The 72,089-nt window shown below is 35.5% G+C and overlaps 1 protein-coding gene across 1 annotated transcript; it reads left to right on the top strand.

Annotated features, from left to right (window-relative positions):
• Positions 1-27,442: 27,442 nt before the first annotated feature.
• Positions 27,443-43,505, top strand: DCTN6-p27 (dynactin subunit 6). The gene is made up of 5 exons (XM_069847947.1): positions 27,443-27,577; positions 31,356-31,526; positions 39,788-39,915; positions 42,763-42,905; positions 43,142-43,505. Exons 1-5 carry the CDS (start codon positions 27,555-27,557, stop codon positions 43,229-43,231), a joined length of 555 nt encoding a protein of 184 aa, XP_069704048.1. The 5' UTR covers positions 27,443-27,554; the 3' UTR covers positions 43,232-43,505.
• Positions 43,506-72,089: the final 28,584 nt, after the last annotated feature.

Genomic DNA, 72,089 nt, shown 5'->3' on the forward strand with positions numbered 1-72,089 from the left:
ACGCTATAGATAAATTGAACGAAGACATTGACTCGATTGTGACATGGACAAAGAAATTCCATCTTAATATCAATCCTGGAAAGACACAGCAATCATATTAGGACACAAACGGCAAACCGACGCTGTAAAGCACCTCGACATTTCCCCCGTTAAAGTAAGTACAGTGCATATCCCTTTCAGTTCTTCGATAAAAAATCTTGGCATTCACATGGATAATAATCTGAACTGGAACATGCAAATCACAGAAACCTGCAGAAAAGTATATTCTATTATCCATGTGCTAAAAAGGATAAATGTTCATCTTCCCTCTTGCTTAAAAAAGTCCCTTGTGCAGACCCTTATATTTCCCCATTTTGACTATGCTGACATTTTACTGACTGACCTTTCCAGCGACAACAAAACGAAACTTCAACATGCTCATAATTTGTGTATACGTTTTGTAAGCAATGTTCGTAAATATGATCACATTACCCCATCCCTGGAAGCAATAGGTTGGCTTAAACTAGATAAGAAAAGAAATTTACATTCACTTCTCCTTCTCTTCGAAATCTTGAACTCTTCTATTCCTTCGTACCTGTTGACTCGCTTCACTTACCTTTCTTCCCACCACAATCTGAACACACGCTCTCGCCATGAAACAATACTAACAATACCATCCCATCGCTCCTCATACTCATCCTCTTTCACAATAGCCCTGCCAAGACTCTGGAATTCGTTACCTGCTAACATCAGGGACTGTCGAAATAAAATTCAATTCAAATGCAAACTTACTAGGCACTTGGTCAGTAATTGAGACTCGTTCAGACATGGTTTCTTGTAAATAGTTCTCTTAATCTATCATCAAATATTTCAATATCCGGTAATTTCATCACTATAGAATTTTGTTATTGTAGGTTTAATTTGTAATTTAGTAAATACAAAAATATTCTTTGTTCTTAACTTCTATGATAAAATGTCTAGCTTTCATTAATCAGGTATTCTTGTCGTACTTTAATTTTTATTGTAATTGTAATTGTAAATTGAATATTAATTGTAATCTTATTGTTCATGTTATAGTTGTAATCCCCTGGTAGAGGGGCAGAGAAAGCCTGACGGCCTTATCTCTACCAGGTTAAATAAATAAATACTAAATACTAAATACTAAAATGTATAAAACACATGATGCATACAATAAACAAAATTTAAAAAACAACCAAAGATAAAAGGAATAGGGAGGGGTATATGGAATACCCATGACAAAACTATTAAAAATAGCATTATTCACAAATATCACAATATAATGGATATCATTCACATTCTGCGCACTCTTCATGGGCCCACAACTCACGAAGAATACACATTACCCAGACTTCTCAACTAGTACCTTCAGAAAATTTACTCCCACAAAATATGCAGTCTGCATTACTGTCTTGTGATTTGGAACGCAGACTTCCAAAATCTTCGTCACTCGCTTCTTTCAATTTTACTTCACGACGGTTTGAATTTGTTGTCGAGTGTTCCGTAGCTTTCAGCTTTCTGAAGTATTCCATAGTACCCGCCTCAACTAGTAAGACTTTAAATACGCGCCACCCTTAACCTCACTCACAAAAAACCAGCTTAACTGCATTATTTTAAAGAACATTTCAAGCCTTTCAAGACAGTCTTGAACAGTCAGATAAATTAGCCTATAACAGCATTTGTTAAATTTCTTCTATCCATAAAAGAGATTTTCTTCTATTGTTGTAAGACCATTCTTTCCAGAGCGCATCTGCCACGTTATAACTCTAACTCAAGCATAAGGAAGAAGTTACAATAGTATACAAGAGATGGAAGAACCAAATAATGACGAATTGCTGGTGACCATAACTCCCCTTACTTACTTACTTACTTACTTACTTACTTACTTACTTACTTACTTACTTACTTACTTACTTACTTACTTACTTACAATTGGCTTTTAATGAACTCGCAGGTTCATTGCCGCCCTCACATAAGCCCGCCATCAGTCCCTATTCTGTGCAAGATTAATCCAGTTTCTATTATTATATCTCACCTCCCTCAAATCCATTTTAATATTATCTTCCCATCTACATCTCGGCCTCCTCAAAGGTCTTATTCCTCCGGCCTCCCAACTAACACTCTATATGCATTTCTGGATTCGCTCATATGTACTACAAGCCCTGCCCGTAACTCCCTACTACTCCAAATACGCCTCCTTTTCTCTACTATTTAACACATTAATTTTTAATTTTATTCAGCTTCCTTCAAGTGAAGGCTGCCTAGAAGACCAAGCTTACCAAAAAATTGTTGTTTTTTTTTTAGTAAATGGTAGGTACACAATTATAATGAAAAAAAATGGAGAAGGAAAAGAAAAAGAAATAACACAATTATAAATAATTGAAGACGACTAAACAAAACATCATTAATTCCAGAAGAAATATATAATTTCCTAGTACGGTATCTATTTGCTATCAGGTAATCACAGTCGTCTATTTAGCACTAGTTGCAAGGCCCAACTTAAATGAGCAGATCGCCATAGGAAAGAGATCAATCTATTTACGTGTAGAGATGGTTTCTTAGGATTTTTATAGATCCCTTCACTGCAGACAGAGATACTTCAGTGACAAGAGCTTGTCCTAGACCAAACTGCTTGCAAAAATACGCGAATCTTTTTGTGATGGTCCCTCTAGCCCCAATCAGTAATCCAGTAACTTCGATCGACGTTAGATGATATTTTTCCTTATAATAATATTATTATTATTGTTATTATTAATATATTTCCTTATTATAGTTATATTTCTCTGTGAGTAGAATGTCTTGAAGTGATTTGCAGTTGGTTAATGTTTACATTAGGACCAAAACTAAGAGCAGAAAGACTTAAGTGTTGGGTAGGCCTATTTGTCATATAAATAACATATAATCCATTTATAACATGTGTAATATGTCTATCAATATGAAATACTGACTTCCCTATATAGTAAAGTAATATTTCAAGTGACTGCAATATTCGAATGATTACAGAGTATATGTGAGCGTGTGCAAAATAGATTACATGTATCCACTTAAATCATACAATTTATAAAGAAGCCAGTTGGAAGTATAAAAAATGTTTTATGTACAAGGAAAAACAGGAAATTGTACATATATTTTATTTAGATCCACAATATTTCATTTTATGTACCCTATGTCTTAATAGATCAAGAAAATAAACTACACACATGAATATCGTTGGTACCATGATAAGGAAATGTATCATTGTAAAACACATAAACTTGCAGCGATAAAGCGGTGCCATCTTCATGATATTACTTTTTCAAGCCCAGACTTGTAGATAAAGTGACATTTTTAAGATAATGTCTATTCGAAAAAAAATTTCAGCCAAGTTATGCAACCTTACTTAGTTTAGTTTCCGATTTTACATGTAAATATATTGTTCACAAACTTAAACCAATAACTTCCACTACGTAAATTTATTTATATCAGAATCCAAAGATTCGATGACTATAAAATTCGCGCACACAGAATATGAATCCTGAATGAAAATAAAGAGAAAATTAATATTAGAGATAAAATTTCGTCCGAAGAAATTTTAAATGCACAATGTGACAATATTGTGCTTTGCAAATAGTAAGCGGAAATGTTTGTGGTGTCAGCGATAGAATAAAAAGAAACGTAGGTCAACAGCTGGAAAAGGTAATAATCCCAAGAAAGACGGTAAGGGGGAAAAAGGAGGATTAGTGGTAGGAAGAGGATGTATAGATAATTTGAATAGAGCAGTTAGTGAGAATCAAGTGGGGTGTAGTAAAGATAAGCCAATTTATAATCTAAGAGAATGATGTGTCAGTGGAGAGAAGAAATAGTAAAGAAATGTATAGTTGAAAAGTTGAGGAGTAGTGATTAAGTGTTAGTAGTAGTTCATGATGGTTATATTCAAATAGTTTGCAAAAAAAATAGTAAGTACCGGTATTGTAATGAATGTAAGAGTAGGTGACCCAGAAATGGGGATTAGCCAAGATAGGTGTCAGCAGGGATGAGGAACTAATATAGACAGAAGAGAATTCAATAACGGATAGTGAATAAGAATATTACGTATTGTAGTACAAGAGTAATATAAGGTAGAGTTAGTAACAGAATTGTAGAGAAATCGTATAGTAAATGGGGACTGAAGGAATAGTAAAGGAAACTGTTATGAATAGAGAAATAGAATAAGATAGGATTAGGATGATAATAAGAGATAATAAATGTTGAAATACAGTGAGTAATAAGTGTATTGAATGGATATGGAGGACATAGTGGATGAGCAAGGAAAGTGATGAATATGCGTTGGTCACTAAATAACTTGATGTGTAAAATCTGTAAATAGTAAGAGCGGGACTGCTGGCCCCAAATACAGAAATACGAAGGGCCAGCAGGATCGGAGCGTTTGGTGTGAAAATAAATCATATCTTATACAATAATTTGTACTTTGCAAATAAATGTTAGTCCTGTTATCATAGCTCAAGCTATCCATACGTACGCTTAATTAAAACTAAATGTTCAAGGTTCAAACCATCTCCATCATATTTTTTTTATTTTAATTACATTTCTGTAATGTACGAATCGCTCCTTTGCTGTATTATATTCCTTCATAACTGGTAATAAATTATTGTTTATCCATTTCTTTTCATTTTATTGCTTCTACATATTTTCCAGATGTATTTCAGAACGCTTCATTTGTATATCAGATATATCAAATGTATTTTCAAAAAGCACTATTTGTATAAGCTATCAGATAAGTGAAATGTGTATGAGTTGCTTCTACATATTTTCCAGATGTATTTCAGAACGCTTCGTTTGTTTATCAGATATATCAAATGTATTTTCAAAAAGCACTATTTGTATAAGCTATCAGATAAGTGAAATGTGTATGAGTTGAGTCAATTGTATTTCAGAAAGCGTCAATTGTATATCAGATAAGTCAAATGTATTTTCAAAAAGCACCATTTGTTTATCAGATAAATCAAATGTATTTTAGAAAGTATCATTTGTATATCAGTTGAGTCAATTGTATTTCAGAAAGAGTCAATTGTATATCAGAGAAGTCAAATGTATTTTCAAAAAGCACCATTTGTTTATCAGATAAATCAAATGTATTTTAGAAAGTTTCATTTGTATATCAGTTGAGTCAATTGTATTTCAGAAAGAGTCAATTGTATATCAGAGAAGTCAAATGTATTTTCAAAAAGCACCATTTGTATATCTGATAAATCAAATGTATTTTTAGAAAGCACCATTTGTATATCTGATAAATCAAATGTATTTTTAGAAAGCATCGTTGAGTCAATTGTATTTCAGAAAGCGTCAATTGTATTTGTTCAGACAATTGTATTTCAGATCAGTCAACTGTAATTCAGAGAGGGTCAATTGTGTTTCAGAAATCATCAATTGTATTTCAGATAACTGCATAGTGAAGAAGAATGTATGCATAATAACTGAAGTATGGTCTAAATTTAGAAACTTTTGTCCGCTCCTCCGCGCTCTCGTGCACAAACACACGCACAAAAGCGTGGTTAATGATAACATCTTGTAATTTATAAAATAAATTTACTCTATACTAAATATTCTTCAGCGACAGACGTAGAAATTTTACTAAGAAACATTTCATAATTACGGAAATTTTACTTGAAGCAAGTAGAGCGATCGGATTGGAAGTAAATGCCGAAAAGACAAAGTATATGATTATGTCTCGTGACGGGAATATTGTACGAAATGGAAATATAAAAATTGGAGATTTATCCTTCGAAGAGGTGGAAAAATTCAAATATCTTGGAGCAACAGTAACAAATATTAATGACACTCGGGAGGAAATTAAACGCAGAATAAATATGGGAAATGCGTGCTATTATTCGGTTGAGAAGCTCTTGTCATCCAGTCTACTGTCCAAAAATCTGAAAGTTAGAATTTATAAAACAGTTATATTACCGGTTCTTCTGTATGGTTGTGAAACTTGGACTCTCACTCTGAGAGAGGAACATAGGTTCAGGGTGTTTGAGAATAAGGTGCTTAGGAAAATATTTGGGGCTAAGCGGGATGAAGTTACAGGAGAATGGAGAAAGTTACACAACACAGAACTGCACGCGTTGTATTCTTCACCTGACATAATTAGGAACATTAAATCCAGACGTTTGAGATGGGCAGGGCATGTAGCACATATGGGCGAATCCAGAAATGCATATAGAGTGTTAGTTGGGAGACCGGAGGGAAAAAGACCTTCAGGGAGGCCGAGACGTAGATGGGAGGATAATATTAAAATGGATTTGAGGGAGGTGGGGTATGATGATAGAGACTGGATTAATCTTGCCCAGGATAGGGACCGCTGGCGGGCTTATGTGAGGGCGGCAATGAACCTTCGGGTTCCTTAAAAGCCATTGTAAGTAAGTAAGTAACATTTCATAATTACTTTAATATTCCGACAGAAAGGAGCAAGATAAATTCTTTTCCATCATATTTATATAATTAAAACGACAGCGATTGCAGTAGAATATTTGTAGCTTAGATTTTATAAAAATTATTGTACACATTTCAGTATTTCTATTTGTTTGTTTGTCTGTTTCTTTATTCATATACATTCGGACTCTAATCGATACTTTTCATCGTTGATATTATTAAACTTCCTATGTGACAGTACACAATATAATTTTTCAGGAGGAAGAAAAAATTAATTAAAACTCAATGGGCCTACATAATAATATGAAGTAATTCGGTAAAAACAAGACGTTGGTGAATATGATGAAAATAAATGACATCATCGAGGATCAGTGTAGTCCTATTGATATTTAATTCATTTTTTCTTCCTTCTGAAATATTATTTTCTGTACTGTCACATAGGCGGTTTCATAAAATCAATGACGATATACTTTAAGCAACCTTATTTTATTATCAGGCACTGGCTGATACAATACATTACCTTTCAACCAAGTGCAGTAAATATAGTCAATTCTCATAATAGAAATCGATAAATACTGTAATTCATAGCTCATAAAAACTCGAATTTATACTACCTCCAATAATAATAAAATTATTATAAAATATGCATAAGAATATATCGTCGGCTTAGAGTAGTAATATCACCTGTACTTTGGATTTGGTCCTAAAGTTTCACAGTTAATTTATACACTCAGTTTTTTGTTTCTCTTTTAAAATTTTCTTTTAGTTAGTTAGCAGGTTTACATTCTAACACAACGATATGAGGCATGATCACCATGTGAATTTCTTGTATTTAGACTTATCAAGAAGAACTTGCTGTGTATTAACAGATTTCTTATAGACGTGGCCTTTATAAAAGCTATATACACGTTTTCAGCAAACAAAGAACGATTTTAGCTACGGTGGAAATTTTGTTCAGGACTGAAATGAATGAACATAGATTCTTTTAAGGTAAAATATTTCGCATTTGTATCTAAAGCTAACCATTCAAATATTCTAACACATTTTTAGATTAAATAGATATGCAGTAATTTAGGCCCAAGAATATATAACAAATTTATATTTAAATATCCTAATCTTGTCAATTCTAATAGTCCTAGTATTAAATTTAAAAAGTTATGTATGGATTTTATAAAAATTGAAAAATTGTAAATTTAAATTTATATACTATAATTGCACAGTAGACATAAGACAAATTGTATTGTATAATTATTAATTACAATTCAGGAATCCGCCCCTGAGCACGAGTTCTACTCTTTCAGGGGCGAGCTAAAGTTTTTCTGTATATATTATATTTTATGTTACAATTATTAGCAAAATAATAATAAATAAATAAATAAATTAATTAATTAATTAATTAACATTCTGGCACACAGCTACAATTTCATGTTTTTATGCCTTAAATTCGGATTCATATTCCAGTAAATCAAAGTAGAATTTATGATAGATAAAGAAGTTGTTCGGGACAATATTTGCGGGATATTCCGTTCCTCTTTGTATCATTCCGCCATCTCTGCATTAACTTACTAGCATAATCATCATCCTGGAGTGCAATAGATTTGCTGTCAATGGTGCACCACGGGGAAAAATTAAAATTGCAAAATGATTTACACTTTTTTTATATATTAACTCTAGAAGGGAACGCTGAAGTTGAAATGATCTAGAATCAAAGTAAACCGCCATAAAAATAAATAACATAAAACAAAGAAAGATCGTAGAATTTTCGTTCGTTTATGTCCCTTAAGTAGGGTAAAACTGCTTAATTCCGTGATACTCCTAGTCCCGTGATAAAATTTCAATTGACTGCCATGGAGTTATGGTCTCTGACTTTTAAGTTTTTGAAATACCTAACATATGCCAGGAGATGTCTTCTTTTCAATTTTATTGAGCACCCGTCTTTTCAATGGAAGCAGACGACTGCAGAAGCTTTTGTTCAGTGATAGGTGGTTGATCAGTAAGTTTTTCTTTCTCTTGTGGCCACTCCTGAAGAAACATTTTATATTTGAGGTAAGAATTAATATAGCATTATAAAATTGATATATTATTGTAGATTAAAATCAGATGAATCAATGTGTATGATTATTTAAACATTATGAGACAGTAACAATGCTACAGGAGCTTTCCCATTTTCGGATTTATTTTCATATTTCTCCTTCCTGGCTCACTCGACAACTGATTATTAAAATTAATGTCTATGAAAGAAAATAGTTCGTGAAAATAATAATAGAAATAAGTTGTAGAAAACATCAATTACAATTCTAAGAAAAGAATATATATTTAACTTAATTACTGCTGTTGTTAGGAATATAAATAATGGGAAATAATTGTATTATAATTCAATTTTTCAAATTTAATTTTGTATTGAATTTAACTTTCAGTTTATTTTGTTTAAAATATATTAATATGTAATATGTATTCCTGTAGTTACACAAATATTTTCTATGACATTTGTCACTTAGGTCCTTTTTCTATGTTGTACTTCTTGCTTCATCCATATTAAAACAATATACCATGACTTTAATATGTTTTTCCAAATACATGTTTGTTTTCTGAGCAGTTAATAAGGATTATTTTAGCATTACGGAATTAGGATATCACTCACGAAATTAGGAAAGCATTATCACGGAATTTGGATCACTGTCACGAATTTAGGAACCACCGTATAACAATGAAGAATCATATATTATATACCAAACTTGTGAAACTGTTGACATTGAATGTTGTAAAAACTGTAGCTAAAGGTCCAAATAACGTCATTTAGGTGTTATTTGAAAATTTTTATTACAATTTTGGCATAAATATAGACTTCATTAAATATGTCACGGAATTAGGCAACCTTACCCTACATCTCTAATTGCATCAAATTCGAATAGGAAACTATGAAGGTTACTGCTGTATATGTAGAAAATCATACTGTACTGTATCAAAGATTTTAAATTTTATGTGCAATACTTAATATAACTGTAATCATTTCTCAAGACTATATTTTATATGAGATATTGCTCTCGTTCATATCATATTTCAGTACAGAGAACAAGTCGTATACATAAAGTTACAGAGAAAATACAAAGAAATAGTACTCGTATATTACAATACAAGGTTGGGAAGTGCTTTTTACGAAATCGAGGTTTGAAAAACGAGCAGAGTGAGTTTCCCAATTCCCGAGATTTCGTAAAAAGCACTTCCCAACCGTGTATTGTAGGCCTACAACATTTTTTGCACGATCATATTTTTAAAATTGCAAGTATAATATATTTTGCATCGAAAATTTAGAATAATATTATTCCAAAGCTTCGCAAAACTGCACTGCAATGTTAACTGGTAACAATAAGTGCACTGTAATGGGTCTATTTTAGTATAGTTTTATGTTATGAAGAATTTCTGTGTGAGAATTCTAACTTTCAAGGCCTAACAACAATAGCTGTAAATACAACACAAAACACGATCGTGCAAAGAATATTATTGTATCTTAGTTATTCAAAATGGCGTCCAAGTAGCTCAGTTGGTAGAGCAACTGGCTAAGGACTGGAAACGCCCGATTGATAGCGATTATTCTCATTGCAAAAACTTTCTGAAGGTCCAGGATCCACTCAGCTTCCTATCAATTTGAGTACCGGCCCTTTCCTGCAGGTAAATTAAATTATAGTTTATTTAACGACGCAACTGCAGAGGTTATGTCAGCGTCGCCTGTGTGCCGGAATTTTGTCCCACAGGAGTTCTTTTATATGCCAGTAAATATACTGACATGATATTTTCATTTTGAAGGTAGTTTTAACCAATAAGCAGAAGTACAATGAGTATAGGATGAATGTGGCCGTCGATTTACTTATCACATAATATATAGTGTTATTAACTATATTGCATTTTATTGATTAACGTTTTCGGCATACTATGCCATCATCAGATCATGAGAAGTATCACTTATACAGTACATGCTTCATATTGGTGCAACATAGGTTAAATGCAATATATTCAAATAACAAACAACAATAATAATCATGATTACACTAGTTATATAGGCAATACTCGTGATTGGATATGTCCAAGTTCAGATGTTAAATTGGACACTATGTAAATGTCATTATGTCATAATATGTTAAAATACAAGAACAATAATTGGATAAAATTATAACAAATCTATAAAACTATAACACATGACACTTGATATAATTCTTAATAAAAAGATATCATTTCTCACTCACTCACTCACTCACTCACTCACTCACTCACTCACTCACTCACTCACTCACTCACTCACTCACTCACTCACTCACTCACTCACTCACTCACTCACTCACTCACTCACTCATAATGACATGAGCCTGTCGCATTTAAACACACTTTAATGCCATCGACCTGGGCCGGGATCGAACCCGCAACCTCGAGCACAGAAGGCCACCGCTATACCGACTACGCTACCGAGGCCGACTTGCAGGTAAATGTCGGTACAAGAGTCTAGGGTGCGTAAGCAATTCTGCTCCTCGCAATGCCGAATGAGGGCGGAAAGACACCTGCTATGCTGAATGACAGCGACAGCCGTAAGTTGGACAGTCAACAGCTGAATGACAGCCGACAGCTGTAAGCTGAATAATGACAGCCGTAAGAGAGGAAAAGGCAATACTGCTCCTCGGAATGCCGTGCGGTCACGTGCTCACTGATGTAATGATATAGTTTTTATGTTAAAATATATCTTGAGGTAGGCCTAACTGAATTTTCGGTCATTGTCTGTATCATAATTAAATATAAAGAAATCTAATTACAATTGAAGAGTCCACTGCAAGAATGATGGATGTTATTTGGAATACATTTTGCAGGAGAAGCAATTGAAAGTTAGAAATGCTTAGCGCTCAAAGCTTAACTGTGATTTTCCGACCATTACTGGACAATGACTATCAGTGTTAATGTCATATAACTCTGTATGTACATTCTATATGTCTTAAGCTATGCATTGACAGTGTTAGTTCATTTTCGACAAGAAAGTGACATCCATCATTCTTGCAGTGGACTCTTCAATTAAAATGTCAGTATTAAAAGAGCTCTGTTCTCTATACGTATGTAGAGAAAACAAAAATATCTATGGACCACAGAAAATCGTCCCCGCTTACCCCCCAGCCCCCGCGTAATACCGAATGACCAAGGAAAGGGACAACTGATTTTCGCTATGCTGGGGAATTGACATAGTCCTTTGAGTTTGGCAGGTCATGTTTCGCGTCATGTGTTATTCTTATTGTCGTGTTTTCGAGCCTGTTGTAATTCTGTGGTGTTCAGACTGAGTATCATTGTTCATCAAATTCGCGCCTGTTAATTCTGTGGTGTTCAGACTGAGTATCATTGCTCATAAAAATAACATTCGTGTGATAGATGTGAATGCAGACTACAAGTTAGTGTATTATAATGTTATGAAATGTTACGTAACATGTTTCGTGCTTATGTTGCTTAGACTGAATTCTTCTTGCATATAGTAGGATAAGTGTCTTTTAGGGACTAATAGTGCTGGTTCTAATTAATTTTGGAATGGTCATGAATGATAAAGAGTTAGCTGTTTCGTATTATCGTGCGTTTTGCTGCATTAATAACAGAATAAACATGCCTAAACAGTTCAATTATTCGGAGTGTAATAAAGGCTTTGACTATAATAGAAATCTTAGAAGACATGTATCAAAAGCACATCCTCATGTTTTAAAGATAAACCAGAAGTCGTATGCTTATGAGTGTTCTGCATGTCAAAGAAAATTTAATCACAATAAAAATTTGAAATTCCACGAATGATTAGTTCATGGTACCGGCACACCTGAAAATATTAAGGGAAGCAAATTGGCTTCCTCTACTACGACTGTCGCTGTCATTCAGCATATCAGGTATAGCATTCGTCTCTTTCCGCCCTCATTCGGCATTGCGAGGAGCAGAATTGCTTACGCTCCCTAGACTCTTGTAATGTCGGTCGGAGCGTGATGCCGACCACATCGTCTCGTTCTAGTTCCGACGTCATGAAAGCATGGAGCTCTACCTGTGTGTCTTCATGGCATTATGGATGAAGTGAGAGCAATTCGGCGCCTGTACTGTTCTCCAACCAGGAGATCAACCGTGAAAGGAGTGTGCTTACTATTGCGTCATCTATTGGAGCGAAGTAGATAGATAATATTAGAGTTATAACGTCAGTTTAAAAATCATGCGCTCTCCTGCATATGTTATTTCCTGTATGGAGGGATTAAAAGACCAGGAAATTAACTGTGATCTAATTTTGTAACTACCTAGATATGTGTATATCAGTGTTATCGTTTATGCTTTGAGAGATAGCCAATAGAGATACGAGTACCGACGTGTGTGACTTTATGACATCTTATGACATCAACATTCATTCACAGCATCACCCCGCTCCGTCTCATTCCCTTGAGACTTTCTCGTGGTTGGAGTACAGTATTGCAGTCCACATCTACAGTGACGTCGCCAGGATCAGAGCAAGGGGGGTGCGGATGGGGTGCGAGACTTAAAAATGGGGTGCGAGCTGTAAAAATGTGGTACATAAAAAATTCAAAATGTTCTTTCATGCACTTGCGCGCATACTATGCATCTGTTTATTATTATTATTATTATTATTATTATTATTATTATTATTATTATTATTATTGCTCATCACATCCATTACGATACACTATGGGACGTAGTTGTTTTTTCACATCCAAGAAATTGTTTGTTTGGTTGTTTTTGTTCTTCGAAATAATTTATGCCTAGTATTTTGTTAATAAATTGCCCTTTGGGGTGCTGAAAGGGGTGCTCCGATTTTTATGGGGCGCTTGTGCACCCTTTCGCACCCCCCTAGCGACGTCCCTGCACATCTATCTCGGTTACCACATTTAACAGACCACTTTCCAGTTCCAGAGGTTTCGCCAAGTGAGCACTCCAAACATGCCTTCAGAAATGCTTTTTCGCTAGGTAGTCCAAATTATTTCACTGTATGGACAGTCCTTAATCCAAAACTCCATACTTGAGGTTTTTGAACTCTGTATAAAATCTGCTGCTAAACAGAGCCCTAAATTTACATTGTGATATCTAGGAAGCCGAGATTGTTTAATCTAGCTGTATACCACTCTTCGAAATAATGCTCTTTTATTGACGTAAGGAACAATGTCTCGGAAGGAGGGGTGCATGAGGGAAAGAAACTGTTAGTCTTATATACATTCTGTGTATTTACAAATTGTAATTTTAAACCATACTAAAGGAAATATTTTTTATTATATATGAGTTCAGTATACAAGAAAATGTTTATGACCTTTCACAGAGCATTGGGTGTACTAAGCTATTTATTGTGTTGCGAACGAGGCAGCTCTCTCTTGCCTTGCGCTCTATGACTTTTTCTTATCATTGTTTTACGACCGCTGTTGAGTACTGAAGAAAAAAGCGTACAGTAAGCCTACACCCACGACAATAGATAAGAGGCATTGTTTTATGATTATGACGTTATTTTCTTTTTTCCTGTTGCCATATCCTTGTTTCCTATAGGACAAAAACACGTCCAGCTGTTTTACCTACCTTGGAGACATCGTTAATAATGGAGCGAATGTTCATTTCCTCATATACGTGCATTCTGAATTGCTGCGAAAGAGTGTGCTTCACATTCTATACGTTGGTAAACTGACATAGGAGAAAGTTTAAGGCTGAAGCTATTTCAAAGTACCGAATAAGTCATGACCATATCTTTGTAGTGGCCCAAAAAGTTATTTCCAGTTTTTTAGGGAAAATACATTTCCATCATACCTGACACCAAACATATGACAGGGGATTTATTAAATCCTTTATTAATAAAATGTTTATTAAAAAAATCTATAAACTTTTTATCACATTGCCATTCTTTAACAATGATCACATTTATTGTTTCTACATTTACAGTTGATGTAGATTCATTATCAATAAATTTATAACTACTACGTCTTGTAAAATTTGTTATGCTCGACCATGCCGAAATGTAGTAATTATACATCTTGTAGTAGCCCTTTAATGGACCTCATTAAAGTACACCTGTTCATTAAAGTTCAGGTTTTCCACCAATCAGAAAGCAATATGAAAGCGCAAGTGTGATTATTCTCGGATATGCAATCGAAAGACAACTAGCAAAACGTCACGTAGGCTGGAAATCCAATACTGTCGCAGAAGGTTATGTTCTGTTACTATAATAATTAGCGTTAATTGTAAATAATATTAAAATAAATTCAATTTGTCATCTCGTTTTTCAATGTCTAAATCAATTTCCAGGTTATATCAATATCAATGTTCATTTTACTCTCTAGATTATATCAAGGTCAATGATATTTGTTCCTCGGAAAAAAATCTATACTTTCACGTCTGCGCACATCTCACAATTTACGAGATTGCACAAGGTCACTTCCGCTCCCAGTCAGATAAGAGTAATATGAATACTTATGAATAATTTCTGTTAGAAATCTGGTCGAGCATAAAAAGTCGTATGGAACTTGCCTATAATGGTAATTAAGACGCTCGTATGAAAATTATGAAACTTGCTTGCGCTCGTTTCATAAACATACTTGCGTCGTAATTACTGCCATCATAGGCTCGTTGCATAATGTACTATTGTCGTTCCCTCACACGTTCGTTTCCACTCGTTTTCGGCACGCCTTGATTTGATCGGTTTGGGAGGTCGGAGGGAAACAGACTTTTGGGGAGGCCGAGATGTAGATGGGAGGATAATATTAAAATGGATTTGAAGGAAGTGGGATATGATGGTAGGGACTGGATTAATCTTATTCAGGATAGGAACCGATAGCGGGCTTATGTGAGGGTGGCAATGAACCACCGGATTCCTTAAAAGCCATAACTAAGTAAGTACCATTATGTACTTTCATTATTATCTTGTTCTTTTCGCTTTCGATAAGTACGCCTGTACTCTGCTTACGACTTTTCGCTACCATAACAGAGGAATACTAACTCTTTCTTGTAAAAGCTACGAATTTCAACCTTCACATATAAATATTATAATAGATTTTTCCATTTTTTTTATTTTGAGTACCCAACTTTCCCCGTATACCTAAGTGACTCGTCTAGCTTGTACTTGAACGGCTATTATTTTATCAGATTATGATGTCATATTTTCTTTTTATACACATTTTACTTGGAAGATATCATTTATATGCTGATTCAATAACGAAAACAACAGTTCTATAGGTCTCGCAAGCAGGGAGTACCGACGGAAGGAATGCGAATGAAACACTATGATAAGGAAGAGCGGGCGACAGGAAAGGTCACGAGATAGCTTGAATGATATTCAAGAGTACAGTCCGAACAGAAATGACATCGATAGAATCAGTCTTGCGTTGTTATAGTTACATTACGACTTTAGTTTGTTCCATTGCATGTGAATACGAGTCTTGTATCGCACGGTATTATTTCATTCGTAAACATATATTGCGCGTTTAATTAGCTTCGAATTTTTCTCTTGCTACGTTCTTTATTTCCACAGCGATGTCCTCATTTGTTCATCTTCTTGGAAAAGACAGTACTTCCATCGGCCCGAACCCCTCGCTCCCTCGGCGTGCCTACATACACACGTCAAAACAGACAGAAACGCCACCATTGCTTTTCGGTAATCGTTCCTTGCGCGAGCTATACCCCTATAATCAAATACTAGGAACTTCATTTTACACAAATTGTTACAAGTTTTCCAAGTTCGGAGGTCGAATATACGGGTAAACATTTCGCGTCGGGAATGGTTCGTGGTATATGTATACAGCGATTTCTCCTAATCGGATTTTGATATTAAGTTATTTTGTGCTCTACAAAGAAATTCACATGAAATGTCAATTATATTGAAAAAAAAATCTTTATATCATATGAATTATTTCTTAAAATTAACTTACCCCTAACCATAATGAAAATATATAAAATGACAGGACTTAACTTTCATGTACTGAATACTGAGTTATACATTATTTCATAATTTCCTCTCAAACGATACTTATTGTTGGTTACTTGAAAGTAAGCACATTTTTACTTTTATTTTATTCGGTTAATTAATAACGATGTACCAATTACTAGGTTATTAGCGTCGATGGAATTGGTGATAAAATGAAGCCGAAGACTCGTCATGTGGTTATCTGGAATTCGGTTTACACTTGGGGAAAACCTTGGAAAAAACCATTCAGGTAATCAGCCCAAACAGGAATTGAACATAAGCCCGAGTGCAGCTCTGAATCAGAAGGCAAGTGCACCTACCATCTGCGCAACGCCAGTGACTCACAAGTAAAAAGGCCACGTAATGCATTTCTTCACAAAGTATCAATATCGTTAAATAATTCCATACATTGTGAATACCACTTTTCGTAAATAGAAAATAAAGTACTATGTACAATACAGAAAACGAAATGTTATCTTATTTGTCTGCACAATAATGAATAGTAGTTCAAGAAAATAAATTACAAACAGGAATGTCATTGGTAACATAATGAAGAACTAAATTGTTGTGAAACGTGAAAAACATGAGAAAGCATGTGTCATCTTCAGGACATCCATCTTTTATATATGATAGGCGTATATATGTATATTTAATTTATGTTATTTCGTCCATTCTTATTGCTTACTAACTTAATGCGTTATATTTACAATAAATGCAATTTTCAAAGTTTTAAGATTCTCCTGCTAATACTGAATCGACATTTATATTCTAAGATGGAAGAACTGTTGGAAAAAGAGCAGTTTGGCTTCAGAGAGGGAAAAGATACGAGAGATACAATTGGACTGCTACGAACAATCGGCGAAAGATGCCTAGAGAAGAATAAAAGAGTGTATATAATATTTATGGAGCTAGAAAAGGCGTTTGGCAGAGTGGATTCAAATAAACTGATGGGGATCCTAAAGAAATTTGGTGTGGATTGGAAAGAGAGGAGAATGATCAAGTGATCAGTAATCTCTAGTTGAAACGAGTCAAAATCAGGATAGTCCACACCTGTGGAATAACGGTCAGCGCGTCTGGCCACGAAACCAGATGGCCCGGGTTCGATTCCCGGTCGGGGCAAGTTACCTGGTTGAGGTTTTTTCCGGGGTTTTCCCTCAACCCAATGCGAGCAAATGCTGGGTAACTTTCGGTGCTGGACCCCGGACTCATTTCAGCGGCATTATCACCTTCATTTCATTCAGACGCTAAATAACCTAGATGTTGATACAGCGTCGTAAAATAACTCAATAAAAAATCAAGATAGGAGAAGAAAATGTTAGAAGGAAGTGAAATAGGGAAAAGAGTACATCAAGGATACTCTTTATCGCATAGCTTGTTCAACATCTACTTGGAGGATTTAGTAAAAAACTGTTTCCAGAACATGGGAGGAGTGATAGTAGGAGGAAGAGAATAAAGTGCATAAGATTTGCCGATGATATGGCGTTATTAGCAGAAGAAAAAGTGATATTAAAGGATATCCAACTGGAGCTAAATGACAGTTGTGAGCAGTGTGGGATGAAGATAAATGAAAACAAGACAAAGACCATTGTTGTCGGAAAAAAAAACAAAGACGATAAACGTGTAAATACTAAATGAGGTAATAGAAAAAGTGAGCAGCTTCAAATGCTTCGGATGTAGCCTACTATAAGTACTTACATGAGCTGCTGCCAGGAAGTCAAAAAGAGGATAGCAAAGGCAAAGGAAGCTTTTAATAGAAAAAGGAACATCTGCGATCTCTAGAAAAAGAACTAAGGCAGAGACTAGTATAGTGCTTTGTGTGGAATGTGGCATTGTATGGGACAGAAACATGGATATTACGACGAAGTGAAGAGAAGGGAATAGAAGCATTTGAAATGTGGATATGAAGGAAAATGGAGCGAGTGAAATAGACAGAATAAGAAACGAAGCATTGAGTACAATACCTACACGCAGACAGGTAGAATATTTGTGGATGGATAAATGAAGGGATGGTGTATACAGTGCCCGCGCGGGAACATTGTGGCCATCCCTGTTCTAACCTATCAGAAAGGAAATTCCCGCACCGTGGCGTCGTGGTCTAAGTCATCCTGCCTAAGACTCGCGTTACGGAATGCGCTCTGGTTCGAGTCCTCATGGGGGAAAATTTTTTCTTATGAAATTTCCGTCTGTGTATGGGACCGGTTCCACCCAACATCATGATGCACTTGGGGAGCTACGCTAGACAGCGAATCCGGTTACGAAAGGCAGCTATAACGGCTAGGAGGATCATCTTGCTAACCACACAATATCTCTATTCTGGTTCGATGATCATCCACCTTAAAGGGCTGTAGCGCCACCCGAATGCGAGTCTCAAACTTTATCGTCTGAGCTAACTCGCTCGGTTGTTTATGTAAATAAAAAGAAAGAAAATTCAAATATCTTCCTTATGAATGTAATACACTGAACATGAAGGCCTATGTACAGTACATGCGAGTAGTAAAATAGAGAAAATTAGGGATCCGTAAGATCAGCGGTCGTTTGCGTGAGTACGTGCTTGTGTGTGTGTACGCGCGCAGAAAAATCGCTTAACAAGAGGGAAAATTGTCTCTATTATGGAAAGAGAAAGAAAGGCATACTACTCGATTAAAAAAGTTCCCAGAATTTGTAATTAATACAGAAATAAGTTACTCTACCTTCATTTACACAACATTTCATTCAGTATAGTTCCTTTCCGCGGTGACACACTTCTGCCAACGCATTCCTGGAAACCATTTTGCGAAGTAGCTCTCAGCGCTCTCGTCGCATTGCAGTGATTTCTGCGCTCGCGAATCGTCGCCCCTTCAGAAAAACGTTTATGCCAGGCATAAACCTGCGTTTTTTTCATTGCTGCTTCACCATAAGCTTCTTCAAGCATGCCTAATGTCTCTGAAGGAGATTTGTGCAGAAAAGGAAAAAACGCAAAATTATATATTTTCGCGTTGGCTTGAAATGCGACGAACAAAATATCACATAAAGAACAACAGCCAGTTGCCACACAACAACAACAATGACTATGATCGTGAAACTTCTACTCGTTGTTAACAACAAAGACAGGCTTTGGCACGAATCGGAGTCACGTGATTATCATGATCTAGTCATGGCCATCTTGACAATCGCCTAATATAAATACATGTTCTAAGTTCTAAAAAACAAAGGAATTGCTATATTAAACTCACGTTAAACGTGCATTTATATCTAAAACTTGTTCAATGTTGACCATGTTATGACTAAGAATATGACGTCGCGCCGTAGCCTGTCTTTCTCGTTAGCCACGCTTCTACTAAAGTGACGTCATGAATGGTGCCAACACCAGAAACAGAAATAGCTCGCGTAACATTATTCATTTCGGCGAAAAGAATATATTCCGGAAACTTTTTGAACCGAGTATTTAGTAGGGCCTACATAAACTACTTCCTATCGAACAAAACTCGTTAATAATTATGTTATCTCATCTTACATTGCGTGTGTTTTTCTCCTTTCAATACAAAGCTTTTTTCCTTCCTTTTTTAGGCGAATTTTGTGTGTTTGTAGTCGCTGCTATATACCTATTTCACGTCATTAAAATTCGCCAAAAAAATATGTATCATATGTAGTTTGGGAGAAAGTCTCTATATAATCTGCTCTAAAAGCATTAGTTCACTGTATTTCTACATATTTTGCTATCGAGGGGAGGATCACATGGCGCAGCATTGAAACCAACCCTGGTGTATTGTACTTAACTCAAGCTAGGTCCACGGTTGTGGCTGAGGGGTTAATCTAACTTCGAATCCAGTGGTCCCGGGTTCGAGTCCCGGTTAGGATGAGTTGCCTGGGTGAGGTTTTTTCGGAGTTTTTCCCTCACTTTATCAGGCGATTGGAATCCCACTCATCTTCGTCACTTCCTTTTCTCCCCATCATCCTTTCCTCATCATCTCGTTTCTGGTTTTTCAGATCGCTCTACCTGCGGCCTCCCGAAGCTCCTGACTCTCTCGACCGGCCTCCGTGGAATGTAGTTCAGCGACGTTGGATGGCTTCTGCAACGAGCACCCGAGGCGGACCTACTCGGGGGAGGAGTTTCGCCTCGGATCGACAGGGGGGCCTTTGAGGAATTTGCCGAAGCAGGAATGGTATATGGATTCTGTCGGCTGTAGGGACCGGTCGTTAAGGGAGTCATTATGGTTACGGCGGTGCGCGTAGGGGATCTGTGGCACGCAACTCATTCCATATCGAGGATTAAAGCAATAGATCTTAATAGGTCGCAGTGCTGGACCATTCGTGTCTCTCTCAGTTAAATTCCATTCCATAACTGAAGCTAGGCGCATTCCTAACCCATACCAATTCATTACGCTAAGGTTCACTGTGTATTCGGATAGCAAGTAGGCAACACCACTCGTACTCAATGCGCTTCGTCAGCCGGAGAGTGGAAAATGCTATGAAATGATAATGGTATGAAGATTTGATGGAATGATGGGGAAGCGGGAGAATCCTGGGAAAAAACCTTATCCGCCATAAATGTCACTATGGTTTTCATGAAAAATTCCAGGTCTAAACTGAACTCCAATCAGAAAAACCTGCGTAACAGGCGGACCATTGCAAAATACTGTAGGGAAAACTACAATTAAATGACTGCGACACATATTTCACAAAGTGCGAAACAGAAAATAATACAACACTATTGTGTCACTAAAATTCATACTTAAATACATGTTATTTTACTCATCACCAGCCAGACGTCTACGTAACTGTTGAGTCTAGTGCAGTGCGCATGCGCTATAGGCCTACTATTCAACCATTCCTTCCCTTCGTCTTACCCACTAACTCCTTACCGAATTCTCCTGGTACGTACAAGACATATTTATAAGGAAGTTGTGGCTTGAGGAAATATGAGCATACAAAATGACCTCATATTTTTCCTCGTCCACCCACACTCCACCAATAGGCTACCTTTCAACAAACAGTGGTATTCAGGTAGTCATCATTGCCAATTGAATACTAGACCCCGAACATAATGAAAGAGACGGATGAAATTGCTATTAAATGATGTGTAGGCCTATAATAGAGAATAAGATCTGGAAGGCAAAGAAAATTTTATTGGAAATACAGTCTACTTCGAACATAGTAACGTTCCGCAATTAACTTCTTTTGTTTGACTTAGAATAAATAGTCTATAAACTATCACAGGTTTCATGAGAAGAACTTGGTTGATTTATGACCAAGTGTGAAATGACTCAAGTTTTTAAAAACTTAATACAAATATTAATGAAGTACAACTGTCTACAGTGTACAAGTACCTAACTGGCGAATTTATCAAATAAGTCTTGCTATAAGCGCTTTACACGTAACCGTATATATTGCAGCTCGCAATTCTACGGCCTGGATAGAGAAGTCTGTCTTTCTGTGTAGAGTAAGGGTACGTACAAGTGGGAGCGACGATAAACGATAAAAGAAGCAGCGATGCTATATCAGAGAGAGTTTAAGCATGCATTGTCATTGAGGTGTGCATATTGGAGTAACGATAAAAGCGAAGATACACGATAAAAGCGACGAAAAAGATAAGTTCCATTTTCTTCGCTCTTGTCGTTCATATAATCTCTGATTAAGATAATATTGATCTGTATAATGACCGATGGTTATTAATATATCCGAATATTAATAGATTTATTATTATTTCGGCATATTAAATTAATTGTTGTAGATATTGGCAAATTGATCAGTTGTGTATTTATTCTTGATATATTATGTGATCACAATAACCAATCACAGCACAACGAATTTATACTACCTTTGGGATGAGAAATGGTTTCAATTTTGTACGTATTTAAGTTATATTAAACTTGAACCTAGCAGCTGATATTTCCTATATATCTTCTTTCATTAAGTGGATGTATAGAATATCTTCTACTGATAAATCAAAATGTTCGCTTCCCGCGTCCTCGTCGCTCCGATATGAATACTTGATTCTTTGATAATACCAAAGCGTCGCTAGGTCATTTCTTTTATCGTTTATCGTTGCTCCAACGTGTACCTACCCTAACAGGTAATGAAAAGTCCACAGCTATAGAGTAAAGCGTTGGTATCCGAAACAAGCCGACCCGGTTGAAATCCTGGTTGGGACAAGTTAAATGGTTTGAGTTACTCCGACGTTTTCCCTCAAATAATTGATGCGAAATTGCTGAGTTACTTTTGGCGTTCGATCTTGGACTTATTTCGCCATCATTAAATTTATTTACATGTCAATGTCATCATTACTATAGTCTAAATTAAGTTCACGGTGCAGTGTGCTATAGTACAAGAGCGCGACCGTTCGACTACATATCGACGGCCCTTAGGGAGAATATTGTAAATAACATTTCTGAATAATTTGAGTTTTAAGCGTATGCAGATATGAAGGTTTTATAACAGACTATCTGTGGTATAAATATGATTACAATCGGTTGGAAGGTTAGGCAATAATCACGCAATATTGAAATATTGTAATCAACACCGATACATTTCATGCGTAGAATAATATTGTATCTCATTTAGAAATTTTTCAAGTGTATATTTTCGCAATAAGGTCACGTTACAATTATTGTAATTGACATGTAATAATTAAATCAGTGTGCGCAATTTGAAAGTATTCTATCTGCAACATAAGAAAAATTGGAAGGAAAAGAACAGCAACTGCGTCGCCTAAACTCTCAAGAAAACATTCAACTTTTATTTACACTTTAGCTGTTAACAATGGAGAAAATTATGGTATAAATGGTATGTGGGTAATGATAGCTACGGTATGCAGAAAGTTGATAAAGGAACAGGAATAGTTTCCACAGATAAACACAGAAACAGTGAAAATGCTGTGTCGGAAAGTGTGAAGGATCTCATAGGCCTATTTGTTCCTCTCCAGCTGTAGACTCCCACTATATCAGAAAAGATTCCACAAGAAAATTTTTGGATGGTGATTTATCCTTAGCAAAAATGTATTAACTATACCAAGAATGGATGAATGAAAATAGTGGAGTATGTACCACAGAGAAACAATACAGAGTGTGTTTGTTAAGAAATTCAACATTAGCTTCTTTTTACTAAAGAAAGACCAATGTGAAGAGTGTAATACTTAGAATAGACCTATTGTAAGTGTATGCCTAAATGTGAAGAGGAGTTTAAAAGATTCTCATGTTGGATATATAAAAAAGAAAAATGTTGTACGTTAAATGAAATAAATTGAAAAATTAAAAGGTCAGAATTACAAAAGTATATATGCGGCAGTTTTTTATTTAGCCTACAAAAAGTTCTTCAAACTTCTTATTCCGATGTAGCACCTTCTGTTACTTAATAAAATACTCTACATATAATTTTACGATCTATGATATGGGAGAAAACAGACGGTACTTTTCTTGTGGCATGAGTCCGTTGCAAGAAGAGGCTGTAATGAAATTGGTTGTTGCCTATTGAAGTGGATAAAAAGAAAAAAGAAAGAAAATGAAAATATAAAGAAACTGATTTTTTTTTTCAAATAACTGTTCAGAACAGAACAGAAACATATATTTTTGCTCTTTATTTGCTTATAGGTTAAGTGAGAAGTTCAATGTTAAAATTACACATACATTTCTGGGAAAAGGAGATAAAAAATGAAGCAGATTCAATCTATGCTTTAATTGAAAGAAGGAAAAGGGGACTAACCGTATTCATACCTGAACAATAGGTAGTGCTAGTAAAAATGGCTAAAATAATGGGAAACCTATGACGTAACTGAAATGGCACAAAGTTGATTTTTAAAACCTGAAGTCTTTAATCACCGACGAAAAAGGCAACTGGAATTTGACAGAAGAATTGATCTTGAATTAAGTAGGCTGATTGCAATTAATTTTTGCCATGAAAGTCGCTCTCTTAGAAAAATATGTAATAATTATGAAGAAACTATATGACACTTTCGAGTACAAATTTCGAGACTTGAAAACAATATAGGCGAAAATTAGTATTTTTAACAATTCGTTTATTTTTTCTTGCAAAGATGCTCCCCGCATGATCTGCAAATAGAACTAGTTACTTTGCAGAATTCTACAGCCATGAAATATTCTCAGAAAGAAGGTTGGAACTTGTTTAAATCTTTGTCCAATGAAACATTTCCCAGATTGCGAGACTTTGCTGTAAATTTAATAACAATCTTCGGTTCTATATTATATACTAATATCTCTGAACAGATGTTTCACAAAATGAATCAAATGAAAAGCCAGTATCGTAATAGAGTAGGGAACCATCGTCCTTTTAAGACTCTTGTTGTTCATCCTTTGCGGCAAACATTGATGAACTGGTTAGAAGTAAACAGTGCCAAAAAAGTCACTAATAGAAAAGGTGTTCAAAAACAGTTGCCAAAGTAGATGAAAGTTCAGTCAGGTATAAACAACTGTGTCGATTCAAGGCTGCTTGACTTCGGGATTTCGGGAGATGATCAATATCGAGTCTCGGAACACTCACAAGCAGTCTTTACATCAAGGACGCGACGTAATAAAACATGGTCGTGAGGGTTTTCGACTTTGCGGGCGCTCTTAGTCTCGCATTCTCGAACGTTGTTCATCAATAGTGGCCAGTTCCTTTCCCTTCCATTGCAGACATCGCCGACTAGTTACATATTACACTAATCAGAACGTCTGTTTGTCCGCCATATATTCTATCACAACCCGAGTCGCCTAGTCATAATTCCAGTTCAGTAGTGCTAGCTACAGACGCGGCTGTAATACACCATTAAAACGCAAAAAACCTAAGAGAATAGACTTGATAAAAATTACAACCTTGATTCTCGCATCACACTAAACTCATGAGCAAGAAGATTCTCAAATGGTAAAGTGTGAAAGAAGCTTCGAAGGACGTGTAGCGGGGTTTTGGAATGTCGGTGGCTATGGAGTCGTTAGCAAAACCATCACGTTATATGATTATTTATTAATATCACTTCCCAAACTTTGTAACAACTCACCAGATCACTGCATAATAATACAAGTTTTCTTTTCGGGTGATAGCCTCGAAACAGGCCAGCGACATACAGTCGCGGACACAAGTCTTGGAACAGAGGGTTTTGACAATGAGTTATATTTACTACAGATTGAGAGGTATTGGTTTGTTTGAATATGAAGTGTATTCTTCTCTCCTTGTTCTACATTAATCTAAAAGGATATTCTAAAACTCCCTTCCTTAGGACACAAAATTATTATCCTTTTCACATTAATGCTTTCTGCTAGGACAAAAGTATTGAAACACATCGAGTTAGTAAACAAACTCCTTAAATTAATACACAAAGTACGTGGTAAGTGTCGTATTGTTCAGTACGTATTCTCCTCTTCATAGAGACAAAGTGTGCTTCGTCATTACTCGATTAGTAACGATTACAGTGAACATGGAACGTAAAGGAACGGAGACCAGCCTTGAAATTAGAAATATAGTAGGCCTCACTTACTTACTTACTTACAAATGGCTTTTAAGGAACCCGCATGTTCATTGCCGTCCTCATATAAACCCACCATCGGTCCCTATCCTGTTTCTATCATCATATCCCACCTCCCTCAAATTCACTTTAATATTATCCTCCCATCTACCTCTCGACCTCCCCAAAGATCTTTTTCCCTTCGGTCTCACAACTAACACTCTATATGCATTTCTGGATTCGCCCATACGTGCTACATGCCCTGCCCATCTCTCATTGTATGGATTCGTAACAAGCTGTTTTTACGGTGATGGGTTGTTAGCCCTTCGCCCAACCCCCAAGCTGGAGAACCACCCCTTATCGGCTGTCCGCAACTGCTTATTCAATATATTCGCAGCTACCCTCCATACCTGGAGTCCACACCTGTGGAGTAACGGTAAGCGCGTCTGGCCGCGCAATCAGGTGGCCCGGGTTCGAATCCCGGTCGGGACAAGTTATATTGTCGGACCACCGGATCTATGCCCCTTCAGCGCTGTCGTCGTTCTTGGAAAAGTTAACTTCTCTACTCAACCCATTCCACCTTTTCTCTCCCACTATGTCAAACAGCATGCCACGAAACTTGCCGAATAGGGATGTTGCCAAACATCCGTCAAACAGTGTCATGTCTCTTGAATATTGCTTATAATACTGTAAGGTTAATTATTACTTATTCATAATTTAATTTAAGTAGGTCTATTGACGTTGATTGACTTATGCAAAATGCTATTACTTGCTTAATAGTATTTCTTTCACCACTCCGTACTACAGTATTCATGTTGAGTTGACAACACTGGACTGCAAGTGCAAATAAACTGTCCCGCAATAAGGCTCAAAATTGTGAGTAGTGGGGGAGAGAAAGAGAGAGGGATAGAAAAGAGAGAAATAGGAATACAGGGAGAGAAATGAATTGCCGAGGCTGAAAAGGAATTAAGGTTCAGTTCGCATATCTTACGGGGGCACAGATCCGATGGTCGGACTATACCTGGTTGAGGTTTTTTCCGGGGCAAATGCTGGGTAACTTTCGGTGCTGGATCCCGGACTCATTTCACCGGCATTATCACCTTCATTTCATTCAGACGCTAAATAACCTAGATGTTGATACAGCGTTGTAAAATAACCCAATAAAATAAATTAAAAAATCCATACCTGGAGATCGTCTCCTCTATCCGCAACCTGAGGACGCTCCATGCCGTGATGATAGGGACCCACAATACATGGAATATATAGTAGGCCTACCGGTACTAAAGTTATTCAAACGGGGGAATACATACATACATACATACATACATACATACATACATACATACATACATACATACATACATACATACATACGCACGCACGCGCACACACACACAAACACGGGCACGCCCACACATGAAATTTGAAATTAAACCGCAACAGTTGACATTTGAAAGTATAGTATATTTTCATTTTCATAGGAAATGTTTAAGAAAGCTGTTTTCTTTCAATTACGGTTTCTAATGCTCTCTAACGGTACGAGTTTTGATGCAGAGGCATCTGACGGTATGTTTCACAACTGTTTGGATTTGGGTTCTGTGCTAAAATACAAAGAGTGTAGAAACTGTAAGAAAGTTTGTTGAGAAACTTCTATCTTTGAAATTAATCGATATCTCGAATGTTCTGAGTCGTAAAAATTGTGGAGAAACATTGCTTGAAGAATTGTGTTGATATAATTTATTTTGCTAGTTATATAATTTGAAAAAAATATATATATATATATATTAATAAAGCATGTCTACTGGCTCAGGACGCAGGTTTGTTTGGTTGATACTTCATCCGAGTAAATTTTAGAATGTCGTTAATCGTGCAGGATACATGACAATAAACTTTTGAGGTTACGTGGTCGTAGTGCATGTCTGATGTCAAAAATTATAGGAATGTGCCTTACACTTACAGTTTGTTTTGTGTTTCTATTAAACATAACATGTTACTTGATATGTTTATTTTCGACAGAATTCATAAATTATTCACGCAATTTTAATTCTTGTGGTCAAATAGAATTGCAAATGTTTAGATTAGAAACAAAGGGAATCTTTGGTATCTTTAATATTTAGATCCTAATTAAACATAAAATTTATATACTTCTGTCATATTACACTAACTTAACTCAGTAATGATGGCATTATTTTCAATTTAATCAAGATGAGTAATACTCAATAGAGTTGCAGTGCAGTCCTCACAGTCCAAGCTCTTTTCTCGAATGTTGATGTAGTTAGGTAAAGTTTTCTTTGCATGCTTCAATTTTCCATATTACTACCATCTTTCTACTCTATGTAGGATATTTGTGATATTAAACAGCTTCTGTTGCCAAGAAAGTCCTGCATATTAGACTTCGGTTGATTACTGTCATTCAGTAAAGTCCTCTAAAATATTTTATAGTTATGTTATTGCCGTCTTGCATCTTAATACTTCTCTATAAAATCGTCATTGATTGTTACAGTTGGATCAACATTAAAATTCCAGTAGGATATAACTTAGGCCAAAATTGTGAAAGCAGTCACATTCAATGCTCAGTCTAAATTTTGCAATGCCCGACTATTAGGGATAGTCAGGAATTAAAAATCTTGGTAATGTAGTCATCTAGGTGTAGTTTGACCCAATGTTCTCAGATTGAAGCCTGACTGAGGGCGATGGATTTTAATGGATAATAAAATATTTTACCATAGTTAGTATGGCTTCCTCTGGGAGGGAAGTACTGTAGGGGAGCCCATGTTGTAGATTTATCACGTGTGAAAGAATTCAATCCTTGTTAGAGTGCTCAAGGAAAAATCTTTTCACCATTTGTCACCTACCAGTATGTTAATTTTCACACTGAATTTAATCTCTGCTGTTGAAACAGTGGTTAAATGAAATACTATATTATAATTATTAATCATGTAGTAATTCCCATTCTTTATTTTTTTATATTTTCGGTAATTCTAACCCCCCCCCACTTCGTTTTAAATTTGTCAGAAATTTTACTGATATGTGTATAAAATATTTCTGCTTACTTTCTTTTTACCTATAAGTAACTATCTATGTATCTACCCTGTAGAGCTATTGGTAAATATTACAAATATTTTTCTTTTGCAGAAATTTTACATCTCTTTCGTGCTCAATTGTCTGTGGATAGTGGTTACAATATTTTCCATTAAATCCGAAGTGTGTGTGTGTGTGTGTTAAAACCCAGTTGAGTGCAGTGGACGTTTAAGAATAAAAAATTTTTATTGTGGCATTTTTTTTAAAGTTGTTGATTTGCGCATATAAAAAAATCTGCCCTTGAATCAACAGAGCTCCAGACGAATTTTACCAATCATTTCTTGCCCACTTACAATTGGTGCAATATGGCAGGCATAAATGCGCCTGGATTTTTCTTGCAATCCCTTACCATAATGTTACATATTTCTTTGCTTTAGTTGTTTTTGAAGCTGTTTAATAAATATAGTAGCCTATAAAAATAATAGGTAATTTCATAGAAGACGGGCACCTGGTTGGATGTACTAAGTATTACCAACTTTTTTACTTTAGAGTTAAATGTTAGTGATTTTTAGTAACTTTTATATGTTGGTTCTAGGTTTTTATACTAGGTGTCGCATTGATGATGTTTCAATTTGATTGGTTATAGTTGTCATTTGTTCTAGAATTTTCGTTAATTTTGAATGGGTAATGACGTTATCAATTGTTCTTGGTTGTTTGAAGTGAGTGGTGTTATACTGTTTTGCTGGCTAAAGCTATTGGAAGTTTGTCATTTTATGATTTTCTTTCGATTTGATTGGTTATAGTTGTCATGTGTTCTAGAATTTTCGTTAATTTTGAATGGATAATGACGTCAGTAAGTTGTTCTTGGTTGTTTGACGTGAGTGGTGTTATATTGTGCCTGATGGGTAAAGCTATTGAAAGTTTGTCATTTTATGATATCTGTGAAAGATGTGTGAACATAGAACAGAGTATTAAATTTTATGTCGATTTTGGTTCAGTTCTTTCTCTGGTGAATAAAAATTGTGTCGATTGTTGACGAGAAAACTGTTCCTGTGATTGCAAGGAATTGTTCATTGAATTTTCCGTACAAGTTAAGGTGTAATAAGAGTTCAAAGAGAATTTCATTTTGTGTAAATACATGGTTTAGTTATGTGAAGTTGACTGTACGACAAAGTGGTGGTTTAGTTCTTTGTTGGCTGCATGCTTTAAGTTTAGATTGCCTTGAAGCCTTTGTCATAATGCAAGTGAAGTGGTTGTCTTTGAAGACGTCAATGAGGATTGAATTTTGTTTGATAGGTGATAAATTATTGTTTTGTTTTGTGTTTTAGTGATTTGTGGGGGTAAAGTGCGGACGAAAACTGCCAGAAAAGTACTACCAACTTTGAAGTGCAAATGCCACCAAACACCATAAAAATCAAAGATGAAAAATTAAACATATTTTCATTTTTTGAAGGGCTTTTTCTTCCTTAAAAATATGAATATATGTTTGATTTTCCATCTTTGATTTTGTAATGTTTGGTGACATTTGAACTTCATAGTTGGCAGAATGTTTTGGTAGTTTTCGTCAGCCATGTTGGATTTTGCCCGTCTTCTAGGAAATTACCAAATAATATTACGTTCTTTCACACTTGCACACTTCATCCCCCCTATTATTTATTTGCTCGTTTTCATACTCTCTCTCGCTATCATAATATTAATACTCGATCACAATGCGATAACACGCTAGAAATTCCACTTCACACATCATCTCTGTATTCCTCATCTTTCACTGTTGCCACCTCTCGTCACTGGAACTCTCTGCCGCCTGAAGTTAAGGGCTGCCAAACATTGAAATCTTTCAAATCCAAGTTAGAAAATTATTTTATGACGAGTTGCCAAACTAACTTACTATTAAGACAAGTGTTGTATTCATGTTTCCATGTATTCACATTTTTTATGTTCTAGTGATATTTAACTTATTTTATATTTTTGTTTTCATATTTTCCGATAATAGTATATCTATAATGTGATAAGTTGAGCTATATAGGCCTATAATCATAATTTTCTTTACTGTGTGTACTTAAAAATATTGTATTCATTGTATGCTTTGTACTGCACTATTTTACTACTACTGCTGCTGCTGCTGCTGCTGCTGCTGCCGCCGCCGCCGCCGCCACCGCCACCGCCACCACCACCACCACCACCACCACCACCACCACCACCACCACCACCACTACTACTATCATCATCAATTTATTTTTTTATACTTTGTATGTCTCATTTATTTTGACCTGCTGTTCACATTTTATTATGTTTTTTTTTTCTTTCTGTATGTTATATATTATGTCTGACTTCTACTTACTTGTTGTTTACATTTTATTATTATTATCTTATTCAGTTTTGTGTGTAAAATTGTAGTGTACTTTGTAAATTTGTAGTGTTTTTTGTAACACAGTTTTACTCCTGGTTGAGTGTTAGAGAAAGCTGTATGGCCTTAACTCTGCCAGGTTAAATATATCATTATTATTATTATTATTATTATTATTATTATTATTATTATTATTATTATTATTATTATTATTATTATTATTTCAGTGTGAAGATAGCTCCAGGGGCCATGGTATGCAATGAATGTGAATTACGTGGTGATATTACAATTGGGAGCATGACAGTAATACATCCAAGAGCTTCCATCGTCGCTGAAGCTGGACCAATCATCATAGGTGAATGCAACATTGTGGAGGAACAGGCACGTATAATTAATAGGTAGGTATGAGATAAAATCCACAGTAACCATTATTGATTTGTTGCATTTTCAAATAGTTAAAAAAAAAATTATCTGCAGAATAGAAAACCAAACAATGACTGTATTGTTTTCGTGATGTAATATTATTGATGCGTTTGTAGACTAGATCTCTGGAAATATTGGGTTACGTGCTGTCTCTTCTCACTTTATAGATCTCTTGGGTATGGAACAACAAGTTTTGATGGAGAAATCATTGCAATAAGTGAAAATCTCAGGAATCTTCTATGCCACATCAGTAAATTTAGGAATGCAGTTATATTGTCAGACTCCAAAGCAGCTATTCTATCAATAGTCTCTAAACACACACCTTCATCTCAAACAGCAGAAATAACTAAAATGCTCTCTCAATTAATATCACTTAATAAAAGAATTGTATTCCAATGGATACCATCCCATTGTGGAATCCTGGGAAACGAGAATGCGGATGCTTTAGCAAAGAAGGGCAGCACTGCTACTTACAAACCTGTTACCAAATCTACGTATTACTCTATAAAAAGATTTATTAAATCTACATACTTAGACTTCAACAAACAAAATTTGATAACACAATCCCAAGGGAAAAATGGAACTCTCTGCATCAAAATCCACAGTTAATTCCCGATTTACCACGAAAATCGTCTGTAGCTGCATTTAGATTGGCAACAGGCCATGATTGTTTGGCCAAACACCTGCATAGAATTGGAATATATCAGTCCCCTAACTGTCCATTGTGCAACTCAAACCAAGAAATGGATTCGGAACACCTCAAAATCTGTGCTTCAGTGGCTGGTCATGATAATATCTTTGAAAAATATTGGAGTGCAAGAGGTCAAATGACTTTATTGTCAAACACCTGGCATTAGAAAACAACAACAACAATTTTGTTAAAGAAGCTAAGTTTGTGAGCATGATAATTTCAATACTATCATCATCATCATCATCTTCATCTTCATCTTCATCTTCATCTTCATTCTTTCTTATATTAGGCCATGAGACCTGTTACAATCTTGTATTTTCCATCCATCTCTTCTGAGGTCGGCTGAAAGATGTCAGTACTAATGTACACCAAAATTCTTCAAATTCATTATTTAACATCGTCGTCATCATCACCACCACCACCACATATTTCTCCTTTAAACCTGCTGTAGGTCCTTATTAGCCTCTGGGACTATTTCTATCTGATATCATGTTTTCATTCAATTCAATTCAATTTATTTGGCCATTAGACATACAGTTTTAGGCTTCGTCAGAATACATTGAAAAACATGTAAATACATTTTTAAAAAATACTAATAAAAGAAACAGTAAAATTTAAATAATACAATGAAAACATGAAATAATTTAAAACTTTTAAATTAAAGAAAACTAACTAAATTGCAATTAAACTTATATTGAAGTATATTTAACTTATAATTTGTTGAACATAGGTAAGTTTTAAGAATGTGTGCTTCTTTAATGGTCTTAAAATTTGTGCTCACCTAGGTATTTCAAAACTAGCGTAGCCTACTGAAATTCTCAAATTCAACATCTAAAAGTTTGTCATTGTTCAGACTTTTGTCAGAGTTGTTTAAGGCTATTTTATAGAAAGGGTAATTTCCTAGAAGACAGGCAAAATCCAATATGGCTAACGAAAACTACCAAAAATATTCTGCCAACTATGAAGTTCAAATGCCACCAAACATTACAAAATCAGAGGTTGAAAATCAAACGTATATTCATATTTTTCAAGAAGAACAAGCCATTCAAAAATATATAAAAATATGTTTAATTTTCCACCTTTGATTTTTTTGGCGTTTGGTGGCATTCGAACTTCATAGTTGGCAGTAATTTTCTGGCAGTTTTCGTCCGCACTTTGCCCCCAGAAATCACTAAAATACAAAACAAGACATAATAATTTATCACCTTAACAAACAAAATTCAATCCTCATTGACGTCTTCAACAACAACCACTTCACTTCCAGTATAAACGCACAGGCTTCAAGGCAATCTAAACTTAAACCATGCAGGCAGCAAAGAACTAAACCAACACTTTGTCGTACACTCAACTTCGCATAATTAAATCATGTATTTACACAAAATGAAATTCTCTTCGGACACTTATTACACCTTCACTTATACGAAAAATTCACTAAATAATTCCTTGAAATCACAGGAACACAGTTTTCTCATCAACAATCGACACAATTCCTATTCACCAGCGAAAGAACTAAACCAAAATCGACACAAAATTTAATACTCTGTTCTATGTTCACATAGCTTTCACAATGATCATGAAATGACAAACTTTAAATAGCTTCAGCCATCAGACACAATATAACATCATTCACGTCAATTAAGAACTGACAACGTTATTACCCATTCAAAATTACGAAAATTCTAGAACAAATGACAACTAAAACAAATCAAATCGAAAGAAAATCACAAAAAATATCATAAAATGACAAACTTTCAATAGCTTTAGCCATCAGACACAATATAGGCTAACACCACTCACTTCAAACAACCAAGAACAACTTACAACGTCATTACCCAATCAAACTTAGGAAAATTCTAGAACAAATGACAATTATAACCAATCAAATTGAAAGAAAATCACGACACCTAGTATAAAAACCTAGGACTAACATATAAAAGTCACTAAAAATCACTAACATTTAACTTTAAAATAAAAGTTGGTAATACTTACTACATTCAACCAGATGCCCATTTTATACGAAATTACCATAGAAAGAATATAAAGTTTCTGAACATGACAATTATATTCGGTGGAGAATTTTTACATTGCTCCATTGCAATTACTAGTTGTTATTGCTGTCTTTGTAAGATGAAGACATAATTAGCTATCCATTTTAATTTCTATTCAATATACAGAGTGATCTGTTTGGGAAGAGAAAAACGTTGTAACATAAGAATGGTTACCGGTAATGTTTATTTTTCAGTAATCTGTAAATACATTCCAAAAGGATGAGAGTTTTGACAACATTGGACCTCAGCATGCCATAATTGTGTACACAGCACAATTCACAGCACACATATAATCTTCCTCATGTGTGATCTTACATCTCAGGGTAATTAAAAAAAACTGAGAGAATTTTTGCTTTGAGATCATCAATATTCCTGGGTTACTGTGCATAGACATCTTTCATTACAACACCTCATTACAGTGTCAGGTCTGAAGAATTTGGAGGCCACACAATTGGTCCACTACAACGGCACCCGTTGATATCAAATGTTGTTCAGAAAATCACGAATTTCTTTTTCTCAATGAGGTGGTGTGTCATCCTGCTGGAAAACTGCATCCATGGAATGTCCTGCTGGAAAACCGCGTAACAGCTGTGGTATAAAGAGCAAATGTGATCATTTCTGCAGATTGCATAATGCCTAAACACGTTTCGTACTGTAGGGATAGAATTTTAGATAATTTTAATAAGTTTTGTAGCGAAAACGACATTGAACTGATGTTAAACTTCTGTAAAACACAACATGCATTAGCTCATTGCCTTGTTGTAAACAGCATTTTGTTTATTCAGTCGTTGCTAAGAAATAATTTCGTAAAAAAGAATGATACAAAACTCCTATGTTTTAACAATGTACTTTATCTGAGATAACTTTTCTGTTACTTCTGATATAATTTTTATAGTCATCTTATTTTATGTCTTCCCAAACACATTAGGTCATATAGGCTATATATAATCCATAACTGACTGGTTAGTGATTGATAGGGCCTGGATATTATACGCACTGAAAATACTTAAAATATGCATGCAAATATGCACTAAAAATGTTGAAAATATGCACTAAAAACAAAACAATATGCACTAACCAAAGGAATTATTTTATTTTAACTCAATGGTATACATGTTTCATTCCTTGCAAAATGACGAATCACAGTATGTTACCAAGAGTTCCTCAATGTTTTCAGGAGTTAAAGATTTCCTATTGTTGGACAAAATTAGTTTATAAGCTGAAAATGATCGTTCCACATCAACGGATGTGATAGGACAATACTTAGACACTGGTAGTGACTGCTCCGAACACTCCTCTGGCAAAGATTGTCTGATTCTACTTATGTACTTGTTAAATGATTGGATCTTTGAGTCCAACACTGCACTTAGTTTACTTACAATTTTTTCCCCAGTTTCACTAGGGACGGCATTTAAAGAAGAAATTGTATTGTCAATCAACTGAAGAGACTCGTGTAGGGGTGCACCACAAGTTTCTAGACCCTTAATAGCCTTTGAAAGTGACGAATAATGTACATGGATGAAATTGGTATCTTGATATACAGTTTCACATTCAAATGTGCACTTTGCTTTACGAACACATGCACTACGACTATCATTAATATAGTCAAGTACCCATACTTGGGACAGTAGCCTTACATGGGACATTTTGGAACTTCTCATTCTACAACGTTTCCTATCTTGACAATTGTTTATAGTGAGCTGGAAGCTTGTTTAATCACAAGGACGATGTTTTAGTTTAGTTTTGCAATGAAATCAAGTTTATTTTAACTGATTTTGTGTTGGAGTTTAGAGTTTTGAAGTTCTTACCAAAAAAAAGGTGAGTTATTTCGTAAGATTAACTTTAATTACCACTACTCTCTGAGTAGCTTCTAGAATTTGCTGACCCCTGATATGTAATGGCTGTAATGTTTCCTCCAATTCCTAACCACTGTTTTTTAAATGTCATATTTCATTTTCTTCTTTTTAATATGTTTTTAAAAACGTGTATAAGTGTTCCTTACTTGGGACAGTGTCCCAAGTTATGTCAGCATTTGTAGTAATGTCATTTTTAGGTTAGGCCTACACTTCAAATGATTTTTTTTTTCAGACAGGTCGATTTTAATAAAAAATGAGTCAGACCAAGAGGAGTTATCATCACTTTGATGATGAAAATCTAAATCGTGCAGCTGAGGCTGTTCGCCAGAACCAGAATATCAAGAGAGCTAGGGCAGCTGTGTCTCCAGAAATTATAGATTCATATTTTGAAGAACTATCAGAGACTCTGAAGGATGTTCTCCCAGAAGCTATCATTAATTACGATGAGACAAGCATGCAGATTAATCCAGGAAAGAGTAAGGTTAACGTCCACAGAAGTTGCAAATACCCAGAACGAATAATCGACTTCTCAAAATCAAACTTCTCAGTGATGTTTGCCAGTACAGCAAGTGGTGTTGCCTTGTCACCATATGTAGTTTACAAGGCTGATAACTTGTATAGCACATGGACAGAAGGCGGACCAGCTGGAACGAGATATAACCGATCAAAACCTGGTTGGTTTGAGGGAAACATTTTTGAGGAATGGTTCGAAATGATAGCTTTACTACTGTACTTGTAACTACATCTTTCACTTGATTTAAGTTCTTCTGGTAGAACGACACTGCAGACAACCAAGTTCCCCATCTTGTGATAATAGGTTCTGGCGGAAGAGAAATGTCAGGTAGACGATCTTTGTACAACTGGACACGAGCTGGTGTTTTTAGGAAGACTTTAATTCCCGCTTGAAATCACTTTGTTAACAGATGGAAAGAGAGTACGTATCACTTCAGCAATGCGATGTAACCCATGTGCTAAGCATGTCACATGGATTAGATTTGGAAAAAATACTCGAAGGAACTGACCAGCTTTTAACATATATGAAGCTGCATCTGTGATTAAGACACGCACCTTGTAACAATGACTCTCGGATTCAGTAGGCCACAGAAGTCGCAGGGAATCGTTAATAAATCTTGAAACTGTACTGTGGTTAGTTTTTTTCCAACACTTTCCATGAAAGTAAATGAGGTTTGCTGGGTTGTTCTGGACATAATTTACCCACTGTGAAGTTTGCTATGTATCTGCCACACGAATCTGTTATTTCATCAACCGAAATCCATATGCAGTTCCCTCCTATGACAGACTGTATTGAATCCAAGACAGAAGCATGTAGCAAAAGTAAATAAATTTTCCTAAGAGTGGATTCATCCGGTATCCTTTGATTAAGACAATATTTTTTAAGAAATGATCGTAGATGTGGATTATTTAATTTATGCAGCGGAATGTTGCTGCATACAGAAGCTTTACAGAAGTCAGCGAAAAATGTATTAACTTCAGACCATGATTTCGTCTGAATTAAAATTACCTGTTGCGTGTTCTTATCCTTTTGTTTTGACCAGAGATGTGCAGTTGTTTTCGAATGCTGTTCTAGTTGAAACTTCTCGCATTTCAGTCTTCTCACATACTTGACAATACACTACATCGCTGTCACTGTTTAATAAAAAATGATTTAGTGGACTTATCTTTAGGCATTTTTAGTTTAATCTGACAGAACACCGCATAAACTATTAGTAGATGAAAAACAAGTTAACAGATGAACACCTGCCGTCCTGTCGACACAGACTTTGAGGGGATACTGCATTGAGAAAGGAATGTAAGAAATTCCTTTTGTGAATAAGATCTGCAACGTCCATCTACCTGCATGTTTTGTGAGACTGGAAGTATGGTCCCATTAACATTTCACTTGAAACAGGGAGGCTATTTTGGTGCCATGGGATGTCCAACATACAAATTCATTACTAGATTTACAGTTCGTTCAGAAATGTGAGATAATTGATCATACACAAACTAAATAAATGTTGAAACATGCACTAATCCTCAAAATATGCATTTTCTAAAAATCCTGGCCCTGGTGATTAATACCACATATGGTCAATTAATACATTTGAGAACTGCTAGTTTGGCAGTGTGAAGATTTCCATTTTCAAGTGGAAGATATCAGTAAGAAGAATTTCTCTAAATGTTAAAATAGTAGATATGAGTGATTGACGACTAAGATAATGTATGAAAACCAGTATGTTTTATTCAGAGTGCTTTCATTCAGCAATGAGGTTCTATCACAAGCCATATATCTATAAAATGAGCATTCATTATCTTCAGTGGGTTCTTTTCAATATTAAATTTGGCTCTGATTGACTGGACGGTGTGACTTTTGGTGTTCCAAATAAGTATTTTAGTACGATTCTTGGCATCTCTCAGTGCAGTCCCTACCCAGAGATCCAATAAACAGTGAAAAATATAGTGGGACTGCGTTGGTGGTAATGCAGCTTATGTGGGTACCTCCTTGTTACTTGTTAGCTTAAACAACAAGTTTAAGCCCCTCACCACGACAAGGTGGGTACCCACGAGAGGATACCGACTCCAAGGGGGGCTATATTTAATATAATTAAATATGTACCAAACCTATATGCACATAGAATTATTCCAATTCAGGAACAACAAAGTAAACTAAAAGAACTCCAAAAGGAAATAACATTTCATTGGATACCTAGTCATTGTGGTATACCTGGAAACGAGAAAGTCGATAATATTGCAAAACAGGCAACATATTTGCAACCAAGACTCTTCAAGTGATATCTCTATCCAATGCTTTTGCTTCAGTAAAGTCTCATTTTACAAACCTATGGATCAACAATTGGCTCTCTTCTGACAAAGGAAAAATTTTACAGCCTGTACAAAAGAAACCAAATGACCTGGAAATGTACAAAAACTTGCCCAGACATGTTCAAACATTTTTAACAAGAGCCAGAACAGGTCACATTGTCACACAATTGTACCTGCACCGATTTCACATTTCTGATAATCCTACTTGTCTGTGGTGTAATAATCATGATGATCTGGAACACATTCTTCTATACTGTCCATTCATAAACCACAAAAGAAGTAAATTAAAATCATCAGTACCAGTTGTAGAAGACACAGCCCTGCAGTATATATTGACTACACCCCAACTCTGGCTACTAGCAACAGGCATCTATAATGAACACCGATCAAAATACCCCTCATTTCTCGTGAAAAACAACAACTGAATAGACTACAGTGGACTTTATGTTGTCAGCAGACAGCTGGATACATTAAGAAGATTGATCTTCAGTGGGTTTCACTCTGATTCAGATCTAATGGCAAACATGGTAACAACTTCTTCACTAAATACAAATCCTCACAATGCACTAAAAATGTAGTAAAGTTAGGTCTTCATTTGTAGGCTAACTGTATAGGTTAAATCGCTATGTTTCTTCAGTCTCATAATAATAATAATAATAATAATAATAATAATAATAATAATAATAATAATAATAATAATAATAATAATAATAATAATGATGAGTATGGAACTTGCAAATTTGTTTAATATTATTATTGTAACGTTTTCTTAGAAATTAAATGTAAGCTACCTATTAAAAAAAAATATTTTCCATTTTCAGGTTGCCTCATGGGGAAATCATACCCACGTCTACTCCTGTAATGATAATTGGAGCCAACAATGTTTTTGAAGTAGACTGCTGCTCTGAAGCACTGAAGATTGGAGATAACAATGTGCTTGAAGCAAAATGTTTGTATATTATTCCATTTTACTAATTAGCTTTTAGACTAGTCATTGTTTTAAGTTGTGTGTTTACCTGTATATGGTTGTCAGGAAACAAGACATGTTTTTGAAATGTATGGAAAAATTCTATACAACACAAAATAATGCATAAGATCTGGAAGGTTCACCAGTACTGCTAGATCAGTTGTGGTTGGCTACCCCAGACAATTGACACAAAAGAATAGGCACACCTTCCAGGTCTATAATTGATACGAGGAATAAATGAACCTTCCAGGTCTGGAGCGATATGGTTGGCTATCCCCAACATCTAAACCAGCAGAGTAGGTGAATTTTCCAAATTCCGAACATCATTATGGTTTGATAGGCAGCTCGTGATAAAATATTACGCATGTACCCAATTTTGTGTTCCAAAGCTGAAGAGAATTTGAAATCATACATTTAATAATAGTAATAATAATGATAATAATAATAATAATAATAATAATAATCATAATCATAATAATAATAATAATATTAATGAAACCCAATCTTTTTATTTCCAATTTTTCCTAGTAAGTCAGTTTACCCAGTTCTTTATGTTCAAAATTGCTTGAACAGGTTCATTGTTTATGTTTGTTAAAAATTAATACATAGGCTACCACAATACCGTTATTTAAAAAAGCGTGTATTGTGTAATATATACACTGATACACTATAGTGTGTACCACTACTGTAATTCCATTCTCATAGATTGATTACTATAAATACATACCAGTAAATATTATTCTTAAATATTGTATACCACCATACAGATATTTAAATTCATACCACTATCACAGTCTGCAGCACATGTTTGAAAGCTACACTATGCTATTATGCTAACACTAAACCAAAAGACATATATATATATATATATATATATAGCCCTCTTGCACTAAACTATAGTAATTCACAAATTAAATTCTCGAAGCAGTGCTGTATACAGACCCACACAAAGTAAACGTTCCAACAATAAGAAATGCTGACACCTACAGGCCAAAATATAGACTATTAAATTCCTTGCCTCGAAATATAGCAAGTGAAAGATAGGCATCAATGCACCTGACATCTGTAGGGTAGATTCACTGTTCACTTAACGCTTTGTGCTCTTGACAAGTCATAAGCAGCCAGCTAAAGACAATTTTGTCTCGCACATGCGTGTAATTCCTGTAACTTCCTTGCAAAGAGCATGGCTTAAAGGTGAACGCACGTTGCCAAGTTTACATAAGTCCATGCACGATGCGGGAAGTTTAAAATACTCGATTCTGATATTACACATCACCCCCTATGTCAGTACTGCATTAAATAATAAAACTAGTCGTGCTTCAATGGAAACAAGGTGTTCACATGCTCTTATTGACGCACTGCCACTGGTTTGATACCTCAGATAATTAACCCAACAGAATAGGTGAACCTTCCAAGCTAAGAGCAGTATGGTTGACTACTCCAAACATCTGACATAACAGAGTAGACGAATTTTCCAGATCCTAAACAACATTATGTTTACTACTCCAGATACATGGCCTAACAGTGTAGGCGAAATTTCCAGATCTCAAACAACATTATGGTTTGCTACCCCAAACAATTGGCCCAATAAACTAGATGAACCTTTCATATCTCGAGCAACATTGTGGTTGCTACCACAAACCGTTGACCAAACAAAGAGCAGGTGTAGAGCAACATTATGGTTGGCTGTTTGAAATAAATGACCCAACAAAGTAAGCAAATTTTCTAAATCTCGAGCACCATTATTGTTCATATAGTAAAGTTGGCTAGGCTACAATAATTGACCTAACAGAGTTGGTCTTTAGTGACATTTTGGTCACATAATAATAATCTATGGTGCTAAAGCCCGTGAAGGGCCTAGACCGACCAGCCAGCTGCTGGTCTCACGCCCATATGCCAAAGCAGAGGTGGACGATCATCCAACCAGAATGGAGGTATCGTGTGGTTAGCATGATGATCCTCCCAACCATTATAGCTGGCTTTCGCAACCGGATTTCGCTACTTATCATAGCTCTCCAAGTGCATCACGATGCTGGGTGGGCGCTGGTCCCATACAATGGCCGAAAATTCATGAGAAAATGTCTTCCCCCGTGAGGACTTGAACCAGCGCACATTCCGTAACACGAGTCATAGGCAGGATGCCTTAGACCACAATGCCACGGCACAGGACTTTTGGTTACATAATCTGTGGAATATATATTGGTGTTGGCCGATGGCCTATAGATGGCCAAGACCAATCAGCCAACTGCTGACCTCACATCTACATGACTCAGTAGGGGTGAATGATCAGCCAATCAGTACAGAGGTAACATGCAGTTAGTACGATGATTCCCCCAACCTTTATAGCTGACTTTCACAACTGGATTTTGCTATTCGCTAGTTTCCCAAATTCATTGTTGCTGAGACAGCACTGGTCTCATATAGTAGCCAAAATGTCTTAACAAAATTTTGCCTTCATGAGAACTCGAGCCAGCACTCATTGCTAGTGTGAGGTATGATGCTTTGCTTTAGAGACCATGTTGTCGTGAACAATATTATTCTTCATTACACCAAACAACTGGCCCAACATGTTAGGCAAACTCTTCAGATCTAGAATGACATTATCCTAAGGATGGAACATGTCAGCAGTTTTAAAACGATTAAGAATATGATTTTTTCATAAGTCACTTTGAAAACCTGAACTCTTGAAACATATATTTAATTTAGATTTTCTTTACATATACTTTTCAGAACTTTATTCTGCACTGCTGTCAAAGATAGTGAGATTATTTTACATGTAAAATACTAATTTCCTTTTCATACAATGAGCAGTTATGAATTTATTTTCAGCCTTTATTGGAAGAGAAGTGGAATTAACTAATGGATGCATTGTGGGTGCAGCTTGCAAACTAACATGTCCTGAAGTTGTACAGGAAAATACAGTAATTTTTGGCAGTAAGTGTGCACGTCGCCAGCAAGCTGATAGACCTCCAGTAAGTAATATGATCAGTCAGAAGATCTGTTTGCTAGTATATGATCTTATAATACTGTGTTGTAGAGATAAATGTGTAACCTCAACTATTTCATAAGATAAGCACAGTTTTAAGAAATTATTTTATCGTAGTAGTAGTAATATTAGAGAGACTCATGTTACAAACTGATTTCTTAAATAATATATTCTTATGCATGTCTAAAGTGAAAATTAATTTTTTTTTCCGTTCCTTTCCAGCCTCAGACTCTGCAGCTGGACTTCTTGACAAAAGTTCTACCCAACTATCATCATCTAAAGAAACCTCACAAGAAATCCAGCAATGCGTAACAGCCTAAATAACTCCATGCTTATACAAAGCAACCAATTATTTGCGTATTTAATTGTATAATATATATTCTTAGATAATTTATGTCGTATTATTTTATAAAACAGTGTATGATATTTATTATTATTATTTTCACATATTAAACAACATCCCTAATCAAAATGCACTACAAACCTAGCCACAAGTGAATAAGGATATTTGCAAAAATGTTTAAGAAGCTTTTTTTTCTTTTTCGATTATGTATTTCTTCAGTTCAGCTTTATCGGAGTTGAAAAAAGGAGATTATAACTTTGTTACATTTAGTTGAAGCAAAGGAAACAGTAAAATAGAGTGAACAGCAGGATTCGGACTTGCTTTATCAACATAGTAGTTTTCTAATTTATAAATAAATTTCATTTTGTTATTATATCAATCTTACACAATACGTAACATTTTGCATACTCCATTCTGTATGGAGAATGTAGCCTTATACAGGGTCCAGCAAAAAAATCTGACATTTTTAAGTTGACAGTAACTGTGGCTATGATAGTAACGCAGTGGTGGGAGGATAGAGAATGAACGCCATTATTGATATCATTTCAGTTGCAATGAATCCATGGAATGCATCATGTCGAGCATTTGCTGTGGAGATGTTTTTCAAAACTAATGATTCAGTGTAGGTTTCTACAACATTTCAGTGTGGGTCGACATGGGCGAAGTTCCCTGTCATAACACAATTTTATGGAAGGTAAACAATTTCAGAACGATTTCTTCAGCATCAAAATGTAAGTCAACAGGAAGGCCAAGGATTGCCCATATGCAGTGCAGTGCTGAACTTCAGAATCAGGCTGCGGGAGTTCATTAGAAAAAAATGGACGTCATTTGGAGGGTGTAATCTTCAAAACCTAATTTTGTTCTTTTGCATCAGTAAATGGCAATAATAATGCCTCTTTTCGATAAAAGAATGAAGACCAATTTACATTAAAATACAACTTCATTTAAAAAAAGTCAGATCTTTTTGTCAGGCCCTATGTAAATAGAAAATTCAATAACCATAACATTCTATTCCTTCTTCGTATAGATTGGTTTTTAAAGAAGTAATACTTCAATTTTTGTGATTTCCTATGACTTCTGTTAATTTGACAAAAAGGTATGATAATTCTATGTACAGTAGACCCTCGATTTAACGGACCTCGATTCAATGGACTTTGGATTTAACAGACATATTTTAAAATCCCTATTTCTAGATTATTTTAGGTAGTTTCGATCTTTAGTAATAAAGAAACAACATGCAATTGGAAAGCAAGTGAAGATTGATGCTTTCTTCATTCAGCCTACTAGTTCACAACACCTTCTACCAGTAAATAAGTGCTTGCATATTCTTTTGAACCATCAGTCACTAACAGAAAGGGTTTTTTTAATCATTAAAATGGTCTGTAAAATGTTTTTTTATTACTGTACTGTATTTATAATTGGGCCCTAATACTGTATAGTGTTTCATATTAAAATAGTAATACATTGTACTGTAGTGTTAAAATTTCAGTGTTGTATTACAAAATATTACCTTTTAAAAAATTCTCTATTTAACTGACACTTCTTAGCCCCTATTAGTCCGTTAAATCGAGGGTCTGCTGTATATGTCATTGGATCTGATATTTGAGAGTTGAAACCAGCCGAGATAATGGTTTTTTAAGGATGGTGAAAATTCTTAGCAAGATTTCTTTCGTAAAGAAAGTAAAGATGGGGGTCCAGCATCATGTATTTGCAGTGTGCAAGAGAAATCTGTTTCCAATAAATTGTCATCATCTCATTTCTTATCATTAAGGAAATGAATTGAAGAGTGTGATCCAAAACCGCATTAAGTCCATTTTTATGAAAGGACTGAGCTATTTTTTTTTAATCCATCAGTCTATGGACTGAGAAAGTTTTCAAGTGACATGCACAACACCAGGGGCGTATTTTGCGGGCTACCGGCGGTAGCCCAAGGAAATTACAAAAGAAAAAGTTTATAATATAACATAATGTAATAATTTTGTATTATTAGTTTTACCATAGTAATTAAAATTAAAGTAATTGTTAGATATATTTTGTGTAATAATAGGGTCAGCGGTAGCCCAAACCCTTTAACCAGTATACGCCACTGCACAACACAAACTTTTAGACAAGAATTAGCGTTGTTTTGCAAAAAAAACAAGCTTAATATATGACAGAGGTCTCAAACATAATCATATATATTACCTATAAATCATAAAAATGGCCAAATGGACTGAGCGAATTTTGAGATCACACTCTTCAATTGCATGTCCAAATTCAAAATCGGAATTGAAGACTCAAACTAGCAAGGTTATAGATGAAGACATTGAAAACCAAATCTGGGGCATTGCAGATTAACTAATCGTATTCATATTATCTTGTATTTGAGTTTAAAAAAATGTATTGAAAGTTTTAAGTTCAGTAATTAACGAGAAAATTAAAAGATGGTTGCATAGGCTCTTGCTAAGATTTAATAGTTAATTATTAACAAGATTATTTCTTCTGTAAAAACATATATTTCTTCCTGGCTCACACAATTCTAATGTTAATTAATGCAGCATTATATATTTTATATTAAAATTTTCATTTTATTTACAATAATATTATTATTCTATTGTCTCGTACTAAAATATTTTATTATAAATACATATTAAGGTTGAATAAAGCACAGCTCCTGTGTTACTTGTATAACATATGTGAAATTTTGTATATGAAGAAGTTATATGCTTATTTGAAGTTGATTTATGGAATTAGCCATGCAAGAGAATCTGCAAAGATAAACAGTGATATAATTTGGAACTTTGAAAAGCATAATACACAGAGCCATATTATATATATATTCTTATTCACAATAAACGAAAATTTGTTACAGATTGTGGTAAGAAGTATGTGCTTATTTCATGTGAATTATAAAATAAATTATCCATGATATTTAAGGTGAATTTTATTTCTGTTGTTACACAGTAAACGAGAAAGACAGGTTGTGATTTTGACCCAATCATTACACTTGCTTATAAATTTGAGTTTCTTATGAAACCTAAGGAAGATTACAAAGGCACTTGCAAAATTGCTTGCTTTCGTCATACATTATACTAGTCCTGGAGAGAGATTAAATCTGCGGACTGGCAATAGATTTACAGTCTATAACCAAGAAGCTCAGCCATTCTGTTGATTAATTATAAAGCTGTTTATGAGATAATTTCTAATTTATTCAGAACAGAGATAAATGGCTTCTATTTTACATTACAATATTTTGATCTTGACAGAACTGAAAGAGTAATTATTAGTCTAGTGCAGTGATTTAGTAATTTACATTTGAAGAGTCCACTGCAAGAATGATGGATGTCATTTGGAATACGTTTTGCAGGAGAAGCAATTGAAAGTTTGAAATGTTTAGCGCTCAAAGCTTAACTGAGATTTTCCAATCATTACTGGACAAAGACTATCAGTCAGTGGCGGCTGATTGACTGAGGCAAGTGAGGCCGGGCCTCAGTCACTTGGCTTAACTGAAATCAAATTTTGAGTTTTTATATAATGTATTAGTTATTTGAATGAAGCATATATCGCTGTAGAAACATTTGAAAACTTTGATGTATATAGACCTGTTTTGCAGTAAAATTTGTTCCTGAGGCCAGGATCGCTCGTGCTGGATCTGGCTTGTGATGTATATAGATCTGTTTTGCAGTAAAATTTGTTCCTGAGGCCAGAATCGTTCGTGCCGGGTCTGGCTTAATGCATTTCATATCTTTTCTCAGGCTTTGAGTTTACGCTTAAAACGTTGTAGCTGAGGCACAATTTGTCTGGCCTGGTCAGGTTTCACTTGTCCCATCCATGGGCTGGCCTCAAGGGTAGAGTGGGGTGGGAATAGCAGTGGTGACTTGTCTTCCTAACTAGGCCATAAATAACAAAATTCCAGCTCTTTGGCAGGCAGAGACCCACTCTATTCTCTCCCCTTATGTCTTAGTTTATGACTTAAGCGAGGGTGTTGTACTATTGTACTTCGTAGTATATACAATAGTGAATCTGGGCCAATGTTATGTATTTCGGAAAAATATAAACAGAAACAAATGAGAGAAATAATGCTGGTGGAGTTAATTCATTGTTAGAGTGTCCTTTTTCGAGAAGAAATAATACTGAAAGAAAGGAAGTTTTAAATAAAGAGAGAGACTACCAAGATACGACATCGCTGATAATTTTTCTGACACAATCTTAAAACGCGAGTTTCTATTGCATCCTGGTATGGGCAACATAAATGGTTATGTGGTAATGTGATGCAAAATAAACTTCTCTTGCCCTTGTTTGTTGCTGTCAAAGGAAAAAAATAAAAAGAAAAGAAAGAAAGAGGAATTTCAACACATAATATGGGATGCTTCATCACACGAAACAATCACTGAAACTCAGAGCGTAACAGCTTATTTGGTGAGTGAAATTATTATTTTTCATTGATAGTAATAAGAATAGACTAATAATAGTAATAATAATAATACAGTAATAATGATATTAATAATATAATAACAATAATTTTTAATATCATAAACATTTCCTATCGGAGGCACTTAAACTAGTTGCATCTGGCCTCACCGAGGATTTCGATCACCGGCCGCTCCTGCTATCAGTGTTAATGCCATATAACTCTCTATGTACATTCTATATGTCTTAAGCTATGCATTGACAGTCTTGGTTCATTTTCGACAAGAAAGTGACATCCATCATTCTTGCAGTGGACTCTTCATTTACATAGAAACACATGCTATAATTGATTCTAACAAGGAAGACCAATACCTTAAACCAGTCATCATCAGATAGCACATTTCTGGGCAGTGGCCATATTTCCCCTCCAGAGATAACAAGCATAGCCTTACAATGTCCGATCTTGATTCATTCATCCCATGCGGGCAAGTATCTGAAGCCTTGTAGATCACTGTAATGATGGAATCCACCTTGCAGAGACCTTTAACTTGCTCAAGACATTGACTCAGATGTGGTGCACCCGTTCAGTTGAGATACTAACCCGAAACCCTTTGACATAACTTAATGGACTTGCCTGACCCAGATGACATTGTCAGCGACTGTCAGGACTAAATAATCAGTTTAGATTTCATATCATTCATCTTCCTCATCTCATTCAATAGACATATTTAGGTCAAGACGCATATCTTCATCCGCTAATGGGAGGGAGCATCCTCTCCGCAACCGTTCCTGGGTTCCCAGCTTTCCGCAATATCTCTGCCAGGATTCATTCCTTAAGAGCACTTCCAAGGGCCCTTCAACACCTTGGAAGGGTCGTTAGAATGGATCCTGTGCTGCTTGGTCATCTTGGTGGTGTGAACTTTGAGCAGGTGAAGGTAGGAGGCCTGCACTGGGTGAGCGGGTGAGGAGTCACATGCGGCTAATGGACTGGTACGCCCTCATCCTCATTCATCCCATAACATTTGGGGTGCGCAATAAGCCTCAATATGGCCGACATACAAAAGGTCGTCCTAATCCGCTCGTAGCCACTGTGACCTAACCTAACCGGTCCATACTGTACATTACTAATGAGTTCGCGTGGAGTATTACAGAAATGGTAATGAACATTTTCCAAATATGTAGATGTTCACTTACTGTTGCATGTTAATACAGAAAACTAAAATTACTGTATATTCCTAAATTTAATTAAAATAGTAATAAGATATATATTTAAATAAGCTGCGAAAAGGTATTTGTCAAATACAGGAGGGAGAGCCATTAATCCTTCCCATTGAAGGCTTTAAGGAACGAACCTGGACAAATACCCAATGTCCCATTCCTACCTTCCCGTGGTGCAGCTGTTAGTATATTTTTACAAGCTGAACTAAAGGGAGGGGCTATTCATCAATTAGCACTGGTCAGCTTGATGAGTTAATGACTGAATTTGGTATAATTTTCCTTTATCTAATATCTAATTCCCTTTTTACCCTTTCCTATCCAGTCCTCCGACTGAACTCTTCTTTTCTTCGACCCCAACGGTATTAGAGCATTCGAAGCCTAGGGGTTCATTTCCCTTTCCTTCCTACCCTTTCTACTTTTCTGTTCCTAGTGCTGACCTGCTATGGCACTAAAATCGTCCTCCATTGGCTTGAGGGGTTAGGTACAGCTTACAGCAGTAAAATATTTGGAAATATTTTCCTCCATTACTGTATCTTATACAATAATGAAAATTGGTATGTGTAAAACACTGTGCTTCTGCTATATTAAAAAAAAAAATATTTTTACGACTTAAAAAACAATTTTTTTTTTCAAAATTCAAAATGGTAGCAGTTTTCTGTGCAGTGATGAAGCGTTTCTCTCATAACTCATAAACTTGTTAACTTTTTCATGTTCTCTCTTATTTTATTGCTGAAACTCATGTTTACAATATCATGCTCTTTCAACTACATTCCTTAATAAATAATATATATTTTTTGTGTTAGAAGAAAATACTGATATTTGACCTTTTTTTAAAAGAATTTTTTTCTTATCAGACAATCTGTCAAAGATAGAGAAGTGATCTTGCATCATATTGTAGATATGACATGCATAAATACACACAAAAAATTTCATCACATAATATTGGATAGTTTTTTAGTTATGTGGGAAATGTTTCATCACTGCACAGTGAACTGAATTTTGAAAAAAAAAAATGTAAATATATATATTTTTTTTAATGTAAAAATATTTTTTTCATGTAGCAGAAGGGCATAGTTTTACACATACTAATTTTCATTATTGTACAGGATATAGTAATGGAGGAAAAAAATGTTGAATATTTACAAAATTTTACTGCTGTAAGCTGTACCTAACTCCTTAAGGAGGGAAAGCTGGTGATCAACAAGATCTCCCAAGTAGGTAGACCTGTCGACCACCAGCAGGTGTGGTCCTCGAGACATTCTGGGTGTTGTGTGTGGATGAAGTAGTCACCAAAACGTTAAAATATGGTGTTCACTTAAATGGCTATAACTTGCCATTTAACCAATCCACTATGAAATGAGTACCATTAAGGTAAAATTATCCGGAGGTAAAATAGTCCCCCCAATTGGATCTCCAGGCAGGGTCTACTTTAATGGTACAGAATCAACTAAGCATCTTACAATGGAATACTGGTGGTATAACATCAGCTAAGAAGACTGAACTAGCCAATATACAGTACTTACAGATAATAATGTAGATATCTTCATTATTCAAAAAGCAAACCTTAATGTTGACCAATTAAAATATTTTGATTTTAAGGGTTTTAGTATGAAACTCTTACCCAAAGGTAGACAGATCAGTAGTGGAATTCTCGCAGGTATATCAAAGAAATTAATTACAAATTTCCGAATCATAAAAGAAGGATAATCAAGACAAATTAGAACTAATAAGAATTGAAGTATGGAAAAGTCAACAAGATTTCAAAATCTACAGTGCCTGTAACCTACCTAATAATCCCCTTGATCTAACTTTGTTTGATATACAACCTAAAACTATCATAATTGGTGACTTTAATGCCTACTCCCAACTTTGGGGCTACAATAATGTAAATCAACCTGGAAAAATGATCATGGAGCTCGTAAACACTACAACCGCAGAACTTGTCTATAGAAAAGAAGGTCCCCCTACTACCATACATTATTCTGGTTCTGGCACAAATCCAGACTTATTACTTGTAACATCAGGTATCCATCACGAAACCAAAACAAAAAATAAATAAATAATTGAAGACCCTGGATCTGGCCATAGAGTCATCATTGCTTCTATCCATCTCCACCAAAACCGAAGAAAAGAACCCTACAATAACAAAACAACATGGAATATTAAGAAAGCGGATTGGCAACTATTTACAACACAACTAAACGAACATCTCAAGCTCAACACACCACTAATGGAAAATACAAACTCAGATAGATTTAACAAATATTTCTGTGAATTTATTCTTATAGTTGCAAAAAAGCACATCCCACGAGACAAACCAAAAAAATACACCCCATTCTGGACAGAAAACTTGAATTTATTGAAACAAGATAGAGATAAAGTAAGAACCAAAGCAGAACATAGCAAAACACCAGAAGATACTGAAGATTGAAGATTGGAGGAAAAAGACTGCCATTCTTAAAAAAGCAATCATAGCAGCAAAAAAGAACACTTTTAATAAATTTATTTATTTTATTTTTATTTATTTTATTTTTTTTCGTTGTTGGTAACTCTATAGCATCTATTAGATGCTTTATGGTTGTGCTAACAGATGGAGTTACTTGTCAACAATGTGACGCTGAAACGTGTGTTTAGGTTACTGCCCAGCGACAGTCTTCTTCAAGAAAAATTCACCGAGAGCCTAGCCCAGGAATCGAACCCGGGACCTCCTGATCTGGAAGCCAGCATGCTGACCAACAGACCACGGAGGCAGTCAATAAATTTATTGAAAATATTAATTACAGAACTGATAGCACTAAAACATATAAGAAGAAGAATATTTTCAATACAGAGGAAAATACTAGCCTACCTATTATTCATAATAACAAAACACTAACAGATAGTAGAGATATAGCAAATGCATTTAATAAACACTACTCAAACTCTCACATATTACATCCCAATACCAAAAAACTGACAAATTTATCAAAAGAGAATTACATAAAAATAATAAAAACAATATTACTAGTACTATCACAAAACCTGAAATATTTCATCAAAATTTTGCTTTCAAAGAATTAAGTATAGCTATACAAAATTTGAAAACCAAGAAATCTCCTGGTCCCAACAACATTCATTCAGAATTTTTGAAACATCTGGGTGGAAAAGCCAAATCTGTACTTTTATCCATTTTCAATTTATCATGGACTACCTCAATTCCTGCAGCTTGGAAGAAAGCAATCATTGTACCAATTCACAAAAAAGGGAAACCTGCTCATGATGTTAATAGTTATCGAGCAATAGCACTATTAAGCATGGTAGCAAAAACTATGGAGTCAATGATCTCCAACAAATTAACTTGCTATTTAGAATCTTTTATCACCAAGACAAGCTGGCTTTCGGCAACTACATTCTACCAATGAACAAGTCATACGCCTCGGCCAAGAAATAAAAGACAGTTTTAACAAGAAAGAAGATAGCCTACTTTAGCAATATTTATTATTAGCATATCACTCTGTTTGGAGAAATAAATTATTACTAAAACTCCAGAAATTAGGTAGCTATTTCCAACATTATGTTCAGATGGATATCATAATTCCTTAGTCAAAGATTCATTGCTACTAAATTCAATAACTCACTTTCCATTTACAGACAAACATATCGAGGTCTACCTCAGGGCACGTCCCCAGGAGATAATGGGGTAGGGTGGCCAGTTTCTTTTCTCCTCCGTTGCATACATCGCTGACTAGCTACATATACCCAAATTAATGTGTGCATCACCTGCTTGGCTTACGATGATAGTGCTATTATTTATTTTTTTTTTATTTTTAGTGGGTTATTTTACGACGCTGTATCAACATCTCAGATGGTGCTGTTATAAATTATAAATCGTCTATAAACCATGCATATTCAAATACTAAGAACTACACAAAATTTGAGTTCAATCACAGCAATAATCCGTTGCCTTAACTGTTGAAGTTTGTGTGATAGAGGTGGCACATAAACATTGTCCTTCACCTACTCCCAAAGAAAGAAGTGACCTGTAACACCAAACACGATAGATCAGATCTACGGTAGTGCAAATCCAATCTAACTCGAGAGAACTTGTGAAACTGAACTGGAGCGCAATTTTGAATGGAAATTGTATTGTTAGCGCGATAGAAAATTACACAGAATTAGAATTTGTAATTGACTGTTGTTATCTATGTACTGTATAATGTTCGAAACTTCTTCCTTATAATTATGATAAAAATGGTAGGCTATGTGCTGTAATTAGCATCAAACAGCATCATCTTCAGGACGTCACTGATTACATGTCAATCCGCTATCAGTGTACCAATTTTGAATAAGCTATAAAGAGAAGAATTACTCTTATTGGGTACGTTTATAACACATTCGGTAAGAAGGAACTGTGTTCAGTGTTGCCCATTGTAAATTTTAAACATAACATTTCTGTCACGATTGAAAGTATCTTGAAGATTATACAGAACGAAAAAAAAAAATTGAGATTTTCTAATTGGATTGTTCTTGCGTCCCACTGGTATATGGAGCCTAAAACATACTTCACTCGAACCAATTTACACTGACATTGTTTGAAAGATATTCGGAACGTACATTTCGAACTTAAAATACGCAGAATGGTCACTGCTATTTTGTACCTAAATAGTACAACATACTGTGTATTACAAGTGTTCTCATTTAGTTGGGTAAAAGAACAAGATCATTAGTCATTACGAATATTGTCCGTTTACGGTGTTGGCATTTTCATATGAAGGCCAGGCACGCAATGAAGAGAGATCGATAATGCTATACTTGTTTACGAGCTCCGTGACAGGTGAATTATTATAGGCCTATATGACTCCCTTTGGAACATTAAAAACTTTTGGTACTATATGCTATTTGCAATCGAGCCTTGCTCTTGTTTCCTTCAATAATTTTGTCACCAGAGACAGGCGCAGCCCGCGCAGCATATTTTTTTTAGTAGGTTATTTTACGACGCTTTATCAACAGCTTAGGTTATTTTGTGTTGAATGAGATGAAGGTGATAATGCCTGTGAAATGAGTCCGGGATCCAGCACCGAAAGTTACCCAGCATTTGCTCATATTGGGTTGAGGGAAAACCCCGGAAAAGACCTCAACTAGGTAACTTACCCCGACCGGGAATCGAACCCGGACCACCTGGTTTCGCGGCCAGACGCGCTAATCGTTACTCTACAGTTGTGGACGGCGCAGTATATATATATATATATATATATATATATATATATATATATATATAGCCTATTGTTGCTCTATTGCCATCATGTTTGTATTTGCTATTCTTATACTGGTTGAGTGGAAGAGAAGGCCTTATGGCCTTAACTCTGCCAGTAAAAATAAATCTATTAAATAAATAATTAGGCTACAAATTCTAGTATAGTGACAAAAAGTATTTTTACATCAGCATTAACATAATAATAATAATAATAATAATAATAATAATAATAATAATAATAATAATAATAATAATAATAATAATAATACAGCCACTGGTGTCAGAGGCGTTTGCTTCCTGATCCAGAGCTGCGCTCGGGCTGAGTTCGATTCCCGCTTGAGCTGATTACCTGGTTGGGTTTTTTCCAAGGGTTTCCCCAACCGTAAGACAAATGTCAGGTAACGTATGACGAATCTTCGGCATCATCCCGACAAATGACATCTCATTATCAGTACTGTCACTAATTTCATCGATGCTAAATAAACTAATACAGTGTCGTTAAATAACCAACTATAATAATAATAATAATAATAATAATAATAATAATAATAATAATAACAACAACAACAATAGGCATCGGCGTATGCTGCAGCAAGGGACGGTGCTATGAATGGATCTGAGGTGTATTGGCGCGAAAGGTGGCAAGATATTCAGAATTACCTGAAACATACAATATGGTGGCAATGGGAAGGAGAATGGTCTGCACAAGAGAGAAACAAATTACAAAAATATAAAGAATACTGTTCGAGTTTGGGATTCGTCCACAAGAGCGTGACGACACGAAGAGGTTTTACTCACCCGATTGAGAATAGGCCACTGTCATCTGCCACATGGCCATCTCCTACGTGGCGAGCCTCAGCCGGAGTGTGCCGTGTTCCACTTACGGTGGAAAATTTGTTATTGCATTGTAGAAAATATGACCGTGTCCGTGGGCAATATGGAATTCAGCCGACTCTATGTGACGCTCTTGGAAATGATTTTAATTGTATAAATGCAGTTCTGAGATTTTTATCGAATACAGGACTTGACAGGGTGATTTAGTTTTTTAATTGACCCGTTTTGCTTATCCTCCGGACCCTTTACTTCCGAAGGTTACGTTTGTTGTTTAGTATATTATGTTTTTAACAAACTTGACATTTGGAACTTTTATATCCGGGTATTTTAGAAATGCGCCAGATAATTTATTTCTGGGTGGCATTTGTTTTATTATTTTATTGTTTCTTTTTAGATACTAGCTAGGGTCCGGGAACTGCTCACTTTTATGTCTTTTATGCATCACCTTGTTGAAACTGCATTTGTGTACCTCGTTTTAACCGGGACAACGCTTTTTAGTTCTTTTAGGCCTAAGCATTCTGATTATTGTACCATATTGTGTTTCTGTTCTGTGATGGTTTTAGATAAGGGCGGAAATAGCCATAGTAGCTGACGCATCCTTCTTAAACCCCACTAACTAACAAATAATAGCCATCGGTGTAGATCAGTTGGCAGAGGTATTTTCCTCTTGATCCGGAGCTGCGCTAGGGGATGGGTTCGATTCCCGCTTGGGCTGGTTATCTAGTTGGGCTTTTTTCGAGATTTTCTTTAACATTTCACTATCACAGAGTCATTAAATAACCAAATAAAACAAAAAGAAGCGTAAACTCCACCCAGATTTGAGACCAAAATTATAAAATATTGAATCGGATGTAAGGAATTGTTCATGGCAAAAGAACGCATGATTTCTACCGTCACATTTAGACTGGGTAGGTATAGGACACGTCATATTTTGTTCACTTGTAATGAAAGTTAATAAAATTGAATTTGTATTTCTCTTCCTAACCAAACCACACTTTTTGCACAAAATAATGCTTCACATAATTAATTACCACACAGATGTCAAGATTTTTTAAAATCATAGGGTCCGTGGCTTGGTTTTCAAAGACCAGGAGTTCCACAGTCCTTAGCTAATTGGGAACCACTAATATAATTTATTTTGAATAGATAGCCGCCCTACACTAACAGCTCAAGGGATGTATAAGTTAGACTACATAATAAGATCTTATTATTAAATGAAAGAAAACTTTTATTTTATACTCAAGCTCATAGTCTTTGTTATAGGCCTATTGTTTGCAACTTATTATTTTTATAAATTGTGCACTAATACTTATGTAGAATTTTAGTATACCGGGTATAACTTTGTTCTTAATATAAGCATCTGCATTGCTCTATTACTGTGGTCCCATCATACCAAAGTGCGTAGAAAAAACTCTCTGGCCTGCCTATCGGAAACGAGACGCCTTCTGTAGGCTTACGCACTTTGCAGAACGAATTTGAATAATGTGTGAGGTTACGATAGTTTTAATTCATTAAAATTAGTTTATAAACATAATTCAGAGCAAATAATTAAATTGTTATCAAAGATGTAAACTGTAGCCTAAAGGAGTTAGGATGTGACTGAAGCTGATGTGGTTAAGTGTCTAACTGCGCAGAAATATTGTACAGATGTTTCATTATATCTCTACCGGTCAGTGACCGTTAAATTTCAAGTGGCTTATCATAGTTATGAGCGTCAGAGTATTAAAAAGCAATGCAACTTTAGCTGTTTCTCTTCCCCCTCACCGCAAACTGTGACGTTGCACAGAGGCAGAGATAAAATAAAATGGGCTTTCTTTCAATATAACATTCATTAATACCATCTAATCCCTTTCTGCGATGACTTTCCTTAGAATCTAGTAATTTATTCTGCAGCCGGTTTTGTCTTTTAACGTGAAACGTTTATGCTCAAGGATCAATTGAAAAAAATATTACCAAAGTTTCAACATCTGACGTCACTTGATTAAAAGCGGCAATGACTTATGTCCAGTGGCGGCTCGTGAACTTGTGGATTGGGAGAGCTGCAGTAGCTTTTGGTACATACAAATTTCACTTCTTGATGCCATTACTAATAAGTAGACTTCGTGGAATTTCCACGAGAATCGCAAAGTTTACTGCGCACGCGGTATAGACTGTATGAGAAGGGGACGTGCAAAGGATGGAGTATGCCTCTGATGTAAACACTGAGCAGTATATTGCGGTTACAATAAAACCTGTATCCTGCATTCAAGAAATATAATGAATGATCATTGAAGTAGGAAATGTCTAAATATGTAAATACACAATTATTTTATAGTGAGATATATTAACTCTTAAAATTTCATGTAAGATACTAACATCATCTTTGAATATGTGCATTGCATTGAAGAGTTACGTACATTTTGAGCGACTGCAAAGTAACCTCCTCTGATGGTCACTTAAACAGTTTTTATTTTGGGAAAATGTACGTTCAACATCACACGATGTATTACGTACATATTTGAAGAACGGAAAGTCACTACTTTTTAGTACACCAACTTCAGATGTCTTGTCGTGACCTGATAGTACATCATTTATAATACGAAGTTGTGAATAGGCAGAATTTTTAGCAATAATGTTTCTCAAATTACATTTCACTTTTTCTGAAATTAGAGAATTGTTATTTTGGATAACGGTTTGTGATACTTTATCCATTGTATTAAGGGCTTCTGAGAGTTGTAGTTTAGACGATTCTAACAGGATGATGCTTTTGGACACGATTTTAAAATTAGAATCAATGAAAAGAATATCTTCCAATAGCTATTCAGAAGGCAATGATTTTACAGCTGCAACAGCGGAACTGTCTGTGCTATCCAATGCATCAATTATCTCCATTATTTTGCCGTAATGTTCTGCATAATAATTAACAGCATCCAACCACGTTCTCCAACTGGTCAAGAATGGCTGCGGGGGTAAGGGTATTCCAGGGGCAATTATTTGGAACAGCAATTCTTGTCTGCACCGAACAAATGTTGAGCTTTGACTATTCCAACCACAGTAATGGAAAAACAAGTGCTTACATAAGTATACATTAGCTGTAGCTGCTCTATCTATTTGGACCGGTCACAACTCTTAACATGAACTGCTTATACTACGAGATCGGGCGGTCGCTCACCTCCTCTATACTACCGTACATCGGTAACCTGATTGCATGCTGTGTGTGGCAATTCAACGAAGTCTACTAATAAGTATAGGACAAAACTAAATGCACTACATATCGAAAAACCAAAACTTCTTGACTTAATTGGGAGATGTCTGTGGCATCATTTGCTAATTGCTAAAAAAAAATTTATACCATCGATTTCAGTCTGAATTTCAGATCGGCAGACACTCAACTTGCAATCTACCAGTGCAATCTACATTCTGAATTGTCTTAGAATTAGCCTACCTTTCAAGAGTGGCATGTTCCAAGTGATTTTCGAGAGGCTCATTTAGATTACTCACGAACTGTAGCAACCCACGAAATACACCAGGGTTCTTCGAATCTTTTTTTCATCATGTCCCTTAAGGGGAAGTTCATATTGGCCATACAAAATTTGATGCAATCAATATTATTAAAAATAATTTCACGACATTTTCTCACTTCTTGATTATGTTTGAGAATGTTTGTTCTGTTCGTTTCACTTAATTGCACAATAATATTAGTTTTGCCTAACGTAGCCAATGAAACAACATTTTTCAGGTGAGGCTTCGAAGATTCGTGCACTTAGCTTTTTAGGGGCAAATGTCCTAAATGTGTCACACCACTCCTAGTCCATGCAGCATCACCACCGAAGAGGAGGCAAGGAAAACAAAATACAGATTTTTTTTGTTCACATCCACGTAACCACAAATGCTTAGCGTTAATTTCATTGTTATACTTCCTTACATAGGCCTATATGCACTATTTCGGCTGGATGAAACTTGAGTAAGATTTAAGTCGGGTAACGGACGACCCTTTAATTTCACTTCATTACATCAATCTTCTCCGCAAGGGAAAATTGAGAAAAATAAAATTAATATTCTGTAATTCACACACACTCATGCTTGCAAATTTGCAGTGGTGAAGTTACGGTACTAAGACGTCACACCAAAGCAACACTCAGATATACTGATGGTCAACAATTTTCTAAAACTGGAAAAGAAGTCTCTTTCGTATTTTACGTACTATATCAAAAGGATTCTACTCGTGCAATCATTTTGAGTTAAGGCAAATATTAGGTTCTGCTGGAGGCTGGATATATACGTAATAATAAGGCAAAAGAGAATATTAATTTCGTTATATTAACTCGATAAGATTCTACAACAAAAAGTATGTGAAAAGAAAATAACGATTTTGTCAATAAGTTTCAAGGGAATAGAGAATCCATTTGACGCAGCATTACAATAGCGGTGTGGGAGGGGAGGAAAGATCTTCCCTTGTAGCCTGGCTTTGCAAGCCACTGCAGCGAAATATGGGTTTTAAACAGCGGCAGTTTCCCTCTGCTTCCCTTCACCTCTCTACCCCCTGACCAAGCAAGACACACTCGCATACGAGCTGTCTCATCCTGCAGATCCCAGGACGACTTTGAATGCAGTGTCAATTCCTATACAGTCGACGCGCAAAAAGATAATGCTTAAGATAATAGTACACATTCCCGGCCAGATGAAATATAAAGCAATTTACCGATAAAAGCTGTAACAATTTTTCTACAAATTAAAATAAATATTATTTTTATTTTCCTGTCAAAGCAGGGAGTGCTGCAGCTCCGCAGCTCTTATGGACGAGCCGCTCCTGCTTATGTCACACTCGTGGCTAACGAGAAAGACAGGCCACTGCGCGACGTCAAATTCTTAGTCTTAACATGGCCAGCATTGAACAAGTTTATATATAAATGCACGTTTAACATGAGTTTAATATAGCAATTCCTTTGTTTTTTAGAACTTTGAACATTTATTTATACTAGGCGATTGTCAAGATGGCCATGACTAGACCATGATAATCACGTGACTCCGATTCGTGTCGAAGTCTGTCTTTCTCGTTAGTCATGTGTCACACTCTACTGAGATCATTTGCTCAGCAATGTCTTACAGGGAGAGAATAAGTTTTTGCCATTAACGATTATGATGCTACCGTTTCGGACCGATGTACTCGTAAAACGAATTATTGATCACACTCTCGCACTGGTAGGCCTATGCTGTTTGGTAGAAGAATAGATTCATGCCCTGTTCAGAATGAAAACGTAAGCGTTAACTCATGAATGTAAATGTTACAGCAAAATCAAGAAATCATACCATCAATCACGATGGGAATATAAACACAACCGTAAAGATAATTCGTAACCATGGAGACTTTACAACGACGTCATTTTATCATATCTTTTTGTCTACTTCAGCGCTGTATGAGTATTTTGTTTCTTGTCTTGAAATAACGTAAATATACGTAGGTATGAAAGTTTGAAGTTTTCGAACTTTCGTGTTAACGTCTTGTGTTTAAATTTCCGCTAACGTAATTAGGGCCTATGAATACTCTTATTAAATAACATAGATAGGCCTACAATCTATTCCTTTAACACAGTCACGTTTCGAAGTTCGTTTACAGCCAGTACTTCATCCCATCTCCACTACTATACTAGAAGCCGTTCTACGATAGTTGAAGTATGGCCTTGGATGCGCTGTAGACGAAAATGTGTCTACTCCGTAAGATTTCCACGAGCTGCCTGCGCGAAATGATTAGGCTATGCTTCAACTACAGTGAATGGCTTCTAGTAAGTAGTATACAACAGACACATAGCCATTCCTACGAGCAGTGGCGTGCCGCTGCAGCTCTGAAATGTTGGCCTATATCACAAACCAGTTTTAATCGTGTAACTACTGCTCTAGCACGAACACCAACGAAAACCGGAATAGTCTACAAAATACAGGCGAATCGACCCGCACGTGAAGGTAGAAGATGCGGTTTTCGTTGTTAGTAAGACTAAAAAACGAGACGGCATTAATGGAATTCAGTGTACAAAGTTGCATGTCTACGTTATGCTTATGTCTAATATTCATTGTGAATGGGACCTTACTTTCTTGGATGAATTGTATTTGTTTTTACTCTTAGTACCATAGATCAACTCTTCAACAAACCAATTTAGATGTAATACAGTAATTATATTTTAAATACTTATAAGTTATATGGTAGGCTTACATATATTCAATAAAGAAATAAAGGAAAGATAATCACCTATAATACAATACATGAATTGAATTAAATTTATTTCACACCCAGTTATATTCAAAATCCTTATATAAAAATGAACCAATTCCTTAAACATCTAAATACCACAAATAAGTGCCCAAGAATAAGTTCATTTCCCTCTATTGAAGTCACTGAACTGTGAAGTGAATTCCAAAAAGTTCTGTGGGTTGTTGAATAACCTATTAGAGAACTTTGATAAAAGGTTCAGTGATTTTTAGTTCTATGAATATAAATTTCGATGTTTCCAGTCTCCCATTTGCCATTGAACCAATTAAGACGACAGCACATCTGCAACTTGAACTTGTAGACATGTCCAGTGACAGGCGACTAAAACAGGCCTATAAGACAACAGATACAATATCATTTTATAAGACACTAAATCCATTGAAATCCAAAGGTACTGATGTTTATTTCAGAAATAATTTCTATGTTCGGCAGCACCTACGTAAGTTATAGGTGCGAACAATTGTTTTCATTGATGTAGTTAAACAAAACTAAACTGAGAAACAGACTGTTAGATGACAATCTGACGTCAGTTTTAAGACTTAAATAAAATTATCCCAAATATTGAGAAACTTGTTTCCAAGAAATGTAGCAAAATGATGACTATCTAACAGTAGCATAATTTATTTGCTTTTCGTGCATTAGTTAATTTTGTAAATTTTTTGGTTGTTAATGAATACGTGATTGTATAACAGTTGTATAACAATTAGGTTAAATAGGTAGACCTAATTATCTAAAATTGCTTAAGTTACAAAAAATAGCCTATATGTTTATTATTTGTTGTAGGTCTCTTATTTCATTTTTCCATATGCAGAGTGCCGTATGATTTCATTTACGTTTTTATAAGTTTAAAAAATAAAAGCATTGCTTATGTATTAATTGCATTATTGTTGTTGTTTAGTCAACTCTCAAAAGACAAGTTTGCATTATTGGATAATTAGGCTGTATAACAATTAATTAGATCCTAGTTATTATCTGAAACTGTATAAGTTAAGAAGAGTCTATGTTTATTATTTATTGTAGGCTACTCCTTTATAATTCATTGCAGTTATTAAAGAAGCACATGCTGCAAAACATGCTTAGAGTTCATGTTTTCTTATATGAATGTAACACATTATCTATTACTTAAAAGCAGTTCAATTCATCTTGCAGTGGTAGGCCAATAGAGTTCACTTTGTTCGCCCCTTCTTGTTCACCTCTGCTGCCTGTATAGTAGATTCATTGCAACAAGTCAGCGCTTGATAGCACGTAGAGTCGTCTATGTGCTGTTGACCTTGACATCGCTGCTTTACATCTATAAGAAGTTACAAAACCCACCATTTTCACACCATGAGAAAGCCGCTATTTAGTCACTCTGTATTCAGGCCATACTATAATTTTTCTCTATACTGAAGTGTCTACATTTCCCACATCCAGTATCTATGAAGTAGGTGGCTATTACTAATAGCGAGATGCATGCAGCTAGTATTAGTAACAACATGTCTATGATGTCTGAAGGCATTTCTGATCGTTCTTCCTCCATATGGGACAATTTTCCAGCGTGGTACCGCAAAAGCGAATGATACCTTCTTCTTCTTTTTCTTCCTCCAGTACGAACAATGCCTTAAATTATAATAGTTATAATTACAGTATGTTCGGAAAATGTTATTCAATAACAGAACTTCAAGCAATAAGCATAATATCGATTAATCTAAGTAAGTATAGGAAGCAATACCACACTTCGAAGTTTGGATCTAGGGCAGATCCTTGCACTTAGACCTAATTTAGCCCATTTTGTGCCCTACAGCATAACATGTCCAAGTCCGACTGACAGGTCATCATCCTGCTTAGACCTGACAGAATCAGATTCCATCCTCAGATGAGTATCTTATAAATATCAGAGCCCGAAGCTCCAAGTCCTTCTTGGAAAAGCAATGAAAAATCATACCACTCCTAAGAATGTAGCCTATAAGAAATTGCAGGAAACTAAACAATGAACTAAGAATAAAAACTGATAAGGCGAAAGATGACTGGATGAAAAAGAAACGTAAAGAAATAGAGAATCTAGATAGAAATTTGATTTAATGTACTGCGAAATGAAATTTTTGACTTCATAATAAGAATATGTAATCAATGTAGTTGATAAAAGACGAAATTGAGAATGAAATAACAGACAAACAAGAAATACTAAACAGATGAAAGAAATATGAGAAGAGTTATATGAGATAAAGTCATCCAGATGACTTACCTTAAGAAAATGAAGCAGCCGTATCAGAATACGAAAAAGAATTTTCTATTATAAGAGAAGAAATTGAGCTAACGCTCAGAGAAATGCAAAATGGGAAAACAACAGAAGTTGATGGAATCCCCATTGAATTAGTGAAATGCTTGAGTGAAGACAAGAAGGGAATTCTAACATTATGTAACGAAATAGATGAGAAAGGCGAAAAATTTCACGAAGACAGTGTTGCTGGAAAAGAAGTATGAAAGAGACAAGTGAAGTGCTTTGTCTAGAGTGTGGCATTGTATGGGGCAGACACGTGGACATTACAGCGAAGTGAATAGAAACGACTAGAAGCATTTAAAATGTGGATATGGAGAAGACTGGAGCGTGTGAATTGGACAAACAGTATAAGAAATTAAACTGTGTTGGAAATAGTGGGTGAAGAAAGAATAATGCTGAAACTGATGAAGAAAGGAAAAAGAAATTTGCTATGCTACTGTTTAAGAACAAACCTTCTAGTCAAGGATGCACTGGAAGGAATGGTGAACAGAATAAAAGTTCGGGACAGAAGAAGATACCAAATGATATACAGGGTGATTCACGAGGATTTACCATCTCTTACGGCGCTTATTTCCGAAGAAATTCTGAGCAAAAAATGTCATATAAACATTTCTCCTAATGTCAATATTTTCAAAGTTACATTAATTTGAAGTTGTTAGTAAAATACCTTTTTTCTTTAGTTTTAAGGGTAAAAAATATTACAAATAGAGAATGAACTATTCAGAAGTGTCATTTCTTTAATTATGCTAGTGTTCTGAAGTTAAAAACGTGTTGTTACTTGTTTTGCACAGATTTTATTTTTCAATTTTTAACTAAAAATGACATCATTCTTACGCACTTATCAAAAAATTGTTAAAAATCATACAACTTTAGGAACTTGATTCTTTACTCTTTTATTATGCATCCTACTGTACAGTCTTAAAGAATTTACAACAGTGGCGTGATGTGTAACAATTGTTATGATAAATGCGTAAGAAAATATAATTTTGTAGTTAAAAATCTAAAAAAAAAAAATTCTCTAAGAAGCAACTATGGAATTCACAGCACATTTTTAGCTTCAGAATACTAGCTAATTAAAGAAATGATATTTCTGAATAGTTCATTCTTTATCTGTAATATTCTTTTAACCTTAAAACTCAAGAATAATGGTATTTTACAATAATTCAAATTAGTGTAATTCTGAAAATATTGATATTAGAATAAATATTTATATGACTTTTTTGCTCAGAATGTCTTCGGAAATAAGTTCCGTGGGGGACGGTAAATTCTCGTGAATCACTCTGTATAATATTAAGATATAAGGATCATATGCGGAGACTCAAAAGGAAAGCGGAAAATAGGGAAGATCGGTGGATGCAGAATTTGCAGTAGAGGACCTGCTATTAGGCAGAAAACTATGAATGAATTGAGGAAGGAAATTTCAAATGCCTGGACATACGACCCTTATTAATAATAATTATATTGTATTTTTAACTTTAGACGATGCACTGAATACACTCGTATCAAATTTACGACACATTATCGTATCCCTTTCTATCATTTCAACAACTCTCCATTTTCATAACTACTGGTCCAAGAGAACGTCACCTGCATTCATAATCACTGTCAATACAATAACAGACATATAGAAAATATTGGTGTCTTAATTATTTTCTCATCACTTACTTGAAATTGCTACAAATTAAGATAAAACAGTGAAGTGCAGTTCACAATTCAGGGCGGTATAACATCTTACCATGCGAAACGATCTTCTTAAATCAGTTAATTTTCACAGCAGTGAATACTATTGCAGCAATTTGCAACGTCTGTCTCTGTTCGTTAGCTTCTTGAGAAGTTGCTCATGTTTTGAACGTCGTTTTTTGAACATTAACTGTAGTTGCGATTTCATACTATGGAATTCATTGTTGTTGATAAGCACGTGTAATGACCTGTGCATATCGTTATTTTCTTTTTATAGTTTCATAGTTTAGTGCGTTACCACAATATCAATAGGTACCTGAGCCATACTCGTGTACACAATGCATAGGATCTAATAAATGTATGGGCTAGTGGGGAACGTTTATATACTATTGTGTAAAATGAAACAAGAAGCTTCTACTTGGACCTGAACCAGCCTGCAGTATTAGCAAATAAAATGCAAAAACTGCAATAAAATTGTGATCTAATCCCCATTTCAGTTTGGTTGAGAGGCTTTCCCCTCTACTCACACTCTCTACCGTCAGTGAAGGGGAAGGTGCTACAGTCCGTCGTAAAAACGTTCGACTAATTGACTTACAACACAAAGTGTCAAAATATATATTTCGAAAGTCTATACCAAGAAGTCAATTCTATTTTTATTACTGTCTATTTCAATAATTTGCATATTAAAAATATTTAATGAGTTCAATATCTGTGAGTTGGTTCGAATCCTACTTACGGGAAAGACAACAATGTGTTGTATCCGGGAATCGAAGCTCTTCCTGGCTTAACATAACATCAGGTATACCACAGGGTTCGGCACTCGGACCATTGTTGTTCACAATATATGTCAATGATATTACATCTCATGTAAGGCATTGTAACTATCACTTGTATGCTGACGACCTTCAATGCTACATCTCTTCCCGCTTAGATCGAATAAATGACGCTATAGATAAATTGAACGAAGACATTGACTCGATTGTGACATGGACAAAGAAATTCCATCTTAATATCAATCCTGGAAAGACACAAGCAATCATATTGGGACACAAACGGCAAACCGACGCTGTAAAGCACCTCGACATTTCCCCCGTTAAAGTAAGTACAGTGCATATCCCTTTCAGTTCTTCGGTAAAAAATCTTGGCATTCACATGGATAATAATCTCAACTGGGACATGCAAATCACAGAAACCTGCAGAAAAGTATATTCTATTATTCATGTCCTAAAAAGGATAAATGTTCATCTTCCCTCTTGCTTAAAAAAGTCCCTTGTGCAGACCCTTGTATTTCCCTATTTTGACTATGCTGACATTTTACTGACTGACCTCTCCAGCGACAACAAAATGAAACTTCAACGTGCTCATAATTTGTGTGTACGTTTTGTAAGCAATGTTCGTAAATATGATCATATTACCCCATCCCTGGAAGCAATAGGTTGGCTTAAACTAGATAAGAAAAGAAATTTACATTCACTTCTCTTTCTCTTCGAAATCTTGAACTCTTCTATTCCTTCGTACCTGTCGTCTCGCTTCACTTACCTTTCTTCCCACCACAATCTGAACACACGCTCTCGCCATGAAACAATACTAACAATACCATCCCATCGCACCTCTTCATACTCATCCTCTTTCACAATAGCCCTGCCAAGACTCTGGAACTCGCTACCTGCTAGCATCAGGGACTGTCGAAATAAAATTCAATTCAAACGCAAACTTACTAGGCACTTGGTCAGTAATTGAGACTCGTTCAGACATGGTTTCTTGTAAATAGTTCTTTTAATCTACCACAAAATATCTCAATATCCGGTAATTTCATCACTATAGAATTTTGTTATTGTAGGTTTAATTTGTAATTTAGTAAATACAAAAATATTCTTTGTTCTTAACTTCTATGATAAAATGTCTAGCTTTCATTAATCAGGTATTCTTGTCGTACTTTAATTTTTATTGTAATTGTAATTGTAAATTTAATATTAATTGTAATCTTATTGTTCATGTTATAGTTGTAATCCCCTGGTAGAGGGGCAGAGAAGGCCTGACGGCCTTATCTCTACCAGGTTAAATAAATAAATCTAATCTAATCTATACGACAGTTACTTGTAACGTAAGAAGAAATAAATACTAAAACAGGCATACAACTGACATATTAAATTTAAGTATTTCGATCTTAATAAGCATAGGTCTACTGAACCAGTAGTAATGCGTTTCTACGTTCAGCTACACAAATTATAGTACTATGCAGTGAATTTAAGTGGAGTTATGAATAATAACATTATAATACAAAGCCTGTATTATGACATGCATTATAATAAAATTAGAACTAGATATTTTTTATGGACTTTCATAATCTGTTTTGTGCGGAAATCAAGAATTAATTTAAATTAACATACCCCTTTACGTCTTATCTTATCACTATTATCTTCATCACCGTTCACCGCAGCTAATATTTTGTCTAAAGTTGGCAGTTCTTGACGAAAAAAGAATTGGTGAACTTTAGATCTTATTGCTGATTTTGTGAATTCGTCGTATTTTTCTAATAGTGGAACAGTTTTGCGAAATTCCACCGGACTCTTTAATTTAATGTAATTCATCTTCGCCTCTCTTCTGATGCGATAAACACTTGCTTTTCCCACTCCCGTCAGTTTCCCCGTCATCTCAGCCACCTTTTCTAAACTGTAAGTTGGATTTTCGGCACATAACGTTTCAAATAAATTCAACACACATCTCTGCTGACCACTTCGCATTGGTTTACCTTTTTTATGTTTTATAACACTGCTGGAAGCCATAATGTTCGTTAAATAATTTACAAACTACGATAAAATACGGTCCTAATCCTAAATAAAAAAACTATGTACTTATATAAGAAATTAACACTATACTATGTACACTATTTCCTATACCGATATTCACAAAACACTACGAAGTAAACTGTAAGGACGAAACAAATCTCAAACCACTCAGGGCAAAAGATAAATGTTTTCTCCACCGTTAGTTGCTACACTGCGACATACACACTGGGACAATCTGCACTGTGTCGCTCCCCAACATTCAAACCAACATTCGTTAATTTTGTTAGTAGCCAGTTGAAAATATTATAACAATGACACTAAAATATACTGAAACAAGTCATTGTCAAACATCTGTATGGCTGCATTTTATATCCCCTAGTGTACTTTAGTAAATATTTTATTTTGTTCTGTGTACAGCGTAGGGGGTGCAGGTATAAGAAGTAACAGCTACTGCTCGGTCGCTAACGGTATCTGAGGAATAGGGAGGGGGAAAAGAATGTCTTCGCGCCCTCTCAACTTGCAAGAAATGCCGTTTTTTTTTAGGGGAGAACATCAGAAAATACTAGCAACATGTAAGACCACACTCTTGTTATAGACCCCAACCAAGCTCTCATTAAGTCTTCCTGGATCCGAACAGGAGAAAACAAAGGCGTATGTATACCTTCTGCTAGTATAAATTTAATAACGTTCAATTTTCAATTTATATAGGTACATTCTATCCTGTCTGCTGGAATTTGATATAGTCAGTAGACAATACTTCCAGATTTATAAACAACTAGTGGCCTGTGTAGCAAATGCTGCAGACTAAGTTTATTAGAAGTTCAAATAAAAATTTCTCAGATTTATTTTCCAGCAAGATTAGCAGATAGTTTGAAAGTTATTTGCGTCCATAATAATGAAGATGTAACATTCAAAGCAACGTAATAACTCAATGAAGTGTAACCCTGTCAAAAATATCTCTTTTAAAAAGCTTCCCTCTTAATATTAAAGATTTATTAATTTGTCCTACAGGACAACATCTGTAATATTGACAATTAATATTTGAGGAGAAAAATTCGCTCCGGCGCCGGGGATCGAACCCGGGTCCTTGGTTCTACGTACCAAGCGTTCTGACCACTGAGCTACTCCGAATTCAATCCAGAGCATCGGACCGAACTCTCCTCATTCAGTGTTTCCCTTTGTGGCCTGACTCCAAGTTAGGCTTATACGTTGACATTTTATGTCCAAGTCAACTGCCAAGAAGGGCCGCACTCAACTGAGTGACTGTTTGGCCGGGATACCGCACTTAAGTGCACAGTAATCTGTACAGAAATATGCACTGCTAGCTATGAGAATATTAAAGATTTATTAATTTGTCCTACAGAAGGAGGAGAGTTCTGTCCGGTGCTGTGGATTGAATTCGGCGTAGCTCAGTGGTCAGAGTACTTGGTACGTAGAACCAAGGATCCGGGTTCGATCCCCGGCGCCGGAGCGAATTTTTCTCCTCGAATATTAATTCCCTCTTAATGTTTTTTCGTGCCAAATACTTTTTCTTGAACACATCCATCTTCAGTTCTTTCAGTTTCATTGCGAAAAAGAAGTAATAATATCAGGACAAACATCGGGTTTTTCATGTGGGAGTAAAGCAGCAGCTATTTCAGGTCATTGCGGATTGCAGGTGAGAGTTAAGAAAATGTCAGGTTTGCCCTGCTTTCGAACAACAGGCTTCCAGGACGATACGTCCACAGCAGTACGTCCATCAGACAATTTGTCCACTATCTCACCTCCATAGTTATTTTTCCCAAGGAAATTATTCCAGCAAATATTTCGTCCACCAAAAAATTTGTCCATTAATATTTCGGTCAAGAATTAGTGTGTCCATAATTTTTTCCCAATTTTTCTTTGTCCACTAGTTTCTGTGCGAACTAAATATTTTATCCTGGAATATTTGTTCATTTTTGGATACTTCCAATATGCAATTTAAAAGAAATAAGAGTTGCTATGGAAATATATTAAATTATTTTGTAGCATAATAATATTCATTTCTATGGAAATATGTAGTTCATTGGTTCAGTATTAAATTTTGAAGTAAGTGAAAACATTTAAAATGACTTATATGCTAAAAACCGTAAGAGGGCGGGACGTGCTAGTCCACAACAATTATACTAACCACTTTCATTCACATTATTATTATTATTATTATTATTATTATTATTATTATTATTATTATTATTATTATTATTATTATTATTATTGTAGTGATAATGGTATAGTAGTAATATTAGTGTTAAACAATTTATGCAAATGGACAATCAGGAATATTGGACACAATGTACTGGACGAGAAAATAAAATGGACAACTTAATAAAGAGAACAAAGATAAATGTAGGTCATGATAAAATGTGGACCATACTTTCAGAGGAAAAAATAGCACAATTGACATTTAAACTGTGGAGGAAATAATAGTGGACATAAAACACCAGAGGACGAAAAAGTATAGTGGACAGAATGTCAAAGGGACGTACGAAACAGTGGACGAAATATCCGTGGACATAGCGTCTGGTTACTGAACAATAGACATAGAATCTTGGTATAGCTGCTGCAGTTTCGTGAACTGCCTTGAAATCTAGAGGATAGAATTACTATTTTTCCTGCTAAAAGATCTTGGGCTGAAGTAATTGGGAGACTATAAAATCTTATAGGCCTCTTATTTTATCAGCGAGTAATGCCTTTTGGTTTTTCCTTAGGAATTGTAATCTTTGCGCTTTCTCCCGATATTGCTGGTCTTAATATTGCTGGATTAATTTTGGGACTAATGAATGTGTGAGAAATGGCTACGAACAGTTATACAAACCGAAATAAAGTCATTCTAGTGAGCTTGTTTTGCTGGCGTAGGGCACTGTGTTGCAAATTGTGGGTTATAATGGAAGAGGAGGGGATGATATATCATCAGATCACAGTGACAGCTTAATTTGGTCCCACTTCTCTGCCATGCACAACATAACGGTATTTTGGTGGCCCACCATCTTCGGAGACAAAAACATCCTCAATTTTCTCTGCAATAAGTTTATTGTATCGTCGTAATGACAAACGAAACTTAAATCTATAGCGCGCACGTTTTCTTCATTTGCCAATAATTGTACATTTTGTAAGAAATAGCATAAAGATTGCTAGCAAAAATTTCAGACAACTTTTGGAGTGTATTAATAAAGAGAGAATTGCGCACAAATGTGCATAGATGTCACTGTAGCACAAATTACTTAATCTGACACATTGGTCTTGCAGTTCACTCACTACAGAATTGTGTCAGTGATTCTTTCCTTTGTTTGCACGTAAGTACATGGTATCTGTCACAGAAACACTCGCAAAGAGCACATATACACATGGGGTTTGGATCATGGTAGCTTTTGGTTTTGCATAGCTTGAAGTGGAAGCCATGTATTGCCAGGCGTGTGGTCACATGCCTGAGATCGTAGGATGCCCTCTTCCAGTCGTGTGATGTCATCGCATGTGTGGTGTAGAAATCGTCCCAGATCTGGTTTTTCTTGCTTCTTAGCTCCGATCGTAGTGTCACATATTGTTCTGTTGCCGGTAGTAGCAGTTGGTGGCGCAGGTCCTCTATGTAAAAGGTCTCTCTGGCGAGCTCATAAGCTAGGCGCGATGGGGAAAATTTGGAGATGCAGAGTATCCTTTTCAGGTATGTTGCCTTGACTTTTTCTATTTGGTTAAGATTGCTTCTATTTAGATCTTCCCAGATGATCTCCAGACCATATGTAATTATGGGGTTGATTTTTGTTTTGAAGAGCTTGATGGCTGTGTTGAGCGAGAGCTTGTTGATATTATGTATGTCCTGCATTGCTCTTGTGGCATGTGTTACTCTGTCCCTGATGTGGGTGTTGAAGACAGTTCCCTGGGTCTGAAAAGTTATTCCTAGGTATTTGAATTTATTTACTTTTTGTAGTTGTATTCCGTCCATTTTTAAGGTATCATCTGCGGCTGTCCTACCGCCTTTCCGAAATATAAGGTACACTGTTTTTTCCATATTTATTTTGAGATCCCTTTCTCTTGCCCATACTGCTAACCGATCGAGTGTCTCTTGGAGTTCTTCTCTGAAAGTGGAGGATATTGCTAGGTCATCTGCGTACACATAGATTTTTACTGCTTCCTTTGTAATGATCTCTGATATATCTGCCGTGGCTAT

Source organism: Periplaneta americana, chromosome 15 (genome assembly GCF_040183065.1).
Source record: "Periplaneta americana isolate PAMFEO1 chromosome 15, P.americana_PAMFEO1_priV1, whole genome shotgun sequence".
NCBI classification, from domain to species: Eukaryota; Metazoa; Arthropoda; class Insecta; order Blattodea; family Blattidae; genus Periplaneta; species Periplaneta americana.

Coding starts and splice junctions, on each gene's coding strand:
- DCTN6-p27 (XM_069847947.1), top strand. CDS start 27,555: ATGTCTACTGGCTCAGGACGCAG. Junction 31,527..39,787: donor CAGGCACGTATAATTAATAG/GTAGGTATGAGA, acceptor TTCCATTTTCAG/GTTGCCTCATGGGGAAATCA. Junction 39,916..42,762: donor CAATGTGCTTGAAGCAAAAT/GTTTGTATATTA, acceptor ATTTATTTTCAG/CCTTTATTGGAAGAGAAGTG.